The sequence below is a fragment of the Galendromus occidentalis genome, unplaced genomic scaffold (assembly GCF_000255335.2).
Source record: "Galendromus occidentalis unplaced genomic scaffold, Mocc_1.1 scf7180000077183, whole genome shotgun sequence".
NCBI lineage: Eukaryota > Metazoa > Arthropoda > Arachnida > Mesostigmata > Phytoseiidae > Galendromus > Galendromus occidentalis.
The window spans coordinates 760,553-828,748 of record NW_003805171.1 but is presented as its reverse complement, the minus strand read 5'-3'; the positions used below and the strand labels follow the sequence as shown (position 1 = coordinate 828,748).

Sequence of the window (68,196 nt, the reverse complement as noted above, 5' to 3'; positions counted from 1 at the left end):
AGCCAACGCATCGGAGCGTATCCGACACTCCGAGAGATCCGACACGTTGCGGGCAAGGTGAACGGAGATCGGGCTTTCTGTTTCCGATAGGATCGCGAGCGGATGAGAGGGCGGTCACGGAAAAAACATGAGAGAGGAAATCGAGACTAGCCCCGTGACTGACCATAACAGCCAACAACACTGTCAGGAGTAGCGACGACATCAACGGCTCAGGTCTCGTAAGCGACATGTCTGAGTAGGCCTTGTGGCTGAATGAACCGTAGAATCACGCTAATGCAGAAAAACCGGAGGCCAGCTATTCACATGGAAAACGGGCAAGTTTCCATAGAAATCCAGAGCCGAGGTGAGCCCGGCAAACGGGCTTTCTATGGGGCTTTCACCGAAACAGAAAAGGAGGTATTCCCTCATTTCCGACCGAATCATCAGAAAAAAATCTCCCAGCTACCGCATAGTTGCATTTCCTGACGTGCTCGGTCAATCATTCAGCCATGCTCTGAGTCAGTCAGTCAGTCAGTCAGTCAGTCGGTCCGACCATCCGTCTGCTGCTTGTCCTCTGATTTGACGCGTCTTCCGCATACTTCCGCTCAACCTTTGTTCGCCAGGGTGAGAGAAAAATCGCTATGGTACAACAAACGATTGTCCTCGATTGCACTCAAGGTCCAGACATAATCTGTTGATGCTGGAATTACACGAGGATTGCGCTAGCATCGATTTTTCAGAGCCTCAATCATTTTCGTCCGGGAACGTGGAAGCAAAGGTTTTGTTCTTTCATGTGTCGCTCCCACGGTCGCTCGGCGTTTTCTATTCCTAAGGTTCTCGCGTTGTTGTCCGAAAACTGTGTTTTCGAAAAATCTTCCAGACCTTTCGGTAGTGTCTATCCTAAGTGAAGTTTTGTGGAACATTTTTGTCGGTAGCGCATCAATCCGTCGATGTGGCATCCAGCCTTGAGCCGAGTGGCCAGGTTCCATCAAAAAAATACCACTCTATCCCGTGTGGAAGGTCGATCCGATGTTCTGGGTGTTTGATTTCGTGGCTGATTGAGATTTTTAGTCGAGCTCGTCAAGCCGAGCTCCCGGATCGTCGCACGAGAAGTTCTTCGCAAAGCTTCGTCCGAAGTTTTTCAGATCAAGACTCTCAAGAATCGTCATGCTCGGGGGGTAGACGCACTTCCGCCGGGAGAGGCCATCTTCGATTTGCCGAGAAATCATTGTGAATTGAGACAGAAGGAATCTGTCTCCGGGGCTGTACGGTAGTCATACAGCCGGAAAACTCGAATACGAGTGTATTGCCTCACTTGTTAGCTATGCGAAACATCCTCACTGATGATTATGCAGGAGCAGCCTAATCTATTGAGATAAAATACACGTCCTGCGGATTCATTTGGTAACTTCCCTCCCATTCGTATGGCACCAGTTTCGTTCTCACTCGGTTTCGCTTGTTTGTCGGGGTAGCTCGGAAAAAAACACTCAGGGAGGAAATGATGTTCCGGCCGAGTGGATGCGGAATCCTCCTACTTGTATTTTTGACTCGGCTGTATTGTCCGGTAATGATATTGCTGTAATGACGACGGCAAGACCAATGGTGACTCCGGCTGGGAAGAAATGCGCCGCTGTGATGATGATATCATAAAGTTTATGTCTACATTGTTGCATTCGACAAAGAGGTGGACGGAGGACCGGAAAGTCTATCATCGCTCATCCGCTCTTGAATCGATCGATGAATCGAATAGTATCGTGAACGGTCAATCTTCCATGAGCTCCGAATGCTCACCGAATCGCACATTGTAGGAGTCTCTATTCGAGAGCCGCTACGAATAAGATCCGCGCGGAGCAAGTTAGTGCCGATCCGGTCCCGGTTAGAATCCCTAAAGGGACAGAGTAGCGTGTCAGACCGGAATTCTGATTCGCTCGGCAGCGTCTCGTCGATCAGCTTTCGTAGCTTCTAACAATTCTTCAGTTTTCCCCGTAGGGTTTCTCAGCCTGAACAGAAGAGAATGGCTGCGCATCTTGACTTTTGTAGAAAATAAGTCCACGAGGCGGATGAGCTTCGGTTGATTGCAATTAATTGTTCAGCAACGGGATGGCCCCAAATCATGAGGGCACAATCGCCCTTATATCGCGATGCTGTAAATACAGACCAAGAAGTGAAACAATGTGGTGATCAGGTCAACGGGGTCGTCGCTTGAGTAGTCGTAAACATGGGCGTCCGTCCCTTGCCCCTAAGTCATCTTTCCATCTTTCGATTTTATTGTGAGAGGTGCTCGCGGGCAAGAGACGCGTGCGAGAAAGGACGTGATTCGCTCGTCTTGTCTATGCCAACAAGTGATGAATACCGCCAGTCGGGTGTCAAAACAACGAATCGAATGACCAGCAGCCCGCATCCTGTTGCCATAGAAAAGACACGGAATACGCCCCGTAATAGTCATCAGTTCCTTGTGATCGAGTAAAGATTAGTGGTACGCACAGATTGGAGCATCCCAGGCCGAAGAAGAAAGAATAAGACACATGGCTGACTGCCGATCGTCTCAAACCCCCATCAACATTGACCTTTCGAGAACCCGGGGAACTCCAAATCAAATAAAATTCAGACGAGCGCGACAGTCTACTCCACATTGATTCTGAGATATCGGTATGCTCAAACGAATAAAGCGAACGCTTCGTCCCAACCGAAGCTCGCTGCCTCATCGTACGCATAATCTCAGGAGTTCCCTCGTTGGGATTTCGGTACACTGATGATCCGGTTGGGAAAACTCAAATTAATTCGGGGAAATTTGGGGCAAGGGACGGAGATCCTGATTGAATTGAGGAAATTTCCTCTGGAGCATAATGGCTCTTCGGATAGATAGAGTCCTCCCATCTCTCATTCGAGGAAGCCGAACCGCGGTCCTGTCATCGTTCCTAGAATGTCGAGGAAGGAGCTTTTGTGTATTTTTTGGATGAATTGAACCACGAGCCGACGATGCGTTGGACTTCGAAGCTCGACACTAAACAAAAATCGCCTGAGATCTTTAGAGCAGACGATTGATAACCAGATAACGATTGTTCTCCCCTCTTCTGCTAGGAATTGGGCCGTCAGTCTTTAAGCAACGACTCAGATACTTCAAATCCTGGGTATACATATATGTAGATGTATAGACCATCCTCGGGCGGAAATATATATTCATCCTGATCCACTCGACAGCTGGGGTAATTCAATTGTCCCTCTTCCGCGCCTCGCCGTCAGTCGTATGAACGAGGCGAGCCGCGGTCCAGAATACCATCATTGTGACAGTGCTGAGAGGCGTGACCATCCCGGACGGACTCGCAGATAATCGAGAGCCCGCGGGAAGCTTCCCCATTTTGGGGCTATTTCTCAGCAACAGTGCAATCTTCCATCTAGATTTAGGAACGGCAATCGGTTCATCTCCAGACGTCTTCGGCCGTCCCCGCCGAAAAAAATGGACTGCGCTTGTTCTCGCCGTCGCCGTTGTCGTCGACGTAGACTTGTTCTGCGCCATTTTACGTGGCGCGAGCTGTCATCTTTAAGCTCAAGTAGTCATTCAGAGCGATTCTCCTTTCCACGTCCCCGCTAGGAAACCTCTGTCGTTGAGATTCCGTGACTCGCGAATTGCCACCAAGATCAAAGCTGACCGGGAATGAACACGGCTGGAAATCAGATGTCATCCGGAAATTCCAGCTTCTCCGTGGTCGCCTATCGCTCCTCTGCAAACGTATGCGCGATCCTCCGCGAGGGCTCAGAGCTCGGGCCAGAATGTGAGCTACCAAGATTCGTGAAGTATCGTTTATGACAGCGCTCTTCCGTCTCGTTCCACAACTAATTTCTAGCTCTGGGCCTCGCGTAGTGTCTGCTCTCTTCTCTCCATCCCCCACTCTCGCGGAAATCATTGCTCCTGATGGATCTCTTCGGCAGGGATCTTCTGGAGCCACCGCGGATCAAGAAGGCTCTGGGAGTTTGAAGAATTCTCCCGGCAACTCGTCCATCCCGCGGAGCCGACACGGATACGTATGCCGGAGGAGTGCAGCGCTAGGGTTGGGAGCTCCTCCGGGAATCAACAGGCCGGCGAGCTGTACAACACTCAGACTCCATGAAATTCAACCTCTGTATTTTTAATGACATAGGAGCCAAATGTTCCCCCGGTAGACAATGAGCCGAGCGCATCTCGTAAGACATGATTCTCACGGCGATCTGAATGAGCATAGATTGCCGGAAACTTTTTTTCGTGTATCACTTTGCCCCTACTCTTTTCTCTAAGACGACATCGCTTACTTCAGTTGGCTTCCCCGCGAATGAGATATCCGTCTCAGGCAAAGCATCGAATGTGAATCTCATCCGACGCATTCTTCTGGCTCTCGGGGGTCCGGTTGTCTCGACCGCATCCGCATTTTTTTTCATGTATTTTTTTCCGACACCCAAGACTCTCTACCGTCATCGGTAAGCAACACGAATATCAAAAGACCATTACCATTCGCCACGAGCGCGAGCGAGGAAGGCGGAATCTGTCGGGGGGAGACGGCCGACGCCTGCCGATCGGGAACCGGCTCGCCGATCACCAAATCACTGAGACGATTGACATCCTTCATGTGTAGAAGCTCGAACAGCCATCGAAGGTTAATGCATCGGCTGCACTCATAGAATGCAGCTCGAACACGATCCCTTCCGCCGTCTGCTGATCGCTCGCGCTTTCCGCCATTCACAGTAGCATCGTGAGTAATGCAATAATTTCCATGAATTTGATCACTTGATAGTCCTTTCCATTAAATTCGTCGCCGTTCGCGAAATATCCCGATAACGATGAGGATTTCATTCAATGAATTTCATTGCGACAACAACTCCAAAACAGGAGCTGAGCCGGTCCGGCACCTGCATCGCGCGAAGCGTTCGAAACATAGGGAGAGAATCAATCAATAGCGTCACGTGCGTCGGAATTCTAGCCGATCGGAATATTCCTCCGAGAGGCCGAGGGAATCTTCTGATCGGGGATCTTCCTCGCCTCGGATCTCAGTTCTTGGCAGAGCTAGCGAATTCGTAGAAGTATGATGGAAAGAGAGAGATCCATTCAAGGCGAGCGCCATCCGTCCGGACTGGGCTCGATAGCGACTCGTGTGAGCTATCGGAAAAATGAGAAAACGCTTATTTGCTTTCCCTCAGTAGGAAGTATTTGACATCTAATCATTTGTGTCTCTTCGGAATGGTGGGGATCGCGGACGTCAGTGTTGACACGCGGCCGACGTAGACTAGGGTCACACATCACCGATGATATCCGAGAGCAACGTTTCACACTGTTCGAATGTCAGATGTCACAAGCAAAGGGTTCGATGGGACTCATTCCCATCGTTAGAGCTGAATAAGTGAAGACTATTAGAAAATTAAGTCCAGAAAAAGTTCTCCCGGGCACGGGAATTCTGACTTTTATGGTCGGAAACCGGAGACGTTCCCTCTCGCCGGGAAAATCACCTCCAAAAAACTTCTAGCGCCGACCGTCTGCTCACGAATCCAATCAGCCCGGCATCGGGTGCATCGGTCCTTGCTTTTTTGAGGTCGTCAAAGTTTCGGGGTTCACCAGCGATGCCCTTATTCCGATTCCCGGCTGGGTGATCCATAACGGTTTGTCGATCTCTTTTCGCCTTTTTTCCCCTCGGCTAGAGAAGGCGAAGAAATCCTTTTGAAAGCAAGGAAAATATCGATTCGAGCACAATAGCCGATGGCCGCCAAGATACTCATGCGGCTTCACCGTTTGACGGAATAGCCTTGTCGCAGAACTCTGGATGCTCTGCATGGATCGTCGCAGCGACGAAGCGAACTCGTTCACAATAACAAAAAGAACAAGAAACTGAAGACGAAAAAGAAAGTAATTCCACCTTGACTAGCAGTCACCCCTGACGCCATCAAGACGCTGGCTGGCGCCGACAACTTGACACACGAACCCGGCACCGAACGCCAGCCCGTGCCGGGACCCTGCCAAGACATACATAGTGCCGCAGTCACGGTAATTAGTGGGGCAAACTTGTCGAGTCGGTACACGGTACGTAACGTTTCTCCCGGATACTCGCTGAACTTATTTTCCCCGAGAGTTTGCGGACTAAAGCGCCAACGTATCATAAAATGTTCGAAAATCCGTGTCGGACGTCCTGCTGAACGAGCTTCTTGTAACAGAATTTTCTCGTGCACCGATCCCATTTGGAGCCTGACCCGAGAAAATCCATCCCCCCGATGGAGGGGGGCTTAGATTCCAGACCTCTCCGAAAAAAATATCCATTCCCTAGATATTTCAGAAAGGCATCGAAGTTTCATAAATCCGGCGTCAAGTGCCTTAAAATGTTCAATGATTTTGGTTGACATGAATGTAATGAACAGAAATGATGGCAGCAGACTTCAGATTCCTCTCATATTCGGTTCCATCACAGCTCTCAAAGGAGTTTTTATTTCGTGGAGATCTCCCCGAGTCAACCAGGCATTGCAAAACTTCGGGGGAAGTGTTAATGTGTTCCATTCATGAGACCGACGATGCTATCCTAGTGAAGGCTATAATGGCGGAAAACTGAAAATGAGCCCTGGCGATCCTCGAGGACCTTGAGAATGCTCATATGCCAACCACTTGAGCTTACTTAACCTAATCTCTATTCCGATGCTAAAGCTCTCTTCCGCAATGGCGAATTGTTGCCCTCCTTCCCGCCGGCGAAGCGCAATCGAGGAGTTCGTTGAGCGCGCATCTGGCTCAAAGACGGAATCGGTTTCGAAATCAATCTTTTGGATCCCGTTGTATCCGCTGTCCAGGAGCTTCAAGAAGCTCACTTTCTTCTGCTCAGGGCATCCGTTCCGTTGCGCGAGCACTTCCAAAGCCATTCCCAGCCTGTGCGAGTCTAGTCAGTCTAGCGACAAATGACTTCGATTCATTCAAGAGGGAAACCACGTTTTGTCGCAGAGGCTTGGGGTCTCAATCGATGAAGAATTAAGCAGAGGGGTAACATGCTGTCGAATGGGGAAATTCGGCTCCTAGACCGAGTCAAAGGTCGATGTTCGCAATGAATGCGCCATTCAGAACAGCCGGCGAATGCTTCGACTGGTTGACGCTTGAGAATTCGAAAATTTGCCGCCTCCTACGTTCGCCGTCAGCGATGCTAGTTGTGGCATTTTCGTAGTAGGGACAAACAAATAGGGAAGCCATCTATCTAGCCTCCCGTCTCTGCAAACGGTCAGGTGGACAGACAGTCGCACAGAGCGAGCAGCACAATGAAAAGATGGCGATGATTCCGTACCCTCGCCAGCTGATGAGTTCCCCCGTTTTCGGATGGCTCGCTTTTCTTCAATGGGCTCTTCCCGAGAAGGAATTGAATCAATTGCTAATAATATTCCGATTTTCAGTCTCACTTCACTTCGGGATCAAGAGGCCCGAAATGAAGACGGCACAGCAGCAAGTCCCGCCGAAAGCTCCATAGTTGAGCATTGAGCGAATATGAATGCGATAGGATCCGTGCTCCGTTGCTTCGTGGAACATCATGAGTCATCTTCCGTCTGAGTACTCGGACATGTCAGACGAACGAAAAATTTCGCTTACTAATATTTACTGATTCGAGCGACTTTCGCCGGATTTTCTTCCCGAAGTGGTTCACCGATGGGAAGTCCCGAGGATACACAGGTGGTCAGTGTGGGGAATTTTCCTCATTCAGGAGAACTCACATACTTCCGAAACACGTGTTTACGCGTTCGCCAGCGAACTCGAGAATCATTTGGTGCTGTATGCCAGCCAGAAGCCTAGAGGTAGTAGAACATGAAATTATGAGTTTTCAACGCACTTAGGCGCTAACCTTGACACGTGAGCATTGTCTGATCGCCGGCGGTCACACACCGAATGACTAAGTGGCTGAGTGACTTCTTGACTGACCAGCCGTTTGAGTCACTTTCGACCGCCCGACTTCGCTGGGGCTGCAGTCGGTCGGGCTGTCACTGAGTTAGTAAGTCATGGTCGACGCAATCTGGCTGGAATGCTATTCAGATGGAGCGCTCTTCAGACTTCTGGTAGTCTGTGTTGCCAGTCGTCCCGTTAGAAATGCCCGCGCTTGGCCGGTCCTAGAGCTCATGACAGAGACGGCCATCTGAATGCCGTCGAGTTGCCCCTCTCGAGGAAGGTAGCTAACTCAGATCGACATGAGCTCCTCGGAGCTCGATCCAAAGTTTGCTTATCGCGTTGATCTACGCTTCGATCTCTATGAAGTCGGGTGTCGAAGGAGTCATTGAATCAGGGACCTCTTGAAGGGAGAAAATTGACCCTGGATAAGTTCGCGACTCGCACTCCCTGGATTGTGGAGCTATCCTCCCCCTCTTCTCACGCTTTCAATGGACTTGATCGATTTTCGTCGGTCAACGCACCGAAAGCGCCGACCCAATGACGCGGGACTTCAGGAAGAACTTCGGAAATTCGATTTCTCGGCGATAATTCACCGTCAGTCCCCCTGAGACCGCAGCGGATCGCGCGAATTCAAAGGACGAGTCCCTAACGCCGATCTTCGGGTCTTTCGCGGGCATTGGGCTTGCCCAATCTGCCCGCACACCAAGTCGGAGGGGAATCCGCGGGAAAACGAATCTACGAACTCATTGGCACGAAGCGTTGAGAGCGGGAGTTCCCCGTCAATTCCACCCCGCTTGTTCTCGACGCCTTTCCTTCTAACTTCTTCCCATGATTCGCAAGTATTCCATCCTATGGAAACTCATCCCTACCGCTTCCTGGGGATACATTTGCAGTGACAGCCGTGGTGGCTCGAGGTTCCCTCTCGATGGAAGACCGGCCCTTTTTCTTCGCGAGCTCCGCCGACAATCATACCGAACGGCAGAGCCGGAGAATAGATGTCTCGGCACGCCGAGAACGCTTCGCCGAGACTGTGCTGACCGACGGATCCGAACCCCCTGCCCTCGAGGATATTATGAATTCCTCCGGCCACAGCACCGATGAATGAATTTTGCTCAAAGCGATTCCGAAGCATGATGGGTGGGATCAATGAAGCCCTTGTCTTCGGTCGTTTTGTCCGTCGTCTTCGTTTCGGTCGTCCTCAACGGTGCTTGAACTCTATCTGCGCAGTCACCTCCAGGCTTTCTCCCGATACTTGCTCGGTCTCAGGATGCTCAACCGAAATGGTACCCCGGAGCCCTTCTGGCGAAATCCTTCGGGGGATTGCGTGCGTCAATCTACCATTTTCGTTCTGTCGCACAAGCCGCGCTATGCTCACGTCCGATAGCTGTCCTTTCTCGCAGCACCTCAGTACTGGCTCTCATGCCCTGGAAGATCCCCCGCTCCTTGCCTCGCCGCTGATTTCCCTCTGAATCGATGAGAGGTCGAGGAGGCTCTCGGAGAGGGGTCGAGTGTTTCTACCTGAGTCTACCATCCGTTGTCAAGTCGCCGAAATTCCGTTCCTTCATCGCAGATGGAAACGGAACGACGATCTTTCTCCACGAGCGATTGAGTAATGAATCTACAATTGAGAAATTCCCTCTTCGACTCTTTTTCCCCACTTCACTAAGCAGATATCCCCAATTTCACCGTTCGTCCCCCTATTTCTTGGCTATCTGCTTGTTGATAGATTCTGCCGAGAGTTTGAAGTCCGTTTTCGGTCACCGGCGAGAAGAATCTGTGTTTGTTTTCCGTCACTTTCGATTTTCGTCATCCCAAATCGCGTCACAGCCATAGGAAAACATAGTTCGTGACGAAACGCGTAGGATGCATTAGATTTGACAGCGCTGCTAAGAATTCACGACGATTCTCGCCCGTGGTTCATTCGCTATTTCGAATTGGCAAGAGGAAAGTCCGGCACCGAGACCAAGTTGAACTGGATCCGATAAATTCCTTGAGCGTCGGTCCTGCTCCGGACTCCGCGGCAATCACCATCATAGGAACATCTTTGTTTTCCAACCGCAGCATGAGGGAGAAAATTACGATACGGATTGCACAAGCTCATGCAGAGCAGCGGACGGCGAGAACGGAAGACAATCCGCGATGACACTAAAACTAAAGTAGGGTGTAATTCGAAAAGTTCTCGACAAGATGAAGAAGAATAAGGAACGGAAGAATAATATGAATGAGACACACTCACACGAATCGACGTAACAAGTCGTTATCTCGTCTTGTACAAAGACGCCCAGAACAAGAGCTCACTATTACGTCGTGATGGACCACTTTTTCTCACCCGTCTACAACGGTCAGTAACAGTATGTCGCCAGACGATTCTTTCTTCTTTTCAATTTGAATATATTGTTCTCGAATAAAGCATGTGAGATCAGGAATATCAGAAATCTAGCCGATTCGATGCTGGAGACACTCTCTTCCGGTTTTCTCCGTCTATCTCAACCCCGAGTGAACCCCCGGAATTCCCCAGACCGGCCCAATCAAGCAAAAATACTTGTTTCCGGATACTTTTCGACCTGAAACAGAAATGAGGTAGGGGAATGCCTTGATGCGAGTCATCGCAACCCACCGATGATATAGCGAGCGAGCAGAATTGCAGATATTCCTATGTTGTTCGTTTGACAAACAGCTGACAAGTAGTGTAGAATGATCATGTCGACTGTGGAGGGAGTATCCGACGATTCCCCTAGCCGTGTGAGCTCTCAAGACCTCTAAAAAAGCATCGATGGTACCTAAGTTGTTCCATGTAAAAAAACATGCAGACAATCGGGGTAGATCTAAAGTACAAGTGCTTTCGGGTGGAAGTGTTCCTTCAACTGTGACCAGTCGAGCGAAGCCGGATCGTCCATGGAACAAGAGTTGCTCACTAATTCTCATGCCTTTCACCCAGAATGTATTCAGCAATGATGGAACTCCGTTTGAGGAATCGGTCCGGTCGGTAAAGTTCCTACGCTAGTCTTTGGAGGAAAGGGTAGGTTCAGTTCATCCCCATTCGGTAGGGATAATTTTACAATTCAGATTCACATTCCTGCCAGAAAAATCAATGAGGATGATATCCTGGTTCTGAGCTGCTGTGGTGAGTCGCGTGTTCAGATGAGCGTCACGACTCGGAGATAGAATGGAGCTACACCGCAGGATGCCTCATTGACTCGTGACAGTCGCTCCCGCCACGGTGGTCTGTCATCAAATCGATAACATCCGGCTCAGACGCGTTCTCAAGGGTGTTGCCCCAGCTGCTTTGTATCTTATGTGTTATGTGCAAATACTCGATGAATACTCGACACACAATATTCGATCCGCGTACTATTCACCGATCGAGCAATGAAACCGACTCCTCTGCGATTCCCGTCGGAGGCCCTCCAAAGAAGCTCCTGATCCGCATCGAGTGGAGACTGATCCATCAATTGATTGATTTCCAGGTCCGCTGAGCCTTGAACATCTACAAATCTGCTTGGAATTCTTATGTGGTCCGAGACTGAGGCTGCTCAATGAGAGCAAGAATGCTGTCCTCAGGAATGGTCTTCGATGAAATCAGTAGCTGCACCGATCGTTAGTCTCTGACCTCGAGCCATAGAGAGTATTCCCTGAGAAAAACTTGATCGCCCTTCGTTCTGGCGGAAGACTCACCGAAAAATCAGTCCCGCGCAAAACTTCCAAGCTCATTGAGATTTTTATCGCATCGCTCGTTTCCGTTCTCTGGGACCCGAGAAAACTTCATCGACATCCGAGTTTTGATGTCGGAGGAAATCACTCTGAGATCGTTCCTCGACGCATCTGTGAAACTGATCACTAGATCATTCGTGTCGAGCCTGCCCCTGATATTTTTTCCCCAATTATCAAAGACGAATCCAGGGAACAGAAGCCAGATCGGCCGAATCCAGAATCTGTTTGGGAACTTCTGCCGCAATCGAATCGTCGGGAAAATTTTATCAGCATCCGGTCCGCAAAGTGCCTCTTTTGTGTGACATACGTCTGGGATAGAACAATTATTTCGGATGAAGAAGTTTGTACCAAAAGTCGATTGGGTGCAATCGGCGGGGAATCGAGCCCGGCAGTCACCTAAGCATCCATTCGCTTATGCGCCGCGCCGTGGCGATTGCATTCGCCAGCTCTGAGTGCGGCCGGCCGTGGCCGGAGTGCATGGGCGTGGTGATACAATATTTTGTGCGGGCTCAGCGCTGGAAATCGGCTCTAATCATTTTGCTGCTAAGTGAGAGTTCTGTCAGGCGTCACATCAGCCAACTCCCGTTAGCTTTGCGCGGGGTCATTCATAAAACTCTCTTCGGCGTGGCTGTCGACGGTCTTTAGGGTTTCCCATTCTTAGAAAAACTGCTAAAGCTCTTCGCCCATTCTCTGTGGGTCGCTACCATCTGAATCAAGTACGAGAGGGCTAACCGAGCTCGAAGACTAGAGTTTTGCGGAATCGGCAATCTAACGACTAGACTTCCGAGACAGATGTCTGGGATAGTTCGCTTCCAATCGAAGCTCGAAGGGTGGTTACACCGACCCGTATCCGAATACCGTCTCGTGTGAATCTTGATTTTTCCATCTAAGACGCTTCCTTGAAATTCAGCTCTTCGGCTGCCCACGACTTTCCGTTTCTCACTAGCAAGGAAGGAACCCTCACATCCGTCAAATTACTCCTTCCATCTTTTCCGCGATAGATAGCATGAATTTTCGGGAGGATCAGACTGCTCAATACGAGTAGCCGGCGATCTCGGGGGCCATCGGGAAATAAAAGAAGACAATCAGATACTCCGCGATTTGGTCGCCCGGTAGAGCAGACACTCCGCGGGATCGATTCCTGGAAGACGCGGCCGAAAAGCCCTTCCAGAGGACAGCATCTCGGTGATGACGGCTCAGAGCTCGAGAATCCTTCCCGCGTGATCCTGAGCCTCCGAGAAGAGCGAAGATGCCTGCTGTCGTGGAAACGCAGTGCTGACGGAAAACCGGTAGAGGTCCGGCACGGATAGACACCCCACCGAAGGCTGGAAACCGCCCCAAGCGCGGTTGGAAGAGGCTTCCTTAATAGGCTCACTCCCTTGGCAATCTCGAGTAGATCGGTCAAACAAGATTTTTCGGCAGACTACCCCTCTAGGTAAAGGCTCAGCGGTGGAAAACTTATCGTGCGATTGGCAAATACAAGACCTCACGCCTCCGATCGGATGTTAGAGGGAGAGTGAGAAACATGAGGGGAACGAGCACGCCCCGAGAGACAAGAATTCTTTCCGCTCACATGATCATAGCCCATCTCTGGAGGGATTGGTTTCTGCTTCAGACGCAGATCTAGCACGGTTTATTTGTCTCAATTTCAGCTACCAGAGATAGACACCCGATTTTCGTCGTCTCTACAACCAGATTGGCGAGGAAGGATTGACGATCGCGTCGCTCGATCAGTGGGTGTCTTCGACAGAAATTCCACTTACGACCCATCGGCAGCGAGTCGTCGCTCTGGACCCCGATAGATGATTGAGATTGGACGTCAGTTGAAACCCACACGCGTGATTTTCGGTGAAGAAGCAGCCGCCCTTGATGTCTGTGGACCTGCTGCTCGCTGACCGAGACACAGACGTGATCGCTAATAGCTATGAGCACTGCTCTCTCGCCGACACCAGAGTTTTGCTTTTTGTTTGAGACGTCTACGTCGGATTAAGGTTCAGCTGAAGTTCTTGAATTCACATCGCCCAAATCATCCCTGGGCGAAAACCATCGAATCCCGTATGCCCCTCGAGCAATCCTGATGAGTGACGTAAACGTGACAATCCATGTATGATGGTTCCTGTGCCGATCGACATGGGTAACCCGAACGAGCTGGGTGGCGTACCAGAATCGAAAGACTTTTACTAAATATATCATCGACTGTTTGGAATGGGTCACTCCAAGTCGGTCGAATTATTGCGGTGTTCTGCTTAGAGATATTGTAGTGTTTTCGAAGTACGGATATATTCGTGTCACTCAAAATGAATGTGCTCGCGTCGGCATGCACAACATCGTCCGGTCTACCGAGCATCGAGCGGCGGAATCGATGTACCGTGGGCCCATCCGAGCTCTCCCAGGGGACTTGGGAAGCGGATCCAACATCAATCTCGGGATATCATTGAATGACCACCCCAAACTTCCCAGTTTTTATTGAAATGAATTTCCCCGAATGCGAGTTTATCTCAAACTGCTCATGCCTGCCGAACGTCAGCAAAAACCAGGCTTGGCAAGGATATATATTCACGTCTTATTCTACGATCGGAGTTCATCTGATGTTCCGGCGGTCTTTCCTATGTAAAGATTCTCACGTCTGGGAATGGAATCGCCGAATGGCGGGTCGAAATCACAATTCTACTTGTCTTACGCCAGAATTTTTTCGATTTCCCTGTGGATGACAATACTTGCGGCTGAGGAATGAGAATCGATTCGGTGCCTTCTCGGCATGTTTTCCAAACCGACGGTTCTTGAAACGTGATTTTCTGGTATTCTCGGATCACCGCCACGATTATCGAACCCATGAGCCGTGATTCTGATAATTCTGCAAATTTTCACTCCAACTTTGGGCCCGTTTTCTCCCCGCAGAAGAAGTGGTTCCCGGTTCTCTCAAATTCCGAGTATACTCCCTCAGGATACCCGCCCGTTCCGCAGAGGAGTTTCCCGCGCGAAGGTCCCCTGTGATTCTTCGAATTCCCCCCGTACTCACCAGAGCTATAATTCCAAGGGCCACGCACGCAGAGTAGAGCTCACAGCACAGTATCCGGTTATGTATCAGGGCCATACTCCAGCAACAGTGAAACCATTGCGATTCCTTGTGGTACATGATGGGCACAGAGCGGCTCCCGAGCGTTTTTCCGCGACTGTTGAGCCCTCGCGGCTCGACGGACGGGCTCGAGGCGTAAAACTGCCTAAATTCTCACTGGTCGAGCCTCGGCATAGCTGAGTCCGGCCATGCCATCACAACCTTCGCAGAACTCGTACCGAACAATCGCGATAATTTCCTACACATCGGAGCGGGGAACACTACATATCGAAGCGACGAACGGCCGTCTGACGTGGGATGGCTTGACGCACTGTCAGACCGGATGAGCCAGTCCGCGCGGCGCGGACGGAGCATCCCATTCCTTCAGCACCTACCGACTTCCCTCGCCCCTGCCGTCACGGTCCGACTGACAGCAAGGTGACGTTAGCAGACTTGCGAAAAATAATTGATAAAAAACCGGACCCTATTCTGTAATATTTGAATCCGATTCGTGATGCTCGAATCTGATCCGGAGAATTGTGGACACCCCAGTGGGTGTAGGAATCGTGACGGACCTCAGGGAAAAGCGAAACTCCCTTTCACCTGCTGAATGATCTGAAGCGACGGATCGGTGGTTTCCCCGTACCGAATTCAATTCGTCGATTTTCCTCTCGGCGTGGAGTTCGCCAGCTCCCGAAAAACCATCTACCTCGTCCATCGACTTGGGCTCCCGCTCTCCCCATAGAACTCTGAACATGTTCATCCGACCCTTGCGGAAGTCACGTCATAATAGGAAATGAGCTCTGATACGCCGCGAAGAGTTTCCCCGGTTTTGTAAGTGTGGCGCCGCTCTCACCGGAGAGCACGGTGAGGAGCTCCGAAGCTCCTTTGACTGACTCGGAAGTACCGTTCACTTGTCGCTACCCCTTCTGACGCACGGCTTGTGATCTAGTGGACAGCCGATAAATCGTTGGACCGCTGAACTCCAGTCAGAAACTGGAATTCATCGGAGTCATGTCCCTTGTGTCAAGGAGAGGGACGGACACCCGAGTGGCAGGGAGCATTTCACTCATCCACATCGCTACTTAGTCCGGAGCGATCTCCAAGTTTTCGAACCCGAATTGAGGCGGTGAGGTTCCCCATGAACTCAAGTCCCTCGCGGAGACCTCGTGAGCCGGAATCTACAGAGGGACGTCACGGCAGTTTCTTCCTCAATGAAAAACGGTGTGGAGTGAATTATGAGTTCGAGGATTGGCGAGCTCATCCTCCCGGATGTTTAGTTGAAGGCTCTATACGTTTTTAAGCTCAAATCATTCTGATCCCCAAACAAGCCCAAATGGCCTACCACGCTTCAAACAACAGTAGAGTCAGTCAGGCTTCGGCGGGGACCTGCTCCCTCAGGGCCCGATTCGTCGACTGAATCGAGCGTAAGGATCGTGCTGACATCGAGTGAGTTCCAGGGAAGCTACACCTATAACGCATGACGGTCAGGTGGCGGCAGCCGCAGGTTGTCGGTTCCCTGAACGCTCGACCGCAGACGGTGTCAGCTCGTCGTAAGGACTCAAAATTGACAATATCTGTGGAATTCAGGAGTGACGAGACAATGGAATAGACGACAAACAGCGTTTTCCTCTTTCCTGGAAACGAGTTCCACGCTCCCGTGTTGATAGCGTTTTCCCTGAGGCTTGCTTTCTCGAACTATGATATGCCGACTTCTTCTTCGGGCCTTCTCGAAGCTATTACCGATCATGGGATTTCTCTCGTCAGGCACATGTGTTGAATCTCGTAGGAAATACTTTACAATAGAATAAGGACGCTGTTCAAAAATTCGAGGCGAAATCCATCGCATTTTTCTATTTGCATGCAGCCAAGTGGGGTCCCGCGGAGAGGAACTCGCTCAAGTGGGTCGCGGAGTCATCCATCGAAGAGCCGCATCGAGTGCAGAGCTAAATAATTAGAGCTCCGACGCGGAGCCAACGCGGAGATGTTATCTGCTGCATTACAATCGACGGTTCCTAGTGATTCTTACAACGATTTCTCGTTTCAAATCGTGCTGTACACAAAACATACGTGATGCTCTCACCGTCCTCCAACAATTTCGGAAAACATATATTTACAAAAGCCAAGTGATCCTTAACGAAGGACGTCGTGGTTTCAATCGTCGATGGTTCCTCCATGGGCATGAGCGCTCAGAACGGCCTTACTAGGAATCACCGTCTCGAAGTTGAAGCGAATGCAGACGCCGATCTCGTCTGCGAAGTGGATGCTCCCGACGAGCTTGCGCCGCTGTCCGAGAAGAGACCAGACGAATAACCCCTATTCCGTACGTAATCATAGTTGCCACCGCCGTATCCGTAAGCATTATTATTGCGACCGAACATGTATCCAGCGAGACCCCCGGTGGCGAGTCCAGACCAGAATCCGCCCGCGTTTCCAGCTGGCTGTTGGTTTCCCCCGCAGCCTCCGCCGGAGGAATAGTAGTCCGGTCGGAAACCAGGCGTCGTGTTGTCCCCGAAACCTCCAGATCCCCCATAGAAGCCCCTCCTTTGGTTGCTATCGTCGTCGTTAGACGGCCGCCGCCTGTCGCCAGGGTTCCGGGAATCACTGCCGCACCATAACACGAGCAGCACGCAGAAGACTATCCCAATGAGAATCAGCGGCATCTTTCCTTCAGAACTTTCCCCAGCATGTCCTTTCCCTGAGCTCTGTCCAGTAAGAGTATAAGTGAGTCCACACGACCCGATCGTCACGTAAGGGTCGTCGGGATAATCGTAACCTTCACAATTGACGTCTGCTGAGCCTGGGGAAGATAGAAGTTCATTAATCAATTAGAGCAGAAAACGCGACCATGGAACGAAGCTCAGCTCTCCTTCCGGCGCCCAGCCATGTTCCATTCTCGATCGGGTAGGTCAAGAGTCGGGATCACTACGTGATACAAATTCAACATTTCTCGAGCAATGTCACACGGAGCTAGAGCAAACAGGTGGCGTTCGGAACAATGGTCGCCGAACGAGAAATTCACTCACCGAATTGGACTCCCTCGGGGAGCATCGCGTCACATTTCCAGTGCAATTTCTCTCCGTCCCAGCCAGTCGCTTTGCATTGCACTGTTTGAGGAGCGTGTTTACAATTCGAAAGGCAACTGAAAGGAAGAAGCAAGTGAAGTCTATGGAATTACAGGAAGTACGGTATATTTCCTCGTCCACGAAGAGAGACCGAGAATCCCGTCCCGAATGTGCCAAGATGGCAGTTGATCACATCGGCTTCTCCACACTTCTAGATTCTTCTTCAAGATCGATTTCATATAGGGATTCTCACAGGAAGAAGGTGATCTTCTCTATCACTACGAACTCGGTCGGACTCGAGTACGTCACAACGAGGACTCCATGAAAAAATTCGATCGAGGATATCTTACCTCAATTGGGGAACCGGACTCGTCCTCCTGGCTGCCGTGTACTTCCCGTGATGCAGAGTTATGACTGTCAAATCTTTCTCTCTAATCTTCCCGAGCCCGTCCACACAAGTCACAAGCAGCAACGCTCCGAGAACTTGATGCATCGTGCGTCGCATCTCTCAACGAAAGATCTGAATTTTCGGAGATCGATCGACGGGCGACTGAAGATGTTCGTACACGAGAAAACAATCCTTTTAGCGGAGCCTCCGCAATGGCACTTCGGATAAAGCTGCGCGGAAGAGCGCAGGAAAATGTAACCGATACGGGAGACTGGAATAACACGAAGATGACGCTCCGGACCTATCCAAGTTGTCGTGACGTGATGCTCCCGTTTGCAGCGTTCGCTCTACACTAATCAACAAGTTTCCCGTAGAGTCATACAGAATTGTAACCTGGGTCTGAAGCGACGTTTCATCTAAAGCTTACGTGTTCTACTGGTGGTGGCTAAATCCCATGGTGACTCTCTCCCCAACGAGGCCCATCGACTCATTCTCTCCCCTTTCGATGGAGGAGGCTCCTTCTCGATGTTCATCAATTGGGCTCTTTGAGGTCTTCTGTAGAAAGCTCTTCCGTTGGAATCATTCGAATGAGAGCGCCCGAGTTCGATCGGGTCGCCCCATCAGATCTTCTCATGTCCAAGGGATCATTCGACGATCGGGCACCTTCCGTGATTCCCTCATGTCCGGGGCCGCAGTTACCGGATTTGAAACTGATGATTGTGATCTTCGGTCCCCGCCGGGAACGCAGACACCAGTCCTCAAAGAGAGCTTCAACTCGGTGTCTCCGTGGAGTGTCGCGCACCTGCTAAGATTCGCGCGGAAACCGATCAATCGCGAGATCATGCTTTCCCGTTTGTGAAAACATCCAGCCGACGAAGGATTCTGAGACGTGGCACCCGACAAACGGCGACTCCCATGGCGGAATGTAACGGAGACCGAACCTACAAATGGGTGCTCTTCCTCAGCGCCGTGGTTCACATTGTGATCTGTCCTTTCACAAAAGTGGAGGAATCTTTCAACCTCCAGGTAAATTTTGCTTGTGGGCTCATTGGCTAGGCGGGGAGCTGCCGGAGCTCGACTCGGATGTTTATCCGCCGAGGAAATCGATCATTGAGGCGAGCTTCATCATCAATCGTCGCACACCCGAGACGCTTGACAGTTCTCAATAGCCGTACTCTCAATTCCACAACTTCAGCAAGGCGTCGGGATTGGTCGGTTCTCCAACATCCGAAAATGACATGATCCTCTTCCGCAGGCAATACATGATCTTCTACACCATCGAACCAATCTGAGCTCCTATGATCACTTGGAGTTCCCGGGGGTTGTGCCCCGAACATTTCTAGGACCACTATTAATCGCTACCCTCGCGTCCCCTTTCATTGCTTTATGCCGACTCTTGGAAATGGAGAAAATAGTCGGACTTTTCTTAGTGAGATTCATACTAGCCTTTCTCGTCACCATGGCCTACCGTCGGTTCATCGTGAGCGTAAGCAATTCACCTCTTCCTCCCGCTGAGAATATCCCGAAATCGTTGATCGTCCAAAGTTCGTAGTGTTCAAAACATCTCTCTCCTCCACAGGTACAACGCGTGTTCGGAGACGTGACGGGTGTCTGGTTGGTTTTGATACAGGCAACTCAATTCCACTTTGTTTTCTACATGTCCCGAACCTTGCCCAATACATTCGCGTTGATCTTCGTTCTGTTTTGTTACTCGTTCTGGCTGGATCAGGACCATTTCCGATTGACTGTCTGCACGGCATTCGTGGTTTTGGTGTTTCGGTCGGAGTTGCTCTCGCTCCTCGGAGTGATTCTCCTCATGGAGCTCTACGGTCGAAGATTACACCCGCTCCAAATGCTCAAGTGGGGTATCCCGGCAGGATTGGCATGGCTCTGCCTGTCGATCACCGTGGACTCCATCTTTTGGCGGAGACCCCTCTGGCCTGAAGGCGAGGTAGGTTGCTCGAAGCTGCGTGCTCCGAAGGGGCGGACAGTCGAGGCATTTCGTAACCCTAATCCTCGACATGTTTTCTTGCCAACCACGAATTTCGTTCCTGAGCGAATCCGAGTGTTCGGCTTCTGCCTTTCACATTCGACCTCCTCTTTCCAGGTCCTTTGGTTCAACGTGATTCTAAACAAATCCGGGGAATACGGAGAGCAACACTGGGCATGGTACTTTTATTCGGCCATACCTCGGGCCATGGGATCATCGTTATTACTAGTTCCTCTAGCCGCTTACGTAGACCGAAGGATACGCGCAACGTGCTTCCCTGCTGTTGCCTACGTGCTTTTGTACTCCTTACTGCCCCACAAAGAACTCCGTTTCATTATGTATGTTTTCCCACTGTTGAACTTGGCGGCGGCCCGCGCGTGTTCGTGGGTGTGGGACCGAAGACGGAAATCAATATTCTGGACCATGTCGGTTCTGATCGTCTGTTTCCATTTGGTGGCGAATCTGTTCATGACTCAGACACTGCTATTCATCTCTTCGTACAACTATCCCGGAGGATACGCTCTCCTTCGACTACACGAGCTAGAAGCTCATAGCTACGATTCGAGCGTACACATATGCAACTTCGCCGCTCAGACGGGAGCGTCGAGGTTCAGCGAACTCAGACGGGATTGGCTGTATGATAAGACGGAGAATCTAACTCCACGCGAAATTCTCGCGAGAAACTACACACATCTGATAATAGAGGGCAACTCTCACATTTCGAGTCAATTTCAACCGTACAAGAACCACTATGAGATCATCGATCACGTGCCTGGATACTCCGGGATCAAGTTCGATCTCTTGAGCATTTTCCAGCCAATCGTCGTGAAAGCCAAACCGCGTTTATTGGTCCTGAGGCGGCTCGATGATTCACCGCTAGTTGTGGAAATCCCAAATAAGAACGGAAAAACAGAACAGGCCAGATGAGAATTTTGCATAAGACAGGGAACGGGCGAAAGGCAGCTAGTCAAAGTATTTATTCTGAGCGTTGATGGAAGAGCAACTGTGCAGTGGAGCTTCTCCTCTCGGGCCCACGCAGTGGACACAATCGCGGGGACCGGATGAAAATCTCCTGGATGGCATTTCCCATAGATAAGGGAAGGAGTGTTGGAATAAAAGGAACGAGGAAGCTCCATGGAGGTTCCGGTATCGTTTTATGCAAACAGAAGATCTCGTAGCTCTCTCTCCCTCTCTTTGTGCGATCATCAAGGGACGTATCAAGACCTCGTCTTCTATCCACGTCTGCTTTTGAAAAATGAATGAGGAATACCTCTCCCGTACGCCAATGAAAAATAGATATATTTCCCAATCTGACAAATGGAACAAAACCATTCTATGTACAACTGCGCTCCAGAGGGAATCATTCAGCATTTCATCATTCATCCACCGTTCCGGAATCGAATCGGCCGCCCGAGAGCGATTCAGCCTCGTTCCTCTGAGCCGTCGATTCTACATGGACATGTCTCTCTTGTGGCAGGCGTAATGCACAATTTGTTGGTCCTCCGTCATCACGAAAACACTTCGATTGATTCTTCTCCCGCAGATATCACACAAAGTGCTGTCTTGTATAAGGACGGGATTCTTCTCGATGTCCATCTTGATCTCCTTCATTTTGAAGTTCTCGTTCATTAAAAGGGCTTGACGCAGCCGCAACTGTTGAAGAGGAATTGACTTCGTGAAACCGAAATGATCATCCCGAGTACCACTGCCGGAAACCTGAAGTCCAAGAGACTCACCTTCGATAGATAAACGTTCTGGGTCTCCAAGAGTCCTGTGAGGAACTGTTCCAACTTCTTCAGCGACACCTCGGGGGGAATTTCCTCGACGGCTCTCAGAGGGTCGAGTTTATCCGCGTGTCTGTTTAGAATCTCAAGTACCCGGCTGATGTTGATTGGTTCAGTCGGAGGTGGGGCCCCGATGTTCAGCGCCTGGAGGGGGAAGGGGTTTCGTTACGCCTATCAGAGTCTGCGGCCTCACAGGTATGAGCATTCTCCCAATCAGGAGCTGATCAGCCCCAAGGAGGTGACCTGATGGGAGGTGACGCCCGTATACGCGGACTCCGGATCGATATCAATCCAAAACTCTCATGAGTATCATATTTCTATCCTCTCGGTGGAAATCGTGAAGATGGAATCCGGCCTCACCTTCAGACAGACGTCAGCTGGACGATTGCATAAGCTCAACAAGATGAGGAAGACTTCTCGATCAACGGTTTTATGCTGCAAGTAATGCTCGAGGCAATATTGTTCAGCCAGGTCGAGGTCTCTCAACACGTGAATGTAAATGGTGAGGGCATCTTGATGCCGGCCAAGTTTCCCCATGACGATGGCGCATTCGAGGTAGAGCTTGTCATCGAGGAAATATTGCGGGAACTTGTTCACGGTGTACCTTTCGGAAGTACGCAGGAAGACTAGGAGCTTCTGCCGAAGAGCGGTTGCGGCCTCACCGGCGACGCCATTGTCCGATCGAAGGAGGATCTGTTCGCGGTATTTGTGGACGAGCATATTGTGGAACAAAATATTGTCGTCTCGCCATTTGAGTATTATGTGCTCGAGGTATGGCAGTATCAGGGCTGGAGCTTCTTTGGTAAGATATTGAATGACGCGATCTCTGGGGAGCTTCTCTCTTTCACACTTTTCCTCGATGAAGATCTTAAGTCCATCATCCTGAAAGGCTTCTATGACCCATTTCGCGTACTCGAGGATCAGCTCAAAATGTTCAACCGACAGACGCTGGAGGTATTGAACTGTTTTTTCGTGGCCATTGAGAGGTGAATTCGGTACGTGAGCTTGTTCGAAGAGGAGTTGCAACGCTTTCCGATGCTGTCCTTTCTGTTCGTAGAGGATTATCAGCTCGGTGTACTTGTGATGCTGCAGGAGTGCCGATTCCGATTCCTCGAGGTGACAATGGTTGTCCCGGTAGCGGAGGAGAGATGCGACGAGACTAGGATTTGTTTGCAGGTAGCTCTTCAATATCGTGGTGTCGATTATCTGCAGAAGTTCTTTCTTCGGTCGAACGGCGGCTGTGCCTTCGAGTATGCCGCCGACCTTGACGCTCTCGCCAGTCTGTCCGATGATGGTTCGCCGAGCCGCTTTCAGATATGCGGTCAGAGCGTGGAGAGCGTCGCCAAGATCAGCGGAGACATCCGGTAATGGTCCCGGATAATCAAGGAACTTCCGGTGCTGGTCCTTCAGGAGTGTGGGGAACAAACCGATGACGTGCAGTGGGTCGGTCTGAATCTCCTCAAATAACTTCAGGGCAGTATCGTATCGCCGGTTGACGAAATGGTCGAAAGCTAACAGGTTATTTATGTGGTACTTGCACAAAGCTTTGTCCGCGTCGTTCGTGTCCAGAAGGTCCGCTAGGGTCAGCGCGAGCGTATACAATTTCTTCTCCTTGCAGGACTGCATTTGCTCGCTGATCGGAGTGCGGACCATGCACCAGACGTTATTTGTTGAGACCACGAACACTCGACCAGCCTTCCACGTTATGAGCGCGTGAGGCTTCGGGGACTGCTGCATTGTGATTTCCTGGATGTCGAGACGAGGATGGATTGTATGGATTTCGATACCGCTATTCGAAACCGCTATGACGTTCGGATGATCGTAAGTTACCGACACGGGGGTGTCTCTGAGGTTAATGGAATATTTCTCGGTGGGTTTCCCATTGGCCGCGGCGAGAATTAGCTGCTTCTCGAGTAGCATGGCTATGTTGTCCCCGTGGAGTTTCGCCAGTAGCGGTTCCGGCTGTCTCCCGAGCGGGAAAAGTTCTTTGACCTCTCCGGCAGTTCTGGCTTTGAGCAAAATGTAATCGGATTTGAATCCTATGATGAGATGGTCTTCGCTAGACCAGAGCATCGTTCTCGGAACATCCGGCAGAACGTGACTCGACGGATAATCGAGAAACCGGTTGTGCTTCCAGTAGAAAAGATGTAATCGTCGTTTCACCGCGATGCACATCTTCACCATAACAAAATACTTCTTCTCCGAGTCGTCTTCATTCTGAACCTCGACCGTTTCGGTCGTGCACGCGAAAACGCTTGCCCCACGATGGTCGGTGAGTTGCTGAAGCAGAGGTAACTGGTCAGATAGGGCATGCACGCTGACCAATCCGTCCGAGAGGCTGATGAGAATGTCATGCGCCTCAATCACAGCCATCTGGTTGACCGGCTTCCGCGAGAAGGTCTTGTTTGTCTTTCGGAGTCTGACATCAAAACTCGTCTCCGCGGACGGGGTGTCCGTCACGGTAAAAGTCACCAGCTGCCCCTGCTTGGTGCCGAGAAGGATAGAATCCTTGTAAGTTGCGGCGCAGACCACCGAGAAGGTAGCTGGCAAATTTTGGAGGACCGGCTCCAACGAATAGGCCTTGTACATTGCGACTGAAATTATCGACTAGTATTAGGCCACTTGTCAGATGAAGTTTCTTCGAAATGTATCATAGGGATCTCGGCTTCAGATCATCACAGGGTTGATATTCGGACTTCGAAACATAGACGGCTTGTGCTAGCGATCGTTCATTGAAGTTCCCAAGCGGCAATGAGACCTCTCACTTACTTACGAACCAGTCTCTCCAATTCAGTGAATCATAGATGCGGGGGAAATCATCACAAGTAGATCTCAAACAAGAAACACTTGCTCGAAAACTCGATGGCAATAACAGACGTCAAACTTAACGGTAACAGCGGGTGAGCCGGATCATAACATCGAACTCCGCGAGGAGGGAAACCTTCAATAGACTGTCCTGTCTGAGTGCATGGTTTGACAGGCGGACATTCCAATCGCCTCCTTACTTTTAGAGAACCGGAACAGCTGACTCGTGAGCATCGAGAATCCCAGACACCTCCTCTTCTGGACGTGTCGTGTTTCTACACCACCCGCGCGTAATTCTCGTCTCCATCGTGAGCTCCTCATACGGATTCCAGACTGGAACGTCCTGAATCGGCTCGAATACGCTGCTGGAGGATTTCCCGATTCTCATCACGATAAGCTTCTCCTCCGCTGTGGTCTTCCGCTATCCAGAGCGTCGCACGGTAGCATCCTTCGGACTATCGTTCTGTCGTGCGCATTCTGCCGTGGACTCTACCCACGGGAAAACTTTGAGCCATACCTTGTTTCTCTCAGTGAGCCTCAGTGAAATCAAGGATACGAGATGACGGGAAATCATCCCTAGCATCGTACGGTCTCCTCGGTGGAGGGCTCCTCCGGGCACTTGCGCTGCTACCATGATTATGATATTCGCCGATCTCTCTCGTAGCCGTCATCGAGCGACTCCTCCCAATGCCTCATGTGATGTTTCCCTTACTTTGGTCGTGGATTTTATTTTTGCCTCGGAACATTCTCTGAGAGCTGCGAGATGGTTTCCATCATTATGTCAGCGTAGGTCTGTTCGTGTTCCCGGAAAGAGACTCAAGATTCCGGAATAGCACTCGTCGATGGAGACGGGAGTCTTGATGAGACTCTCGGCTCCTTGTCAGGGGGAATCATGGGAAATCGAGCTGCTTCCGGAGTCGCGTCAATCTCACCGGAAAATAGAGAGAAGAAGACCAAGCCGGGAAAGCATATTCTTTGTTTCCCATGAGGGATATCCGAGGTGGACGTCCGCGACGACGAATGCAGAGGTTCGGATCTCCAGGCTGGCATCACTCGCTGCATACCTTGATAGGAGCATTCCGCCACCAGTACGTGTGATGATTCCCGATTTCGCTGTGAAGGGACATTCATGATTCATAATATGCGGGAGAGGCTAATAAGGGTAGAGTGGGAACTCCCGATGCTCAATCGGCATACTAATGTCCCGTGATCAGATTATTCCGCAGTACTTCTACGCTCGCCGAGGAGCCGAGAAAATCTGTTCACAACGCAAAATTCGAATTGCAGCGTGCGAAATTCCCCCAAGTGAAATTACGCGACGTTCGGGACCTTCTGTCTATCGAGAGGTCGGCACCAGCGTTCCTCAAGGGCCGGCGAGTTTTGTCGCGGATAACAAAATGACTCGTCCCGATGAGGGCGAGTTTTGCTGGTCCCAGATGATTTGTATGGATCGGTGTGCTTCTCCGAAGGTTTCAGATGCACTCAAAATTCTCGCGAACATGATACAGTAAAAGCTCGTTACTACGAACACGAAGGGACTGACGAAACTGGTTCGTTGTACCGAAATTTCGCTGTAACGAATGCCACTCAACACTATCCCTATGGCGAGCTGGCCAAAGCAGGAGAAATTCCTTTTTCGTTGTACCGAGAGATTCGTTGTAATGGGGGTCGTTATAACGAGCTTTTACTGTAATCGGATTGCCGGAATCATTTGTTCCACAGGGTTCTAACATGCCCCATCATCTTTCCCGTGATTCACTCTTAGAGTCGAGCATAGACGGGAAGAACTAGCAATGCGGGGAGCTCGCTTTGCTTGAAAACTTCTGAGGAGTGATTCGCCCCTCTTGGAGGAATTTCCCCCTTCGATCTCTCGCATGGACGAGCCGCAGCTTGATATTCCTCAGAAGAATGAACATTGAGTCCTCGGTGGGAGAACCCTGGAGTCCTCGGTGGGAGAACCCTGGAGTCCTCGGTGGGAGAACCCTGGAGTTCTGGAGGGATGTCGCTCTGACCGTACGAGCCGCTCGAGCGACGAATACATTAAGAAAGACCTACCGATTTCGATTTTTCCCTGCAGAGCTATTCCCACCTTTACCCACCTAGAGCTCGCACTCCTTGCGATCCGCTCGCAACGAATAGTTCAGGAATAAGAGGAAAAATCATGGCCATTGATTTCTCGAATGATATAAAGGATTACAAGTTGAGCTCTGCCGACCGAATGGAGCGCGGCGACTGCTCGCCAACGGGAGCGCGTGTTCCAATCATCGACCGAAGATCATCTGGATCGGCGAACGGCGATCGACGGCGGAAGAGGCGAGAAGAACGGCTATCTTTTTATTAGGGCTCGAAGGACTTAGTTTTTTCCTTGCATGCAGTCAGTGAAGGAAGTCCAGTATTCGGTATCGTCGACCCATTTCGCTGGGCATCCGTTGCGTCCCCCTTTGTGGATGCGTGCGTAGTCGTAACACGTGACTCTACCGTCTCCGTCGCAATCAGTTCCCCACTTGTTCATGTAGTTGACAACCGTTGTCTCGGAACAGGTTTTATCTTTCAGGCACTTCTCGAAATCTGGATCGAAGCAAGATTCCGTCTTTAGATTCAAAGGATCGATCACGTATTCACAGAATCTTGAAACGAGTAGAGAGTTACTCACGGTCGAATTTCCCTTCGCCCGGTTTGCCCGCGTCAACCCAGTAGGCATAGGACAGCGTGTATGGACCGCAGAAATAGGACTCAGGTCCGGCATTGTGACATCCCTGATTCAGGTTGCATTTCGTCGATGCCTACATTGGGAAGATCGTTTCTCGGTCAGCCGAAATCGTGAATCGTTGTTCTTATCCGACGGACCCGGTTCGCAAGAATCACGTGCTTGTTTCGAAGATGATTGTCTATCGGCTCGGTGGTAGTCAATCTTTTTCGGGCTCAATGAGGGAGGAAGTTTCCACTGCTCCCTCGATCAGCTCAACGAAACCATACGCGGACCAGGAGCGCAGGCCCCGCAGATGATCACGAGGCAGACTCTACTCCCTCGTCACGGAATCCGACGATTCGATTATTATCTAGAAGCATGTCTGGTAGCATCTCCACTTACTTGACAGATGCAATCCAAGCACTTCCTCGTGCCGTCCTGAGCGCTGCTGTAAGCGATTCCTGAAAAGTAAACGATCGAAATTGCCTCCCCATAGAAGGAACGAAGCACAGAAGCAAACCAGTATCAAAGGTCAATCACCCCGTTCGGTACATTGCTCCAACGAGAAGTTCGGGGTGCGATGTATTGCGGTAGCGGTCCAGGATGGTCTATATAATGCACAACTGACCACCCACGTCTTCGCGTTATCAGCAAGGACTGATCAGTGATCGTCACTGGTCTCACCCTTAGCTTGGCGAGAGTCATCTGGGCATTGGCATGTCGCTTACGCGGGACCATGTATTGCATTCAAACCAGATGCCGAGAGAATTGGAAGACCAATCGGAACAGAATGTTCTCGTCATGGTGACCGTGATTCTTTCCGATCGAGCAGAAGCCGGCTAACTTCACGTCCATCAAGTTGCTCATTTGCAGAGGAAGAAAGAGAAGGTCGGTCCCGACTCGTCCTTCAGATTCGGTTCTGACACGAATTCAGAAAGCCGTCGGCACAGAAGAGAATATCGCAATCGAAATTCTCGGACGGACTACGGGACAAGATTGACCAATCGCATCGATGAACATTCGCTGATGCCGAATCCCGCCGCCCAGCGATACCCTCGAGATGCTCAAGATCCCTCTCTGCAAATCGGCATGCTACCCTGACATTGAGCTAAGGGATCTGTTTCTTCCAGTTTCGGAACAGAGCACGGTTCCTAGCAGGACTCCTTGGGATTGCAAAATCTTCTCAACATCAGACTCGCTCCAAGAAAGCAGCTCACCGACGGGGCGTCTACCTCACGATCACAGAGAGCGCGTGATTGCCTCATAGCGCGATGTTAGGAGACATTACTGGCTGTCCATGCTCGGGAATAGAGGAAAACTCACCGCTCAGAAGGAAGAAAACTGCGTATATCTTCATGGTTCTCGGCTCCTTGTCCGGCTAACAAATGACGGAAACGTCAAATTCAGTAGCCGTCTGATCTTGCAGGGGGAGAGGGGTGTGGGTTTGTGTATTCGACTACGCGCGAGCGAGAGTCAGTGTGCTGGCAGCTCTGCTTGGTGTTCACTGGTCGCGGCGTCGATCTTTCCATCGGATCATTGATCTTGCGGTTGATAGTTCTGAAGGGAAATATAAAACTGGTTCGACGCAGTGGTGGCACACTTCAGCTTTCTAGCGAAGGCTTCTATGGCGCAGGACTCCCCATCCGGGGAACATATAGGTACATTGAACCATCCACGCCAAGGAGTGAAGAATCAGCAGAAAATCTAAAAGATTGCGCAATTTTTCCGCGGGGAGAAATTCCTTGGAACTCCGGAGTTGTGGTTGCTGGTATCCAAGGAGAGGATCAGCGACGATTTGTGTCAATACTTCTCGAAAGAGCAACGGTTCATATAATGAGCGAGACAATCGGAGCACCCCGAACCCTGAAGACTCCCGGTGTAAATTGATGGTGAGATCTCTAGATGTGTAATCCTTCATTCCTTGCAAGGAACGTTGGGCAACATGCATGCGGGTAGGACGCAGCCTCGGAAGGGTTTCCTCGGGAGGCGTCCGCTCAAGTGGAGACTCCTGTGCTTAATCCCTCTGTCTATCAGCCCTGCCGGACGTGATTCATGAAATCAAGACTCCGTCGTTTGGAGTTCTTTGAAAAGGGTCGAAATGTGGCCTTTCACATTTTCCGCTCCTCAAAGGCATGTTTTTAGTTAATTAGAGGGTGCTTCCCCAATTTCTAAGCGACAAACAATTTTCTCAGTCTGACAATTAATCATTAGCAGGGATTCACGGCCGTATTCCTAGTGTCCTTTCTGGAGTCGGTGATGGGCGAAATTCTCTTCTGAGAGAAAGCTCTTCCTGCATTTCGGACACTTCACGACGTACGGGTATTTGGATGACTCCCCGTCCAACAGCGTATTTCCTGGAACATAACTGTTTTGTTACTCCAGTTCTAGGATCCGGAATACTCAAGGGCTGCATATATCCTGAACATTAGCTGCATATATCCTAAATCTCTTCCCTTTCTGACCTAGATGTCATAGAAAGGGGATTTTCGCTATTCAGAACTTTCGGTTCACTTAGTTAGACTGACGCGCTCACCGCTCGTCCGCGAGTTTCCGCTTTTGAGCTCGGATCCCTTGAGCAAGGCGTCGAACTCTTCGACTTCTAGCGGTTTATTGCCGAGTTCGACTGATATTTCTATATCAGGGAACTTAGCCCGGAGACCAGAAGGATCGTTCAGCAGAATTTCAGAGAGACGACTCAACCAAGCTTCGGCGCGTCTCGTCTCTGGTCCTGATCGTGCTCCTTCTTCAAGGCTCATTCGTTCTCTCATCTCAGCCCAGACGGAGGAGTAGTCTGGCAAAGCTATCCTTGGCGCTCCGTGGGATGCCATGTGCTGCTCTATGACATCCGCGGGTCCAGAGTACATGTTACAGATCGTGCAAACCACGAAAGGTTGGCTATAATGTCGGAGGACGTCTCTGTTCCGCAGATAAAGTTCTGAATCTTCAAAACGCGAGAAATTCTGTAAACAAGCGCTTTATTATTCCCATTCGGGACCCTTTGTCGGATCCTCCGATCCAGCCGCAATATTTGGAGCATCGATCTCATGCGGAGCGCTAGAAATCATGAGGAATCCTACTTAGCGAGGGTTACTCACAAAAATCGGGAGATCCGAGCCGTCTCCGGATGAAGGTGAGTTTGACTGATCCATGACTGAACCAAGACGGGGAAAGTCGATCACGAGCGAGGTAGATCGCGCCTCTTGTATTTCACAAGTTCGATGGCTGTCTGAAACTCTAAGCCTAAAACGAGGTTCTCCCTCTCTCGCTCTTGCATGGTTCCCTCGTCCTCTGGTCCGCAGCGTCGACGAGGGAGCTACACGCACACGTCCGATTTCAAAAACACGCGCCCGTGCCAGCAAAGGCCGCGTAGAGGCCAGTACTGAATGAGAATGGTTACCGCAAGCCTACTCCGAAGCGGAGGTCGTTCGGAAAGCATGGTCTTGCTCAGAACAGCTTTAAAAAACAAGTATGAACTCGGGTTCGAGCGTCTTCAGAAACGCAGAACCCTACGCAAAGTGTCTGCCTCCCTCCCCCCAGCGGTGCGGGCATTTAAACCTTCTTGAGGAGCCTCCCAATATTTCCGAATCCTCGGATGAGAGTCGGAGTTCATCTCGGGACGACTTCGCGCCGTTCCCTTGGAAGGAGTTCTCATGTTTACTTCCGCACATCCGTCTTGGAAGCTCGTGCTCGAACCATCTGCTGGGGGACGAAGACTCAGGAGAAAAGTCCCGGGTCGTAGCTCGTAGAGCCAAAGCTCCTCTCCGCTGAATTGTTCCCACCGTAGCTCAGAGACCGCGGGCTCATGAAAACGAATCACGGACGCTCGCGCGTGACGCGTCGCAGCTCTGTTACCATATTCGGGTGTCTCGCAGTTAGCACCGAATGTCCGGTCTAATAAATTGTAAGCTGAATGAATTTTATCATCACTCATCATTATCATTCGACTTTCAAGGAGCAAGAGAGCGTAGACGGTAGGGGAAGCAGCGATCTCGCCCGAGAACAGTGACGGAAGCGATCCGTGAGAATTCAGGGAGCAGAATCGGGGGATTCAAACTTGGAATATACGTCCATGGAGAATCGCAATATCTTTTCCGAAAGTAAGGCCGAACTGAGACGGTGACCAGCTCGAAAGGGAGTGGAGATAGAGAATCGACACCTTCCGCAATGACAGTATATCTCTGTCTGCGGAGCGAGTTCATGGGCAGCAGACTCCTTCAGAGTGCCGAGGTGCTGAGACCAATAGTTTTTCTCGATTCGAGGGAATTCGTCGCCTCTCGGGAGTGCTTAAATGGGCAGGTCGACGCAGCTCACCACCCGAGGGGGTGATGGATCCCCAACGAAGTATTCTCGCTCTACGTCCTTCTCCGTCCCGAAATACAGAGAAACTTTGAGCTGAAAAATTTAGCCGTTCCGACTGATCCTTCGCGGCGCCGCTCCCTCCCCTCTAGATCATGCCACAATAACGTCGGCCTGTCCCGCGATCATGAGGACTGGACAGATCTCGTTCCGAGCTTCATCCCCATAGATTTTCGGGCTTGAAGGTTGTCTTAATCGGAGGAGCTCGACCCTCGTCTGGCTCGCTATCGTCGCGAATAACATTACCATTACTAATGATCGCTGGCCGATCGATTAGCTCTATCAAATCGACTTGGTGGGACTTGGCGAATGTTTCTGGTTTCGTCTCGCGGGAAAACAGAGCCAATCCAAATTCAAACATCCAAACTATCATCAGTATTTCACGGCTAGTATGAGATTGGGGATCGCCTATCGTGTTCGTGGGCGATTGGAAAGGCAGCACGGGGCGAGCGATCGCTCTCGCTTTCAATCCGCGAAGATACCCTTTTGCATGGTCGTTTCGGTCTTCACTCCGTGCTTCACCGGGCTGGTCCTCTGCAAGCCAGACTCTGCATCTGGACCAGTATTTCGAACGGATCCGTCGAGGACGTCCTTCTCATCTCAAATAATTAAAGATCCGCGACTGCTGGCCGATACACAAGGTGTGTAGGTGTGCTCCGAATTGGAAACTTCAATATATCTCCAGACTCATTTTGAAATTTGAATAAGTCGTCCGCCTTCATTGTTGCGGATTTCTCAGACTGGAGGCGGAATCTCTGCTGAAATGAGAGAGGCAGCGACGAAATCTCTGTAACTTGTCATTCCCTCGCTGAATCGCACGACAAAGTCGCCGATATTTGCATTATAATCTACTAGATCCTCCCATCTCATGGCAGCTCTAGTCGCTGTTGATCAAGCCATCCGCGATCTTATCAATGACGATTCCCGCTCTCACTTCCAGAGCGATAAATTCCGAAAGCGATCTTCGTACAACGTCGGTCACCTAACGAACATTCCGATGACGTAGAAAGGAGACCAACATTTTCTGACAATGATATTATTTACAGATGAGACTTCATTGGGACTAGGGGAAATCGGCACACACTCGTCGTGATGTTCCGAGTCTATCTCAAAACAATTTACCATGAACAAGTAGATAGAGCCTCGAAAACATCTTGACGCACAAATCCTGCCTATTTCCTCAAGTGACCATGTCCCCACGATGATGGGTTAAGCGAGCGAAAGCGTACAAAACATGAGAGAGGAGTCCTGGAACATCCTCGTTATTAAATTACCGCCACTCACGATGACAGACATGCAATCGTGACGTATCGAAGGGTGAAAATTCCGTGATTGATGAATTTTCTCCAGAGACGACCTTCCCAGCCTCAGATGATACCCTCGTTCAGGTCCCGCTGCAGATCCTCCAGATAGTAAGATCCGATGTTTTGTTTCGCTCGTGTAGGAGGGGCGAATTTACCACGAGCGAGTCGGGCTGGTATCGGCTGCAATGATGATGAATTTCGTCAGACAAGCTGGTGAAGGACATTGTTTCACGATCAAAGACAGGACGCTGGCTCGCGTCTGTCACCTAATGCTCCGAGACTGCTCGCTTAGAGGATATATTGAATTTTTCCGTTGCTCTCATGACAAGGGACATTTCCGACGGCTCTGCAACAGTGGAAAGCTTCGCTTGTAGCGAACTCCCACCGCGGACTCCAGGCGATCCGAGGTCAATATCATATGCCTGACGAATTCCTGACGCGATGCATTTCTGGGAACTGGGAAAGGATCCGCCACGCACATTGTCAGCCCGAATACCTCGCGTGCCAATGGATCGCGAAGCTCTCCTGACATACATAGATCTCAACCATCCGGGAAACAGGTTCCTGATTGTCAATATCTCTCCCGAGTACGCTACGCACAATCTAGGGAGATTCGGACTGCCCAGCAGGCTCCAAGGAGATCCGTAGCTGTTCTAATGTGACGATGAGAAATCAGGGTTTAAGCCAGAGGATGGGTATCACCATCAATACAATGGTGAATACAGCATAAATACAGAGAACATTCCGGAGCAAACAGAATGGGGGACGCCCGCTCTCATGAGCTGGCGAAGGGAGCGAATTACTACAGGAATCATTTCAAAAGCCGATTTCTCGGATGATCTTCTCTCACCTGACTAATGGAGATGTCGAGAACTTTTTTCGGGGCTGGGTCAGCTTTGATTTTTGCGATAGGATTTTGCTCTCTCGTGTTCTTCTTGCGCGGAGGTTGTTGAGTGAAGAATTTCGGGGAGGATTGCGGTGGCTTGTTCTCGACATCTTTAGCATCCTTGTTCTTCCGTCGCCGAGCTTTGACGAGTTTGACGTTGGAGTTCAGCTCTACGTCCACCGTTTTCGCAATTGCGTTCGCCGACGCTTGACCTTCGTTAACGGTACTTTGTGGAACTGACGCTGTAAACGAGTCACCGAGACTACCGTGACCACTATCTTGAATCGCACCGCTGCTCAGGGAATCCGCGCTCTCGGGAAGACTTTCCGCATCGTTGCTTATTTCCTTGGGCGGAGTTTTTCGCGACCCGGATTTTCGAGCTTTCTTCCGCCGCGAGGTCTTGACCACCGGTTCGGCCGTAGTTTCTGGGGACCGTGATCCCACCCTTCGAAGAACGTTGTTTTCTGTCTCCGAAGTTTTTCTAGCGGCTACCTCGGATCCAGGAGGAGTTTCCCGCTTTTGCTCCCCTACTGAGTTTTGTCCTCTGGGATCCGATGTCTCGACCGCTCGAATCGGTGAGTCGGAACGTTCATTCTCAGGAGGCGAGGCACCTGAAACACAGCGATAGATAGACATTCCTTGTCCTAGTAGGGATCTGTGAGGTGAATCACGAATCGCTGCGCTCGCCTCACCGGTCTTCGATGAATCATTTTCGGATGCCTTCGCAGCTCTTCTCGATGACTTCTTTTTCTGGGGTCCTTGCGCTTTCTCGACAGGTAGTTCCTCCTCGTTTGCATAGCCGCTGTCGATCTCTACCTGAGCTTTCGCGTAGTCCGGAGTTTCTCCCGCGTCCTTTTCCAGAAGCGTTACCGGTCCCTCGGGAGGCGCCTCACTTATTGTCGCCGTTGCAACTGAAGTTTGAGAAGTTCGAAGTCAATAGATACCGCGAAATGGCTCGAGATCCTTTCAAGCTCCGGGGGGCCATTGCGGTACGGGAATTTCAGTAATTTCAATTCGGTTCGCGCAAGGTCGCTCGCCTGATGCATCCGGTGACTTCAATCGTTTGCTCGAGCTTTCGACGTCGGATGCCTCCGATTTCCGTTTCCTGGCAGCGCCGAGAGTTTTTCTGTGTTTCTCTGGAGACTTCCCGGCGGGGGGACCTGGCCGGAAGTACCGTTATTGGCGATCATGGGGGCACCTCGTTCGTTTCCACCGAATCCGGCAATTACGCTCGAGTTGTACTCACGATCGGCAGTCGATCCCATTCCGTTCAAGATCTCATCGGCTTCTCCTGAGTTCGAATCTATACAGCCTCCGAGTCGAGCCTGCATCGGGGAAATCAGCAACAGTAATTCATCCGCTTTCGGCAGCGTGAACCAAGTCTCCGATTACAGAGATGGAGAGAAAAACACGACACACCATGTGAGCGACGTAGGAGAATTTCTCGAGTCTGCGTATGACGTCGATTTTCGCAGCTTCTCTGGCGCGAATGACGGCTTCGTTGAGGAGGCTTCGTTTCCCGCCTGTTCGGGACGCAGAGATTTTGACCACATTCTTCGATCGGGCTCGGAAAGGTTTCAGAAGGTCAGACCGCACCCAGCCGCAGGTGCGGTACGCGTCCAAAAAGGTAACATGATAGGCGATCTGTTGAAAATGCAAAATTGAATTCTGGAATAAGGGAACTGCATCGCATATCCGAATTCGGAGTTGTCGACGTCCACAGCCGAGCCCAGAATCGACTCAGGCGTATCCGAACACACAGAGACATCCGTTTACTCGCCGGAATTTCACTAATGCCGTCGAGTAGGAAATACTGCGACGCTGGATCTGGTGAGTCTTCGACAAGAGCTGGCCACCAACGCCACTCCTTCTCTTTATGATTATCTGGTCTTTTCGCCCATACCAAGCTCCCGGCGCAGTATTTTGTTTCGTAGAAAACTTGGTCGAAGCCTTCATCATCGTCGACGCTGCATTTCTTCTCCACTTCAATCGCAAAGCCTCAGAGTTACACATGGGACTTCCGAGTATTTCACGTCGAATCATTGGGTCGATTTATTCACCTTGTTTGCAGTTGAACGCGCTATCCTGCAAGGCGGCTGGATCCTTCCAATCGGGAACGTATCGCCACTTGCTACACCAGTCGCAACATACCCAGATCCCTAGAAATCCGAAGAGTTCGTATCCAAGCAAAGCATGTATGTAGACTCATCGCTACAAAGTTGCCTTCGTCGTGAGGAATGGTGGACGACGAGCGACGCGTTTTGATCGTCTTCATGACAGGTGGAAGCTTTCCTTTAGGGCTCTAGGGTCCTGACCTTCAGTGTCTTCGAAGAGACGGAACTTGATAAGCTGCTGAGCGGTTTCACTCAGCTTAGTCAGACATTCTTGTTCCACGTTCACAGGTGTGTAGCAGGTTACCGGTCCCGGGGAGGCCATCTTCCTACAACATCAAGGCATAGATATCAAATAGCAGTGGTGGTGAGTTGAGATTCCGTACGGTATCGTCTTCGTTCGAGTGAGAAACAAAACGCCGATCACAGACAAGGCACACGAGCACGAATTTCGTTCAAGAGGCAAAACGGAACACAGCTTCGAGTATGAATAGAAAGCCGAGCGGAGCTATGTATCCTTATTGTCTGTTTTTGACCTCTTCGAACGCGAGAATCCGGCGAACTGAGCAGAGGAGCGTGCATTTCTCCCGAAGCACCAAGAAGCACATGTTACTTTCGATGCACGTCATTCGATGGCGACGCGAGCCGAGCTTGACGCCGATCAGGCTTCCTGGGCATTGGGACGCGTTTTCGAGGGTCGGAGAAGAGAATGACAGGATAGAGCAGAGTTTCTTGGTTAGGGAGGGCCGTTGGCGATCCTGATTAAAATCTGATTGTCCTCCACAGGCTCCATACCCACGTTTGGGACGGACCGCGAAAAGCTCGGCTAGATGAGCGATCCTCCCGCAGTCCTCTTTCTTCACAGGCCGTCGAATCTCCCGAGAACCGATCAAACCGAGTTCTCAGGAACTGCTGCTGCTGCCGCCGCTCCATTATAGCGCTTCATTATGCAGTTCTCTTAGGTCTTTGTCTTCTAGCAACGTTGAGCCTGCAGCTCGGAGATACGGAGGGGACATCGGAATTTCTTTTAATTTGTCTCATGTCGTCTAATTGTCGTCGTATTCTAATGGAGGGGAGCTCGTCAGCAAATTTAGTCTCTGCTAGATGTTTGCCTTGGCGATGTGCTCCACTCGAGCAAGCAACTTTTGAGTGGGACAGCCTCCTGCTGCTCGGAGCCCGCAGGTCCCTGGACCTGCCGGGGGCGACATTTCCGCTCACGGGTCGCTGGCGAGCGCCGAGCTGACGGTTAGACAAATGCCGGACGGACAGTCTACCCTAACAGGCATCGACCGCAATGGTTCGTGCTTCGCAAACCGGAACAAGCGTGCTCCGCTTTTGCACAATGGCTCAGTTAGCAATCACTTGCAACGACGACTTGACGGGGCTTTATGAGCGGCGACCAACTTCATGTTTCATGGTTGTTTGAATGCAACTTCCCAGCACAAGGGAACAACTCGAATGGACCCGAAAGAAAGCCCACTTCGTAGAATGGAGGGGGTGACTCGTCATCGGACGGATGGGGGGGGGGGAATTTCTCGGCCAGAAGGTGCCACGACGACCGGCCCATCTCTGGCCGGCGAATCCAGATTGGGTCGCCCCCGCAAAGTTCAGTGAGGAATTTTCTAGGGCACTCTTTGCGGAGTCCTCGTGTGATACGTCATACCGGTGGAAAGGCTGCATTCCACCATGCAGCAGAGCCGTCCTGGATTCCGAAAAAAAATTGATATTGTCACACTTCTGCCATGAGTTGATCCCAAGCCATGGTGGCTCTTCATCCATGGTATCGAATATTCTGCGCACCCAGATTGATTTCGAGCCGCAGTCGGAGTGGTCTAGGCGGATGAACAAGGTACGTCCATCCGCAAGGCATTCCAAGAAGCTTATTTCCGACAAATATCCCATCACTGTTCTCAGACCCTGCGTGAAAACTGAGAATATTATAATTTATGCATTTATCCAATCAAGCATTGACTGATTCAGTCAGTTTGATGTACTCAAATTATTATCGGGAATAAATGTTCGCATGACAAGCGGTCATTGTTCCGCACCACTGAAGGCGTCTTCTGCGCAGACGAAGGAGAAAACTTTCAGCCTTCATTGAGCGACCGTCACGTGGAATGCCGGATCGCAGACGGAGGAATTATTCAAATTAGAGGACGAGAGAGCCCACCACCCTTGCGCTGCTCTGCACGGCTGAGGCTCATCACACAATGTCCGCGGAGTCCAGAGCGATTCTCATGCTATTCGGATAAGACGCAAACACCGACGGCGATCCGAACGATAGCAGATATTATCGCGCTTCAAAGCTCGTGTATTATTTCTCTCGCGATTCTCCGGGCCACGGATTTTTGGTGACGGAATCGCCCCAGACTCGTGCTCGGCATGCGCGGAATACCATGCAGCAGAAATGAATCGAGCTAAGTTTGGCCCTCTTTGATGGCAGCGCTCTTACATATGCGTGTACTGCCGATGGGATTCCCTGTGAGCTCATACCCCATCCGATTACGGTCTGGGAAAATCGTGATGGACTTCCATCCTCGCTCCGACATTCGGGGGCAAGCTCTCCCCTCTGGTAGCGGTTCCCTCCAGTTTCCGAGCGCAGCTCCCCAGGATAAGTGGATTAATGGAGAGATAGTCGTCGATCCCGCAGCGGGAGCGTTCATTCCGATGACAGTGATGTCGAGGGAAATTTCGAAAAATTGAGGAGCTCCCCGAGAGATCGCGTCGTCGAGCGGTCGTCGAAGACTTCATCTCACGTCGAGCTTCGTCAGGAAATCTGAGCGATATTCAAAACTTCTGATCTAGGTTGGTGGGGCTTTTCGCGTTGGCGAACACGGCTGATCAAACTCTAGAGATATTAAGATCGCTTCCAATTCTCAGACCTTTCAGGTGTTCAGCTATGCGCATACGTGGCATGACTGGTAAATACACACTCTCCCCAGATTACGGATTCTACTCGGCTCTTTCATCTCAGCGAGGATGATCGTATTTCCCGGCGAAATCATTTCGGAATTGTCGGTACACTCGTCAAAGACTGATCTGATCCGGAATAAGGAAGCAGTCCCCTGAAATGGCAGATTCCGAGTCGGGGAGGAGGCGGCGCAGCGGTTGCACTAGAGAATAACTTGAGGCTCGGAGGACGGTGCGCCGGGGAGACGCAATCGTTATATCTCTAGGAGAAGAATTTACTGCTCGAAAATGGCGACTCCATCTTGGCAACCGCCAAGTCTCTCGTTAGTCTCGCCCGGCACCTCCCGTGGGCAGCGCCGCGATCACGCGAGACAGAGTGCCAAGTCACTCAGCGGCCCGCAGCTTGAGAGATCTCTGGGAGCTGTGTTCGGAAAGATAGGGAACTGCTCGGGACCAGCTTGTACGTACAAATCAATCAATGACTTCCAAAAAATCCCGAGTTCCAAACTCGACAAGCTGACTGACACATGCGCCGGTTCACTCAGCCGTTGTCGAACGAGCGGAGTCGGCCCCTAAAAACGCCCTACAACGAGATGAATTCCTTCTGATAAGGAAAACGACAACCACTCCCTCCGTCAAAGTCCTCCGCCGACGGAGAGAGGGAGCCCTGAAGGGAGCCAGTTAGCGACAAATGAAGAGAAAACCGAGAAGAAGAGCGACCGCCGGCTCGATATCTTCACGGACTCGGGACGACCCATGTGCGACTTAATGACAGCTCTGGGCCAGGAGATTTCGCAGGAATTGGCGGAGAGGGCAGACTTCCCAGTCTGGTGAATGACTTTCCTTCCGATCAGCTTCGCGAGAGTAAGTTCTGGAAAAGCAAAGTTTCCCACCTGTCGCATTGGAAATCATCCTCCCTGGAAGAAGGTAGGACCGCCCGACGGTTACGACTCCCACCATCATATCATCCCCGACCGGGGCCTCTACAAGGGGGGAAGCCTGTGCCGAATCTTGCCCATCGCGGCCTGATTCGGATACATACGCGAGCGAGTTCGGAGTTGGATCGACTCTGGCGGCTCCGGCCTAGGACGTTTCCTCTCCATACATCCATCGAGTCGAGAGTGGATTCATCAGTCGGTCGAACGAAGGCCCCAGAACAGCTCGCCGCTCTCCCTTTGTACCCTGCTCAGAGCTCGGACTGCATTCATTGATCCTCAGACGCCTGTGGAATGCGTCGCCAGAGGATTCCTCAAGCGCATGAATACGACATGACCCCGAGAGGAGGTATTCTTTCATTCCGCAAGATTAGATGGGATTCGCACTTCCCTGCTCCGAAAAAAATTGATCCCAAGGAGCAGACTCTCCTTCCAGAACGATGTATGTATGTTCAATGAGGAATACGTAGGACGATCGTGTAAAATCACCTATGCGTTTTTGCGCGCGATGGAATCCCTCCCGGATGACGAGGACGCCTTTTTTTCTTTGCGTTAAGCCCTCGACGAAGCTTCATGGCAGTCGAACATGGTCGACATTCGGATGATCTATTCATGATAACTACCACGGAGATTCGCCTGATTCGCCGCGCCGCTGAAACGGCATGCTCTAAGCTCAGGACGGATCTAATATATGGGCTCTCCAGTCTGGATGAGCGCATATCGATGCGCGCCTTTTCTTCACGATGTTTCAAATTTGATCCTTCGGGGACCGATGGACAATTGAGAATGAATTCCGTTTCTGAATTCTTCCAATCGGTCAACGCGCGCTCATAACCGTCGGAGACCGGAGCTCCCCACTGCGTCACAAGGGATTCCCGGGGAGAATCACGGAAGCAAATGAGTGAATTGAGCGCCATCACCCCTCAGAATGAGGAACGAGTTCTCGAAAACTCGAGTCGGAGAGCAAGGTCGGGAGCAGAAACTTCGCTTGATTGCCCGTCTGTTTGTCGGCCCCCTTGTCTTCCTGCTACTGCGTGAAGCTCAGTCAGCTGAGTATGGCTGTCGGCGTTCCCATCTGTCTGATTCCAGTAGGCCATGCATATTTGCACAATTTTTTCTCGCCAAGTCGCGCCCTCAGATCCATGCAGGTTTAGATTTTTTCTGAGCGAAGGCCTCCCTGGCCGGAAGCCTTGGGGCTTTCACGGGAGTTGCGGCACCTTGTATGCATAGCAGGACGTCTCCAGCGAGAGAGAAAAAAAACCCTCACGACGCCGACGTTGCGTCGGAGTTTGATTCGCAGCCTGTCTGCCAACCGATCGGCCCGGCGGAGTGGGACCGAGGGAGCGATGATTCTCACTATTTCGCATTCATAGAATCAAGGAGCATCGACCGCCTGCATCCCCGGCGAACGAAACGAATGTCCTCACTGTGGATGAGAGCGTTCGTGCGCAGAATCTGAATGGCACTCACTCTCATCAGAATCGAGGAAATTCCGTAGCGCCAGTCAGAGCTGGGGAAACGATCTACAGCTGAGCTCGAATCGCCGAATGAGCAGCGAAACTGTAAATATGTATGTATGTATATTGACAGCGCACCGAGACGGCTAAGTGAGGGAGCGTTGAGCGACGACACCCGACATCGTTCATTGTCGGCCCGTGCATTCATTATTTCTGAGCGAATGCTCGGAGCATAAATGCCGCATCCAGAGCAATTCAACATTGCGGATACGCACCGATGCCTCGACCGAATGACTTCCAGGTATTTACTCACTCAGAGGTCTCACTAATGTGGGTTACGTATCCTCCACGGAATGGCTACCCGTTCGATCCTGCCCCAATATTCATTACTACACAGTAACATCCGCCCATCGTATAGCCCGTCAGGTACGTCACTCGTCAGCGGAAGACCTTCAAAAACTAGGCGGTGCCATTCGAGCTCGCTGCGCAAACCGGCGACCAACCGAGCGTCCGGTCTAAACTCTGCTCGAGACGGGACGCTCCGAGCTGCGTCCAACTCATTTCAGCCAGTGTTTCCTCCGTCTAGTGGTGCAAATAGTTAGCCCGGTCACTGGGTTCTCCTTCCGAGGGCCCAGCCTTTCCGGCCGAGTTGGCGGAGACTATCCCAATTCAGCGAATATTCTCCGTAAACTAGCGCCACTGCCGATCGGTATACATGGACAGCCGTCCCGAATGCTTATGCAGAATTCCGTCCACTGGAAAACCGCCTCATTCAAGAGTCGAAGCAAAGGAGCCGCCCGAGTATTTCTCCGGCTCCATGAGCCGTAAACCCCGCGCGCCGCCGGCACACGTTGAGAAGCAAACATTCGAAGAAAGCGAAGTTCCACAGGGGATGTACATAAAAGGCAGTATCGTTCCGAAATCACATCATTGGGCGAAAGAATCCCAAAGCCATAGAACGAGAGCATCGCTGGAAGCAAGGTCTAACCTGGCGGGAACTCCTCGCTCAATTCGGGTAAATGATTGTCCCTGTCTTGTTAGTAATATTTCCGAGCCGGGGGACCAGGCACACGGTGAGATTTCGAAAGACAAAATCTGGATGAAGACTCGGCCACTTCCACAGGCGGGACGTCAAAGCTCCGGAACCCACGAATGTGTTGACATGGGATTCAATGACACTTTCGCGTCAGGAGTGCCGTATGAGAAAGTGCCGGTCCTTACCGTGCTGCATCACCGTGAGACTTGAAACGCCTACCTATTCTGAGAGCGGACTATCCGCATCGAGTTCTCATTTCAGGGAAATATTCCCAAAGGGTTCAGTCCCTTGACGGTGTTATCAATTACGTTAAGCGGTTCCCTCAGAGTAGGTCTTCAGTTGTCGCCTACCACATAATATAGCGGCGGCCCAGTCAAGAGAACACGAAGTGGAGAGTGGCCCTCCGCGTGGAGGAGGGAGGGCCTCGAATATAACGCCAGGAGCTCAGACCCCGCTCTAAGCAGTCGGACTGTGGCGTCGTTGAGAGCAGTGGCTCGGACGACAGCAGGTGGTCGCAGCGCTGCTCTGTGTGACGAGAAGACTGTTGTGGGGTGATTGTTAGAAAAGACAATGTGTCGATATGTCTTCAGATGTCTTTTCGGGTGTCAACGATGTATGTTGCTTCTAATCGTCGAATGCACGCGTACGTTGAGCCGCTCGTTGGCTACCTATATCATGATACAAATGTGTAAGTTCCAAAACGTGGATTAAACTACCATTGAGGTGAACCCTGTCCCCACCTGTGAGCAAGCCACCCCATGGAGCACTCCGGTATGACTCTTCCGTTTTTTGTTTTTCGCTCGTCTTCATTGCTCGCCGCGAAACAAAGGAGCAAGTGCCGTGCAGGTGTTCGAATCGGCGGGCGTTCCAAGCCGGGACGCTCTCCTGTAGAACGGGACGCATTGTTGAAGCTGGAAGAAACAAAAGTGACGACTTCACTCCAAGCAGAACGAGATTGGATCTGCGACCGACGGTTCAGAGACGGAATCTCTCTCTTTAGGAAGGTCGTCTGAAACGCTGCAATTCGTGAGCGAATGTACCGGGTGGAAATTTTGAAAAAAAAAAATGAAGCTCAGCGGGTCGTACCATGGCTCTCCGAAGATTCCCGTTCCCCTGCAATCAGTGAGGGCCAGGACTCGTGAGAACGAGAGAGATTTCCATCAAACCGCGATCCATGAAGCCATTTATCCATTGAGCACTCTCGAATACGTTTTTGAAGAGTCTGTTGACACTATGCGGAGCGTCTCGCCCAGCTCCGCGATGCGACGGTTCCCGCAGCGCGAGCGAGCCGGACGCTGGAGGCTCTTCGTTCCGAATCGAGATCGTCTCCGAATGTGTTGGCGAACCGACAAACTGAGGGGAAGTTCCTCGAACAATTGCCCATGGGAATTCCGGAGGAGCTCTCGGGAGACGGACTCTGGGGAGACAGAGTGTCCGGCAGAGTTGTTTTTGTGGGCACGAACTTCTTCTCAGCGTCGATATATCGCACCGGACGGGGTTTCAATGAAGATCTCGAGCATGGCTCCGGCCACTTTCCATCATGCCTCGAATTCGGGAATAGGGTGCCTCCTCGCCCCGCCGGCGGCGTCGTAAAGGTCTCTATCAAAGGCCGTGCTGCATACCTTATGGCCAGATTAGAAGTCGCTTAGATATGCCGGCCGCATACTTTAGCATACACACGGTGGAGACATCTTTTCGGCTCTTTCATCCGCTTCGCCGTCCATATAGAATTGGCTATTTCGGAAACGTGAGCAGAAACTTAGGTTGAGCGCTTCGGCTCAGAACTATCGGTCTTCGAACTTTCCCCGAATTCGGTGCTCAGGTATGACACTTCTGCTCTCAATTACCCTCATTCGGGAACATCTTCGGCCGATAATCGGGACTTTGATTCCCTGGTCGAGGATCAGGAAGAGCAGCGAGTGCGCGTCGGAGTTCCCATCGGGAGCGAAGCCTTTGATATCTCTCTGCTCGTCGGATCGATCCGGACCGGATAACTCCGCTAACTTACGAAAAATCGTCAGGCGAGGAGAGCGAGAATTTCGTCTCGTGCGAATCCCTCGCGTAACTCTCCGCTCCTCCACGTCACGCCGCAAGCCTCTGTTGTCGGAGGCGGCGGTCCAGCCCCGGCAGTCGAGTTTTCTCGGGCAAGGTTGTCCACCGGAGAAGAGCTTTTCGGATGACTTCGCCATAATCTGGATCAGTAACTTCCGAGCCGGGGCCTTTGCTTCTTGCGGCGAGACGTTGTTCCGGTCCGAAAGCCATGTATTGGTCGGTCAGGTTCTCTGGTTTGAGCCGCCCCCGATCTACGAGCGTGCATCTATTCGCCCCATGTCCCGAAATCGGGTGGAACTCATTCGAAAATACGGCAGTAGCGTAGGGATAGAGCTTGGGTAGGCTGCGAATTCCCAGGACTCGAGTTGATTTCTCGTGTCGACGGAATCCTGAGAATGTTCTGAACCGAGTCACTGGCAACGCATGAAGATCCCAGACGTTTGACGTCTCGCCAGGTCACGATCCTGGATAAGCCCCAGGAATCGAAAGTCGATAATAATAGTTATCCCTCGGGAACGAGGGTCTGTGTAGGATGCTGTCCGCTCCTCGGAGGCCTCCTCCAATATGGACTGATTTACGGAAAGCCTCACGAAGCTCAAGACAAGGCAGAAATCATATTCAGATGGAACAACAGACTCTCTAGCGGGCACTAGAGAGTCTGAAATTCTCTGTTCGGCGAATCGCTTTTTCGGTGACTTTTGCCGGCGCGGCGTTCGACTGTCGAAATCAATCAGCCCTCAGTTCAGATTGAAAGAGAACCAAAAAAAGCGTCCAATTTTTATCAACATGGTCAAGTCGGAGGACAAGTCCAGTGAGCTCCACCGATTCCCGAGAGCGCTCATGGTCCTTGACATTGGCTGGAACACGGCCATCCGACATGAGAAATGCAGACTCCTCACCGCCATCGGGAAGGACGGAGATCTTCAGAATTTTCGAACCTTGAAGCGGAAGCTCGAAAAGCTGTCCGGATGATGGTCTCGTTCCGTTTCGGAGCTTTCGCAAAAGCGTTCCGACACTCATTCAGGGATCATTTTCACCGCGTCGGCGACAGTTCTCGTGCGTTTGACATCAAAATACAGAACGTACCCGCTACCGTTTCCGTCATGCAATGGTTGCTGCGAGGTTCTCGTCCAACTTCCGGGAAGCCAAAGAGGAGCTCGATCCAGCCGCTGGCAAATAACGTTTGTCGCGAATCGAATGTTTGCGTCGCTGCGCACAAAACGCTGCCCAGCTTTCTCCCAATCTCGGCAGAAGTTACAAGTTATCCCAATCAGATTTACATTCATGACTGGAATGCGAACTCGTTCGCTGTCGCGCGCGATTCACTTTCGCTCGCAGGTTCGCTCGCCCGCTTGAAACCCTTGCGAACATGGAATTGTTGAGTGCTCGCTGAAAAGAAAAATTCCTCCCTCGAATTCGCCTTCGCGGTTCGATTGTGTTTGCACCGAAATACAAGTAAATGTGCGTGCAACCACTTTGAATATCTCACTCGGATGAGTGTGTACAGCGTCAGCGAGAATTCGAGACCCAAACCGCCATCGTTGCCTCCGCCCCCCGCCTCCTTTGAATACGCTCCTCGTGTTCCGCGGGGAAGTATCCACTCGTTCCGAAGCTCAAAGAAGTCTTCGATGTTCGACACTTTTCCTCGTCCGAATTCGATGAGAATCGAGCACGGATCTTATCTAAGAATCCCGCGGTTGCGAATGAACGGCTGGTCCCCTGAGGACATGCAACGTCTTGTTGCAGCGGCCGCGGATGTCGTCCGGTCGGCGGAAACATTCAACGTTCGCATATGCTCTGCGTTTCGCGTTTTTGTATTTCGTCGCATCTGGCCGGGAACATACGCGTGCGGATGGGATAGTCGACTGCGGCTCAGGGAACACATCGCAACAAACATATGTATGTATGCCAGTCCGACCAATGACGAAGTTTCTTGCCGCTCCAAGTCAGTGCTCTCCGCCCAGTGTTTCTCGATCGGCTTATCAGCCGTCCGTTTGTCCGTCCATCCGTCCGACCGTCACAGCTTACAGACGAGCTTCCGAAGACGTCGGATCGTGTCGTCCTGTGCAATCATTTATGGAGAGAAGAATAGCAGCTGCATGACCGCTCAACACTGTCCGCTCATGGGGGCGGTGGCGGAGGCTCAACGGAGACGACAATGACCTTCCGGCGAGCTTGTATTCGTGAGAAATTGAAGGATCGGCCCGGCGACTTGCTCTTTGACCTTCGTCGATCCTCGCATCCGATGGCCACAAGCCACAACGCTGCTCCCGGGATGGAACGGCGCGGCCCCAGCGTATGCGACCCATTCACAGATGGGGAGAACTTTTCGAGAAGAAATCTCTTAGATCCGCCTGGGGATTTGTTTTGGATTCAGGGAAAGCCACGCACGCGCCTACCACGCGATCGCTCGCAGCTCGAGCGTGAATTAGCCCTTTCCCGCCGTTTTCCGATTTGTTCAGTCGCGATTCGGAGCGGGCTCCGCTAACGAAGTTGTCGTGAGAAATGTTTTTGTGGCTTTTATCCTGTTCTGTGAAGTGCATTAAGTCAAATGTCACTAATTGTGTTGAAAGCCGTGCAGAATAAAACTTGGCTCTCAAACGAGCGGGAGCAGACAGGCTCGACGGGTCTCGGCGAGGAGGACGGGCTCTCGGGCACACCGTGCCGACGTACCGTCCTCAAATTCGATTGCTTTATCGGTGCTGCAGCAATTTTTTATTAACGTGCTCATCTAGCTGTCTATTCAGCTGTCCGAGCGGACCGCTCCCCGCGCGAATCTACGCAGAATGAACTACCCATTCCGCGCAGTCGAACTGTGAGGAATCAAGCCGATTCCTGGCTAGTTACGAAGTCATTGTCCGTCGGTAACGCGGGAACCCGGAATGCTACAGACTCTCGGTCGTGTTCGTTTATTGCACGTATGAGAATTACTTCATTGAGCTCCCCACGGAATATCGTCGAACACTTTCTCACTGGCTGGGGAGCGAGAGAAGAGCGGGGAGGGAGAACCCGATGACGTAGGTACTCGACAAGAAGCCAGAACTTCTCGGGGAGCCAGAATGAACTCGAGAGGGAACGTATAGAAGTCAAGCAAATGCGTCCGCGCCATGGTCTCGGGGCTCTGCACGAGCTGTAGGATGTTGAAAATATTTTCGGGAGGGAACTTCCTCAACATAGAATGGAGTTCGAAGCATAATGGCGTTTTTCTCTTGAGGCAATATCTGAGCTCATTGAGACAGAAAATCCTAGTACGAACTTTCGGACGAAGCGGTCCCGGCGACAGCTGCGTGGGACCATAGAAACGATTAGTGTACACTCGAAGGTCAACCTTCGGTACCACATCGGAATGATTGTAATTTATCCCAGATTTTGGCTTGATGGATGCCGCAGACGGTAATGCGCACCCGCGACCCGTTGATTAGTGAAGCGCGGTACTGTCGATGCAGCCACAACATACCGCCGTCGGCCGCAATGCATTTCCATTAGACCATCGACCCGAGGGGATGGTCTATCCTGGATTCACGCAGCAGATCAACCGCCGCTCAGGCCACTTCTCTCGGAGGACGCGGCTCGACTTCGGAGTCTCGATTGACACTGCATGCTTCAGAGATAATCCATGGGAGAGTTTCTCGAGACTTTCAGGATACAGATGTCTCAATGTACTTCCCCCAGAAAGAACCTCCCGACAGGAGGTCTCCCTTTTGATTCGCAAATTACGCCAGTGTCGAGCAACAGGTTGGATGCACGAAAAGTCGGATAACGAGCGGAGTCATTATCTGCGGCTTTAAATTTTCCCACAGACGCCTGTCTGTTCTTAGCAATACAATCCAGGAGAGGAACGGCGAGATTTCGGGGCCTTGGGATTGACAAGCGGAGCCTCGTGATTCTCCAGCGATAGCTCGTCTCGACTTATGCGTCGCAGATCGCAGCTGCGGGTTGCATACTACTATAATGGATTACATATCGACGACCTCGCTGAGGAGGTGAGACCGCCTTCCCGGCCGCTGGGATAAATTACGGCCCCGCGTTCAGGAAACTCGTCTCAAATCTCCGTTGCGGTCAGGAAGGGTTCCTCTGTCGCATCCAACGACTTTTTCATCAGAAGAACGAAACCTCACGATAAATAGCGTGCGCTGCGCGGGCTCCCGAGGATTAGAGTCCGAATGGGTCTGCTGTATGCCGTGCTTCCTTTTACCTCGTATATCGTATCGGACGTTGGTAGGTCCCGCGGTTTCCGGAACGGGAACAATAATGATAATCAGTCGAACGGGTTGAAGACCCGTTCTTGAATTCGCTGAGCGAAGGTTGTGGGAACGTACGCGGTTTCATAAGGCCGAAGCCCAAATTTAGCGCTCTGCGCAGCTCTGTTCAAAATATTCTAATCCTCGCACGTCGAGACTTTCCGATTGAAGTCTTAGGATCACTCGTCGCCGCGCTTCAACACGAAGACGTGGAGCATCCCACGAGCGATAACCGGTAGACTCTCGCTCAGTAGTGAGAGTGAGAGCGTGATTCGCCAGGCTCGCATGAAACGATGTACTACGACTCAATTTCGGGAATATCGGAAAATTTGACGTCTAACTTTGAATGTCAAATTCCCCTCGCGGGAAATCGCTTTGGCAACCCTCGCAGGCCTGTGATTATAATCTACGCTCTCTCTTTCTCCTCCTTTCTCAAGACCCTGGGGATTATTCAAAGTAGACGAAAACATTGGAGAGTGAGAAAAAACAAGCGAAGAGAAAGACGCCCGGGGAGCACCGGGATCTCTTCGCTTCATTTCGCAAGCTTCCCCTTTCCATCGCCTCCACGCTCATAATTTGACTTGTCGCCACGTTCGAGGCGCTGAGAAGGATTCAAAGGGTCCCTGGCAATGGCGCAAGGAACGAAGATGTCGAGTTGTCTCTATTCCGCCATCGAAACCGCCGGAAGACTTCAATTTCCCCCTTCCAATGGCTCTAGACCATCCACGCAAGAAACGTTGCCGGCACGTGTTCCACATCCCTCATCGGTGAGCGGACTTATGTATCGTTATCTCGGCGGAGCGGACCGGGGCACGGAAGAAGATCCCCGACGATATTCACTCGGAGGTGGAGCGATGGTTCTGGCCCGATTCTCGCTGTCTGCTACGCTAGACGTTTTCTCGCTGGCGTTCACGCACGTATTCGCCCCCTTTCCGGAGTTGTCGTCCGGTACTTGGGTCTCCGAGAGGGGAGAGTTTTACGGTCGGCTATCGGCAAGGATTCCAGAGATCTTTAATGATACCCTCGTCAATTCCCCTCGATCGATTCTCGGGTTCATGGTTATTTGAGCGCGGATTGATCTGAGCGCATGATCGATTTGAGCGCAAAATCGATCTGAGCGCAGAATTGATTTGAGCTCATGATTGATCTAGGCGCAATTGATCTGAGCGCGATTGATTTGAGCGGAATTGATTTCAGCGCAAGTGACTTGCGCGAAATTGATTTGCGCGGAATTGATTCGAGCGAAATGGATTTTAGCGGAATGGATTTGAGCGCATGGTTGATTTGAGCGCATAGTTGATTTGAGCGCATAGTCGATTTCAGCGCAAAGTTGATTTGAGCGCGTTATCGAATTGAGCGCAGACTCTCGAGGCGCTGCTTGGAGAGTGTGGCTCGGCTATAAACCTGAGTTCGTGGCGGTGGAACTAAGGTTTAGTCCGCCTCACAATGTCAGAGCTCTGCATTGGGGAACCTAACCTAACCTGACTCACTATGTGGCCATTCTTAAAAAGACACTCGTTGCGAATATTCGATAAACCTGGAGCCGACTCCTCATATGAATCGGAGGAGCATTCCCAAAAGCGCGCAGTCGGAGTCTGAATTAACATTTTTATTCAAGCAAATGAGTGTCGATGCGCTTATTAATGAGCTGTCACTTCCACGAGCAGCCATTGACAGAATGTACAGTCAATGACACAAGGATGTCAAATAGGAATTATCTCTCATGCTCTGAAATCAACTATGCGCTCAAATCGACTATGCGCTCAAATCAACTATGCGCTCAAATCAACTATGCGCTCAAATCAAGCATGCGCTCAAATCCATTTCGCTCAGATCCATTTCGCTCAAATCCATTTCGCTCGAATCAATTTCGCGCAAATCATTTGCGCTCAAATCAATTTCGCTCAAATCAATCGCGCTCAGATCAATTGCGCCTAGATCAATCATGAGCTCAGATCAATTCTGCGCTCAGATTGATTTTGCGCTCAAATCGATCATGCGCTCAGATCAATCCGCGCTCAAATCACCCGGTACCCGATTCTCGACGTCTTACTGTTCGATCTGTGCGATCCACCAGATGATAGCATGATCAATTGGGGACAATAGTCACTCGTTCACGGAGCCCGGTGTCGAGTCGACATTCGCATCGGATGGACTACCGATTCTTACTTGGCATTTGTTTCCCGGATGTTTCCCGGATCCGCTTCCGGCGCGAAGTCCTAGAGACGTCCCGACGTCGGTTCCGTTAATGGGAAGCCTTGTGTGTCAAGGTCGATCGTTGGGACGGAGCTTTAATCACTCCGGTACTGATGAAGAGAAAACGAGCTCGAGAATCGAATTAAGGACTCCTCGATAAGTTGTCGAAACTCCAGGCGTAGGACTGCCGTCGTGAGCCAAGTCGCTTCGCCATTCATCACTGTCCCTGTCGGAACTCTGGGAGTCCTCCAGCGTCCAGGAAGTCGTCTGGTGGCTGCTCGTCTAGGGAAGCTTCAGTGACACTCAGCCTCGTTTCCAATTCATTCGTGATGTTGTCCTCCATATTCGATGGTGCTTGAACAATGGGGAAGAGACTTGCAATGTTTACTGGTCGACGGATAAGCATGAATATGCATCCGAATAAGATGCCGACCATCTCTCGACAATTTCCTCGAGACCTATGTCCTCAGGAAATTGCGAGGCCGCTACATACATCGGCCCATGAGACCGCTCCATCTGCCACAGCAGGCTCGTATCTACCGGGCAAGGGTTCCGGCGGGTCCAATGACTTTGATTCCCCATGAAATATTTCGGAGGTCGGCCGTCAAGAGGAGCCTGGTAAGGCGCCAAGAACGCGTCCCCAAGGCTGCGCTGCTCACAGTGCAGCGCCAAGGCAAAGCTCTCACGGCGCCGACCAGGCCGTCTACTCAAACATCGTATTGAGGAGGGTCAATAAGTTCGAGATCCTGAAGATTTTTTTTTATCCGTTTGAGTTAGCCTTAGACGCAGGCTTGTTTCGAATAATTTAGCATCTGGCGTCCTCGACCAGGATATGACCAAGAAAATTCGTCCACAACGTGTCCAACAACTTTCGTCATTTCTGAGCTGGAGCGCTCGGGGGCCGAATTCTCGAGTTGATGTTCAGCGGGAACGTTCGGCAGAGCTCTGAATCTAACCGTGGGGGCAATCTATAGGGAGACATGGAAGATATTTCCAAGGCGAATGATGGGCGAAGAACGCTGGTCGAAAGATCTTCGGTCAGGGCAAATGAGGTGACACCTCCTCTAATTCACCTTGGTCTATTTCAAGATTTCATAGGCGATCAACGCTAGAGTAAGGACGCGCTTCCCTCGAGAAAGCTATCTAGTGCATACGTGATTCCAAAATCCAAAATACGTGGATCCTAAAATCTTATCGGCGCCATTCTCCCGGTCCTAGTCCATGAGTCGGAAGGATGACGCCGTCATTAGAGACTGACATAATTCGATTGAGCATCGGATGTCCGCGCGGGAAGTGCGAGGTGAGTTCCCCCGGGGTTCTCTTCGGAACTCCCCGGCGGAGACTCCCGCAGAGACGCTTGCGAAGACCTCCCACGCGAACGCATGTCCTCCGGGATCGAGTTAATGCGGAATGATGACCTCAGTCACGCGTCGGCCACAGTTCTTTGGGAATTGGACATCTTCCATCGGGTATTCCCCGTGGGTCCCCTCCGAGCACAGGTTTCTGGCCACTCGCGACCAGTCAGTCTTCCGGTCCCGAATTCGAACACCAGGCTCCGATCAACGTCGGAGAACGGAGCACAGCCCGAAATGCGGCCCGAACGGTCGGATTCCCGGCCAGATACCTCACTGCTTGCTCCAGCGGATACCCAGCGTCGGGAGGATCGAGCCAAGATGCTCCATGACGACCACGCCAAGCCACGCGCGTGCGAGCTCCCAGCCTTCCTCTCGCCATGGCGGGCATATGATGGCCGGTCTTATGCTCATAGCCTCGTCGACGGAAAGCGCAAAAGACTACGCGAGTGCCCCCAAAATCACGAGAGTCGCTCTGAGGATTCTCCATGGGGCTTCGACGCGTTTCGAACGAGGTGTTGGCCTGATCACTACATCGGGTCGGAAAAGCATCAAATCCGCTTCGGAAGATTTCTGTCGACCGGGTTGCTCCCCAAACTCTTCATGACAGGCGCCCGCAAAGATATGACGCCCTTCGAGCTCACAGTGCCACCCGTTTGTGGCAATCTATTCTCAGCGACATTCGCTAGCCTTCAACCTGCTTCCTCAGGGAGCCGCGTCATATTATATGAACCGAGGGATGTATTCATGTATGTATGTATACCTCTTGGAGAGGTTAGGATCCGTCACACATGCAGTCGACCGAGATCTGGATTGATCGTTGTGAGTTTTCGCGATGGGGACGATAGTGTCTACGGCACGAGCGTTTTCCCTCAGTGAGAATCGCGAGGGTTTCGGAAGCCGCTACGCGACGAGCTCTCTTTCTCTTTACAAAAGGTCTCCGTCGAATCATCGTCATTCAGAGCTCTTACGAACTGAGGATGGCGCACGTTGAGTGGAATATCTCGCGAGGGATCCTGGATCTGGCATGAGAATCTTCAAGATCTGTTTTCGGCTGCTGCGATTATGGCGAATCGTTTGCCGAGTCTCATGGAGGACTTATTCACCCGCTTCGAATACGATTACGATGGATGCAGAAAATTGTATTTTCGTCGAATTGGTCCATATTTCGCAATTCTCGCCCCGAGAATCTGGGTGCTCCTGTAAGCCGCACATTTGCGGCGATGACGATGATCATAATAATTGACGACAGGAATTCGCGTCACGGGAAGACACCGGAAAGATGAAATCGAGAGCTCTCAAGCGTCGAGATTGGGCGTAAAAATAACGGAAATCGTCCCGCGGAACCTTGTACTCTCGTGGAATCAGCGCCGAGGAACCTCCTGCATATGAGCGAACGAGAAGCGTTTCAGTTCGCTCCTTTTCGATGGAATCTGGGAATGTTAGTTGTCAGATTTGATTTCGGCCAGGACTGAATTCGAAAGCTCGCCAGGAGTTAGATCGGGCTTGCTATGATCTGGCTGAGGCTTCCTCACTGGTTTAATTTTGCATCACTCTGCGACGCCGGACGATCTCGTTCCACTGGCAACGGTCCGCTCGACCCAGCTAACCGGAAACCTAACCCAGCGATCTCTCAGATTTGAGCCTCGTGTCGATGCTGGATCCCTCTCTGTCTCAGTCAGGCTCGTATCCTGCGGCCTATGATATTCGAAACGATCTCGCCGATCTCCGTTTTCGAGACGGTCGCGAGATTTGACGATTCAGCCGACAGAATCCTATAGAAGTTTCCGCAGTTTTCCTCATCGCTCATACATGTATGGAATTCGAGCATAGCTTCTGCGCTGAAAACTCAGAAAATCGAAGTTTGACGCGTTGCGGGACTTTGAGTGGACCAAGAATCATTCAGAATCCACGCGTGAACCCCGAGGAAGTCTCTTGTCACTCATTCTCTCCGTCCCCATGGCTTTTGATATCGACTGCCTCCAGTCGACGACTCGCCTATGGTTTTCCGCGTATTGATTTCCTTTTCTCGCCGATTTCCGCAGGTTGAATGAAGTTCGCTCAATATTGATGATTCCTTCTTTTGCGTGGGATCGGGGAAATGTCATGGAATTGAAATCGAAATCATTTCTACCCTACGACCTACATTCTTTTCCCCTGATCTTCACGGAGGCCTGAGCGTGTGGAATCGTCCCGCGCCCAATGGTCAGCGGCTCAGAGTCAAAGAAGCTCCAGGCGGCGCAATGAATTGGGAAAAGAGTTCCGCTCTACTGTTTGTTACCCCGGCAGGCGGCCGTATCAACAATAGGAACACGACCGTGGAGAGTTCGGACACTTTTCCCGGAGGAATTTTGTAGGCCTCCCGGTCCTATTTCTCCCCGCGTTCTGACAGCCTGATTCCACTCCGAGGATGACTTCTTTTATGGAGAAGATACATATGTTCGTGCGGTTCTGCGCACTGTCGGGGCACTAGACGGGAGCCACACGGGAATTCCCGGAAATTTTCCGCGTAGGGAGGGGAATAAATTTCTTGTTCGTATGTCTCTGCGTAGTGCGCTTTATTGCGAAATTGACAGACTCTGATTCGCTCCCTCCCTCCTTCGGCTCAATAGAAAATACAGAGTCATTTATTCCTCCTCCGGAAGCTTCTCTGAATATTCTTTTTTCGCGAGCGGATCGATTGCTCATTCGGCTGAGGGATTCGTCTTGGTCGCAAAACAGGCATTCGTTTTTGGATCCGAGGAATCGTTCTCCGACGATCAGGTCCTCTCTCCGAATGCTCTGCGAATCGCATATTGCGCCGTGGTCGGTCTAAAATTGTAATTAACTTTGATTACAGTGTACTACACCAGGGTATCGGAAGCCTTGAATCCCGAATGGGCCGCATCGGGCGACAGCGCAGTCGAATACGAAACCACTCCTGCTAAGGTTCGCATAGATTTCACCGGATTCCAATTGTTTGCATGATACATGAGTTCATCCGCGACATCGGAAGCTGTTCGTAGCGCCTGATCAATTCACTTCCGACTTCAATCAGTTCCGATGATCTCGACTCGTCTCCGAATTCCCTCTGGGGACTCCGAGGCTCTAGCTGAGAAGTATTCTCAGGAGCTCACATGCTCCCGATGCGGACTCCAGGGCAGGAAACTCTGGGACTCGTACGAGCTAAGAAAAGCTCACCTTTTCCAGCAGCCGCCAACCGAAACAGTGTTCCTCGTTCCGCGAGGTCATGCGGGAACGTGGTCGTTTTGGCCGGTGACCGTAAGTGTCGGCCTCCTAATATTCATAACACTTTTCGGTAATGGGCTAGTGATGGCTTCCGTCATTTACAATAAGAACTTGCGACAAGCTCACCATCGACTTCAGCTTTCACTAGCCGTCTGTGATTTCTTAGTCGGCTTAGTCGTTGTTCCTCTTGCTGCGTACGCCGAGGTGAGTTGGACTTGATTTCTGACCGATAGAAGAAATTCTTGAAGTTTCTGACCGTCCGTGAAGCATAGACGTGCAAAGAGGGCAAGAGAGAATATTTCAGGAGAGTTCGCGCTTTCAGTTATCCGGTTTTTGGGACCTCGGCCAGTGGACGTGCTTCGGATTCACGTTCTGCGATGTGCTCCTGTGCACTTCTTCCATTCTACATCTTGTTGCGATAGCAGTAGACCGGTGAGTAGCCTATCGATCGAGCCTTGGTCATCCGTCCGATGTGCACTGACCCGAATACATCGTGCAACGGGGGAGTTTTCCACAGCCCATCTATTCTACCTGAGCCGAAACTTCGTCGCTGGTCGGTTGAAGTGGGCACCCAGCGCGAAATTCCGTGTCCGAGAGCGAAAAATGAACGAGCATTCGAGGGATTCCTCTGCTCGACCTGCCGCAGCTCGCTGTGAACTCACCACCGAACGCGTGTCGTGTTCTTGTTCCCCAACTTATTTCGACCGAACACGGAGCGCTCTCTGTAGAACACGACCTTGTTCTCCTACTTCAGACGGGGCATGACAAAGAAACGGTGTGCATCTCACGCGCATCTGGCGCGTGGCGTATCCCCACGATCCCCTGGGTTCAGCCCCCACGCGTTCCCCGGGCACTGGCGCGCTCCAGACCGTCGAGGAGAAAGCCGCTATCGTTCACCACGTTGAAATGTCCCGCTACAGGGGGGGGGGGTCAAGTGGAGCATGCGGTTTGCCGTTGGATTGTTCCTGGCTCGTCCCACAATCACACTGTATAAAGACTTCTCGGGGACGGGGCAATGTGTATCGACTCCAGGATCGACGTGCAGAAATTACGCTTAAGCCTCAGGTCTCTTCCAATCGCCCTGCGTTGGTCTGTGTCTGAGTTGGCGGTCATGTTTATTTATGTGACCTATGACCATCGGCTCTCCCCGAAACCACTTCTCTAATTGATCTTGGTCACGATCGATCGTGGATTGCGTACGCGATCTGCGTGAAGCAGCCCAATGAGAGTCGTCAAAACCTGCATCTAACTTGAGGTTCGCGACAGCCGGCCGGGCTCGGCTGCTACCGAAAAATAATGAGCTATTGCAAGCAAGAGCATCAGATGCGGAGCTTTGCGACGATGGGTCACTGCTCATAGCTTGGGTTACAAACTTGTCTATCAACGGCACCGCCCACGGTAAACAGTATTCGTCGTGTTATGCCTATGCACGCCTATTTGCACACATTTCCGTGTGGTACGAATTAGAGTCGTTTACGGGCCACGGCTACCGCGGACAGCATCTCCGCCAATGATTGCGATTCTCCTCCGCTCGGAGAAGACTCTCGACTTGCATCTAGTATGTAGAACTGTTCGGCGCGCTACGGCGCCGCTCGAGCATTGAGTCTATGGGGTATACGGAGCTCGGCGCGGCCTACAGCTCCGCTTCCGTTAGATGCCGTTGAATAGATCGTATCGTGAACTAGTTTCGCCGCCGTCGTATTGCTCTGTGTGCGCCCTTCTCAATTACGACGGTCAACAACGGCATCCGCATGTGCACGCATTCGGCTGGGTACTTGAAACAACTGGAGTATTTACCTAGATTACTACAAATCTCTGCAACGCCATGCGGTTGTCGAGCGGGGGGACGTAGCCAGCCATGACAACTTTGCCAACGGAGCAACCCAAAGCCCGAACCAAAGGACTTTGTTAGCGGGATGAGAACGATGAGTGAGAAGCCGGCGCCTGCGTTAGAGCGAACACGATCGCTGCCGTCAAGTATATGTTTTATTCATTCTAGCTCGAGCCCATGTGGCCACACGACGACGCTATTACGACATTGGAGGCACAGAGTCACATTCGGGGATGTCTCCCGAGACTCCCTTATCGAAGAGGAGCCATCTCACGTAGATGTTCCTGCTGGATGGGAGCGAATCTCTGACACAAATTCCATGACATTCTCGGCAGAAAGGGGAGAGCTTCCATCGAAAACCTGGAGAGCTTGGAGCTCGTATCCGATCCGTATCGAGATCTTCCCGCGCCTGAAGGGCGACCCCTCCGACTATGTGCATTAAATCAGCCTGGCTGCTCATGTGAAGCCGATTCACTCGCGGCTGAACGGAATACCCGGTCGAATAACTTTCGGGAAACTTCCGAACAAACGTCCCGAAATTCCGAGAAACCTGTTGACAGCGAGAGCTCGAGCAACTTCCAAATGCCCCGGCCTTGCGCATACGGAGTACTCGTATTCAATTTGCTTCGCGATTTCAGTTTGATTGGCCCCGACTCAATGGCAGCCGGAATAAGTTCTGTCGATTCGCCCTCCGAGCGGCAACTCCTTTCCTGGCTAGAACCAGTCTGTCGATGTCGTCTCCGTATGCTGCTCGGATGAAGACCGACTTCGCTCAACGATGCTCGAGCATTTCTCAAATCCCTACCAAAATTCGCAGCTTGGACGTGAAAAAGGCTTGAGCTTTGAGGCATCGCACAATTGGTGAAACCGGATCCGTTCAGGATGAAATTCAGTCAAAAACATCCTTTCCATCGATTTTTTTTCTGGAAATGGTGAATCACTTCGACCCTCGGATTAGTCGGCCAATTCGGAGTCCGGAGCTGAAGGGTATTTTCCCGGGGATTTCGTTCCTCCGCTTACGAGATTCTTCCTGCAATGAGTCAGTCTGAATGCCCGCGGCGCAAACCTCACGGTCCCTTGGGGATCTGCTTGAGCTGCAGTGTAGTCTCCGGAACTTCGCCGCATTCTTCCTGTGGGTAGCGGGAATGATTCAAAAAACCGAAAGCGAGTTCGGCTTGGAAGGAGCTCCTCGGGCGCACTATGCTTCCTCCGTCTTTTTTTCGGTGCTCCTCCATTCGGCCTCATCATGAGAGGTGCGAAACGAGGGGGCACTCAATGCTCCCAAATCGGGATAGGGACAAGATCATAAAGAGACGAAGAGCGGACTATATCCGGATCCTGTGGACGCTTGAGCGTCAGGCGGGCGGGGGTAGACCGGGCATTTGGGTACGTCGCAGCGAGGAACTGAGTGAGTCCATATGTAGGGACGACGTTGATGATGTCATCACTGTGTTGCCGCAAGCAGGAGATAATTGTTACCGGGCGCCTCTGCCAACTGAGCCTTTCCAGTTGGTCACCTTTGAACTGCCGTGGCCAGGTGGTCGCGAGACTTCGCTACTGCTCTCCGGCTTCGAGAGACGTGCAAATACGGTCCCAGGACGCGAGCCCTGCCCCCGCGAGTCCACGGAGTCGAAATTCCAATCTCGCACCGTTGCATCGGGTTACCTCGAAAGCTCGGGGAAAAAGTGAAAATCTCGACAAAATGGAATTCTCGGGCATTCGTGATCCCTTCGGGAACAGAACTTGAGGAAATGGTGATTTCCTGTCGGACTGGGTATGAAGACGACTATCGCTTGAGCAATGTCTGATTCGTCCAGCCGCTATTGATGAAGTATCTACGGATTTTTGCGAGGCCTACGCACGCTTTCGGCGAGGATGATCATCATCTCATTCTCCAAATTCGGTCTCGGAATGACCCTCATATGAGAGCGGCTCAGAGACGATACACTCAGCTTTCCCTGGACTCTATTTCTCGTGAGACCTCTCTGAAGATCACTCGAGACAATACAGTCCAGATACTCATGTCCGTTTGCACGGAACCGTATGACTCGGAGCCGCTACCAAAGACGTGTTCCTGCTCCAGATTGGATTCTAATCAGGACTCGACGAATGTCGACTCCTCATGCGTCGACTGACCTTGCCGGGAATTTCATTCCATCGCGATGTCGTGAGGGGCTGCTCCGGTGCTTTTCCGTCGCAAAGCTCGCAGACGAAGGGAACGGGTTTTATACGCTGAACATTCGGGCGACTCCTGCAGTAAATACGGCTCGTCTGCGGGCACGTTCTCGGATTCGGCCCGGAGTCGCTTCCTTGAGGAACACGAATGAAGTTTATCGATTTAGAAAGAACATTCTCAGAGGCAGAGTGGATGACCAGGAAGCTTATTGTGCGTCTTAAAGGCGAAAGTTGGATAAACGAGGTCAATAGCCGCGCTCGACCTTGAGGCCGGTGTGTCCTGAGGATGGGAACACCACACCGCAGGGGAAAAAACTCACGACGAAGCCGAAGACTTCGATAATGCGCGTGAAGCTTCTGAATGATGTCTCTTTCTTCTTCCATCGAAGTGAATCGACGCCATCGCGGAAGCTTCGGACGTCAATTGGCTCCGAGATTATCCCGAGCCGAGACTTGTGCGAGGAGAACGTATGATCAAACGGACTGAGGGAATTGGATTTCGTAAACCGCCCACGGAGAACTTTGCTTCTCGATTCCCTTGGTCGGAATCGCTAATACGCATATATCGATACGAAAGACTTGCCATTCAATGCACCTCCCCGGAGCAGGAGCTTGCGAGGTCCACTCTTGTCGGAAACGCGATCGTGAAAAGTTCCCGATCCTCATGGGGATAAGCTCATAAGTGAGCAGCTTGGCAGTATGTCCCGAGCTTTCAAGGGATTAGCCGCGCGCGATTCGAGCTCTCGTGAATACCGACGATACGCCGCGGCAGCATCAATCTGGCGATGACTTCCATATGGAATAGTTTCGCTTCATGATTGTCAAGCTCGGGATCGGAGCTGCTGCTAGGACGCTCGAATAGGAAACTGCTTGTCATCGACTCGTGTAAGCGATCGAAAGTCGAGGGTCCTCTCGACTTCCACGACAATGGATGAACAAATTCAAATCCATCAGAGGCGATATCTCAGCCAAGCGGTGACCCCTCTCAATCTCTCGAATAATCACGGATCGAAATTAGAGGCCTCTCAAAAATAACACATTTACATCATCTCGTTGCAGTTATCTCTCGGTATCCAGAATAAACTATGCCCGCAGTCGACCAACATGGGCGGTGAGGCACTCAATACAGCTCCGAGAGTATGCTTTAAACTTTTCTAATTCCAGAGCGAGAGGCTTCCCGGCGATCTTTCGTAATAACAGCACTCTTTCGCTTGCCTTTCCGCAGATATCGTGTATGATATACGTGGTGTGGGTCACGAGCGCGATAATTGCGGTGACGCCTTTCGTTGTTGCGCAAGATCCAGATTTCGACGCGCGGTGAGTTTCCTTCGCCCGCCCTTGAAGCGTGAGCCGGCGTGGAATTCCATCGAGTTCTGAGCAATTACGAGATATCTGATTCCCGTACGCTCGGCGCGGACCGCCAGCGGCAGGAAATCGATGCTGAATCGTTTCTTTACAGCATGGCGGATGGAATGTGCTTGGTGTCTCAGCTGCCCTGGTATCAGATCTTCGCTTCGATGTCCTCGTTCTACGTTCCCATAGTGACCGTCATGGCTCTTTACTATCGCATTTTTCACGTGAGTCGAGTGTGAAGGTCTGAGAATATCGGTTGAGATAGCGGTTGATTGAAAACAGATACAGCCTCACAGCCTCCATCAGCATCGGAAATGGGGAATCTGTCCGTTACCCGAGCTGTGAATACTTTGCTCCGTCTTCTGCCGAGTTTTTCATGTTTCGTACCCAAGTGGCTTTTCTCCCTGGCTCTCGTCGCTCCCCCGACGGCGCGTGACTCCGACTTCGATTCCCGCCATGTTCTTGCGACGGGATGGAAGTCCTGTGGAAAGTCCGATAACGGGTGTGCGTCCAAAATCCCCGATTCAGAAAGTAATTTGCCGACACAGATAGTCTCCTCGAAATTCGGGGGCAATCCCCACGGGTCTCGACGTCACCAGAACCCGCGATCTGGGGAATCAGGAAATCTCGCTCCCTGAGGTAATTCAAAGGAACGATTACGTGCTCGTCTTGTCGGTTGCGAAGAAACGCCTCCGCCATGGTACTATCTGTCGAGAGCGAAGAAAGAAACGAAGGCTTCTCCGAGCAGCGGTCGAGAAAGGGGGCAGCCTCGGTTTGTTCACCGGCCACCTGCGATTCCGAGCTTCATCGAATTCCCAGTTTTTCGATGGCTCGATACGCGATGCGTGTACTTACAACCATCGGAGAGCTTCTCTTAAAGCAGCCGATACCATGAGCTGAAATGCCGTTGCCCCTCGCAATTTTCTCGCATTGTTCCGCTGCCGTACCAAAGTCGTGCTACGTCGTTTTCCATAGACGAGTCGCGGTTCTCTCGGGATGCCTGCGATAGAGTTTCGGGCAAGTTGCGAAGCCTCAAGATCTCCTGGGGATTGCCGAAATGCAGAATTTCTGAGCCTTAGCTTCACGGGAACGTTCGAGGTACGCTGCAAGCCGCGGAATCGGCAACCCATTTTGTCGAGCAATCGGTTCTATTCGCCGCTTTCGCTCAGTACTCGGATATTTCGATACCGTCGATACCGAGAAGCAGATCCGGAGGCGGTCCGAGCCGCGAGGAATCGAGCATCCATGAGCCTGGTGTATCAAGTATCAAGATTGAATATTTGTTCATTCCTGCAGAGTTGTGAAATCAGTGACGCTATATCACAGTCGACTCGCATCATATCGATAATTTTCTCCGGAAGAATCCTCCTGACTCCTGAGGAGTTCGCAGCGAGCAGCGTCCTTCTCTGAATTTCGCCCTATCGACGAACAGCAGGCTTGAAGTCGAACAAATACCGTCAGCGTTGGGTGATCGGGGAATTGCGCAATTATGGAGTCTTGCTCTCGTGAATAAGGCGCATTCCACCCCGTGAAATCCGTTTTCTGAGATGACGCCGCTCGGGCGGGAGCAAGAAATTCTCGGCTCGGATTTTCGATTTGATCATCGTCCGGCTCCTAACGAAGAGTTTCGTTCCGGCGTTGATTCGCTCGAGTAAATCCGCGTCGAGAGACCCTCGGCGTCGGAGGGGCCAATGGCCCCGATTGAGAGCTCGCTTCGGAATTCCGAAGAGAAAGTTCCATAGGGTTTGAGAAAATGGAGATCCGGTCAGGTGGCCGATACCTTCGATTGGCCGGAAAGGCTCGAGCCTGCCGGAAGCTGATTGAGCGAGCCCTTTTAAACGAAAGAAGGATCGAACTCCGTTCGAATGGTGAGCACAACCGTCAAATGCCTCGGCGGTCGAACTCGATTACTAGAGGGAATTCGAGCGGCGCGACCCTATCCGGATACCCAAATCACGGCTGTGAGTATCGTTGGGGTTTTGTTTCGAAGGTGAAGGTACATCGATCATTCCTGTTGCCTTATTCGTCTTATAGGGGGACCAGTGCTCCTGAATGCGCACTGTGAATGGCTTGACATGGGTCGGCTGTCGAGTTGGACCGAATGCGCGGGCATGTTTCTAAGAAAAAAGAAATCTCAAGCACCTCATCTCACTCGAAGCCTCTCATAGAGAGCGGCGTCTAGAACACGAATGGGTGACGATTCATCCGATAGGTGGACACATTGATTCTTGATCGCCATCGGTTTCCGATCCGAGCTCGAACATTCACTGGCGTTCGAGTCGAACTTGATGAATCGATGCGAATTCGTTTCAAAAACCCCTGTAATTCTCCCCGATCCCGCAGAAGATTTCCGCAAACTTACTCGATCGAGAAATAAATTCACCGTGGACATACATGCATAGATACCGAGAACCGCCTCCTCGATGATCCGAGAGCGAATGCGCAGCAGCTACGTCGACTTCGTGTGGAGAGTGTCCAATTCCATGCGAGCGCGTGTCGGCACAAGATTGTCCGACTCACTGATTTCGGGTGGACGAACGATCCGACGGCGACAGGAAAATAAACTCGCGAGATCTCATCGCATAGGACAGGTTGTACAGACTGGGCCGCCCATGCGAAGTCGAGAACGCTGTCATGTACACGCATTGCGTGAGCTTGCAGTGCGAGGGGTGATGTGCGTGCTATTGGACCGCACCCGGGGGAACGAGAGCCAGGGAGGAGGATCCGATGATACCTAGATAGATCAATCAATCCGGGAATCTCCTGACACGAGCTTGTTTTCAACTCCATAGATCGCCCAATTCCACATTCATCACTGCCCAGCGCGGCCATCAGGACGGAATGCTCTTCTGATACAACAGGTAGGTAATTCAGCGATTCGATCAGTCGCCTTCCGTTATGTTCGGAACGCTAGATCAGAGATTTTCGCGGCGTGCAAGGCGCACAGGCTCAGATGAACGATTTTCTTGAAGACGAACAGCTCAGGGGAGGATATCGAAATGAGCATGGTCGAGGAGGGCAGCAGAAATCACCGCGGGAACCGTCGTGTCATCCTAGCCCGGGAAGCGAATCAAAACGGACGGCCAAATCGGGAATCACTCGAAGCTCAACGTGAGTTCCGTGCGTTGATGCTCGTCGTCTGCGTGACAGGGGCCTTCGCCGCGTGTTGGTTGCCTTTTTCGTGATCGTACTGCTTCAAGCACTGTGGAAGGGGAATCTCGTGAGTCCGCTCTGGGAGAAAATCGCTCTCTGGCTGGGATATATGAACTCGGCTGTCAATCCAATCATCTACACTATCTTCAGGTAGGTGCTGCAGCCGCCTCTGCCGCCGCATACGTAATGCGGGGGTATCGCGTGTCAGCGAGCTGTCACATATCGTTTCTTTTCTCCTTGCAGCCCCGAGTATCGAAAAGCTTTCTGCGAAATTTACCTGGCCATAAAAGGTTCCCCGGGCTGAAGAGAAAAACAAACGCATTTGAAGAAACAGATTGAAAACGACTACAGACCGGGCGCATCCAACCGCGGCCGAAGCCCCAGGAGGTGACAACGAAAGCGGAACACCACGTGCCCAAGCCGAACAAGACGATACCAAGCCAACCCACACATACTACTCTCGATGCAGCGACAAAGTGAAACTATGAAACCAAAGTTGCCGAATTTTGACGGACTCTCTCACGAGGGCTTTCTGAGCGGTCCGTCGATCCGTTAATTATTAGAAATGAAGAGCTCTGAGCGAGATCAACGCTCTTTCCCCCCCCCCTATGTTGTGTAAACATCGTCGTGTATGATATGAGGAAAACGCAACAACCTTTCGTCAGGGTTTCATTGATTTTTGGCCCATAAATGCCCTGCCGTCGCTCCAGTCTGTTGGATCGTTACAAGATAGTGAAGTTGAATAATTACGCGGAAAACGCAACATCGTGTTCAAAGGACTTCGACATCCCTCCGAAATCTAACGCTCAAAACTCATCAACTTCTCATCGCCCTGAAGCTGAAGGCTTCTAGTAAGAGGATGTATGAGGTCATATACTGGATTAGATTCTCCCTCAAAGTTCGGCGTTTCCGTAATCAGAAGCATTTATCATTACACGCATAGATGAATCCACGTGCGTTGTACGCGGTTCTGGCTGGACCGCAGTACAAAATGTTTGTGCTCGGCTCGATAATCACGGACAATGTTCATAGCTGCGGATAGATACTTGTATTAGTCTCATTCGAATAGGTTTCGATAATGGATTGAGACCCTTGAATGTTCCAGTTCCGTATGTTTTTGTTACGAAGGCTTGGTTGCCGTTCTAATTCGCTTTATTTCGTACGAGGAGAAAAGGCTTCATTCTCGAGCAGGACGAGCCTCTCGGACTCGCTCTATGATTCCGATGCCCAGCCTGGAGCGTTCTCCTTGCGGAGTCATCGCAGAATTCTATCCCGATGGATGTCCTGGTGCACCGGCGGGGAAAATCAGGCAACAAGCAAGCCTCAGAGACAGGCAAGCCTAAGGATAGGATCCTGTGCGACACCTCTCGTATTCGGAGGTTCGCTTCCTGAAACAGCGGGAATGTCCGAAACATTCATTAGGATATTACTCTGAACTCGCGTACAGTTCAGGTTTCTTCGTGCGCTCCTCGCTCAAAACGTGCTCTGTGAATGGGTGAATTTTTTCGTTTATCAGAGTCTTCATAGTTTCGAAGGAGAGAGCACAAGCCAGAATGAAGCAGGGAATAAGAAAAGAGTGAATAAACGACCGTAAGCGCAGCTCGCTGAGTGCGCGAAAGGTTTCTGCGCGCAGTTTACCTGAAATCACCAACGCAAATATCTGCTGTTAACTCAAGGCTGTCTGTTCATAAACGTTATTCAGCTTGCGGTGTGGCTGTTTGAGTGAAATATTGCTTGATTGATCTTCTGAACGAAGCGCTCCGCCGATCATGAAGACGCGTCATCGATTCCAAGAGTGAAATTTGTTTATCCGGGAGGAGGAGAGTCTCGGATCATGTACAGTTCTTTCTCCGCATATGATACGTTAATGATCGAGCGTAGCGGCTGAGATCGTATGAGGCTTCATTATCCACGTATGAGGAGGCTGAATGAGCCTCGATATCGCAACGAGAAGGACAGGAGCCGGAAGTTGAAACGCCACAAAACTCTCAAGCACTCGTTGAAGACTCTCATGTTGGACACAGAGTGGGTTCTGCGGGAGAACTCTGATACAAATCTATCAGCTCATAGAAGACGGACGAGACACGTGGTGGGCGAACCGTGGGAATCATCTACATATAGGGATAAGGAACCCGAGGAGACTGAATGGAGGAGAAGGGGGGGCGACCATCTCTGGGTGGCAGAGAAACCAATGTCCTATCGGAGTTCTAGCGACTCGCAAGTCGTCTCATTAAAGACGACTGCACTGGATAGGAGAGTATTTCCGGATGATGAATCGGAATCGAGGTCGACGGAACCCGGAAATTCCCCGCAAGCGAATTTTGACATTTGGAATTCCGGAGTGCGATACCACAATTGGCGCAAGAGCAGAAACTATTGAAATCTGAGACTCATTAGGGAAGCTGCTATTCCAAGAGCGCCAGTCTCTAAATTCTAAATCTTCATCCCCATCGCTCACTCTCCGAAGGTCCGTGTGCTCTCCCGCATGGGGAAGGATTCGAGTGTTTGTGTGTGAGCTTGTTGTGTTGTTCATAAATTACGGTGGGCTTCCCAGAGACCGAAACCGTGTATGCGTTCTCCCGGGAATTGGACAGGTCCCTCCGCGGGACTCCACTGTCTGATGATGAATATGAATTAGGCACTCTCGTCAGAACGCGGGGTCGAATGAAGAATCTCGGCGGAAGCTCACCGGTTACTGGGACGTCGTTTACATGAGCTTGAGGAAATGAGGGTGGAGCGTCTCCGGAAGAATTGCATCGGAGGGGAGGACCTCGTGCAGAGCGAAAAGTCTAATTTTCCAAAAGCCTCAACAGCCCTCCCACGGGCCGCTGAGGCTCATCTCTCCCCAATGCCCCCTTACTTTCCGATATGGTATTGTCTCTTCCGAGGCGGAGCTTCCGTCTTTTTTCGTTTTGTCGAATGAGACTCAGTTCGATACTATGTATCTTACATCCCTCGGGGTATCGAAGAACTTTCAACTAAAGCACGCTCTGGAATTGTATCTGTCTAGCTGGAACCGTTACCATGTTGCTCAAAGGGTCGAAATAACAACCCTACCGAGTTAAGGCGGTACCGCTAAGTGATGTCGCTCGAACAGAGAAAAACTCACATATCTGGACGGGGATCTCGTGAGAACACCTTCCACGAACGTATCTGGAGACAAACAGCTGCCAACCTGATTATTAGGATTAATTATTATTATTATTGAAGAGGGAGCTAGCTAAATATTTCGAGTACTTAGTTCATGTGAATGTGAGATGTCGCGTCGTGCCACCCCGGTACTGTGAATTCCATGCCATGCCACAGAACGTGTAGATATATTCCTATTTGATGGATTGCGGAACGCCAGGGACGATACGCAACCGAGAATCGGTCACGCAGCCGGACTGGGGCCTGATATTGGGGCTTTGTATATAATCATCACAAGAGTGCAGATGCTGTGTATTCTGCGAGCTGGATGTGTATTTCGTTTTGAACTACTGCAGCGCAGGAAGAGATATCCCGAGCATTGTCGTTGTTCATCGTTGGGAAAACGTTTGTTGATGGAGGAAATTGTACAAAATAGAGAATAAAAATCGTATGAGATTCTCAAAGCTGCAGCACTTCCGAGTTCTTGGTCAGTAGTCGTTACTCTCCCGTCTTCTGCGGGATTCATCGACATCTGCCCTAAGTGAGACAGAGTGAATCCTGTCGAGAGGACCGATCGCATGCCTGAACGCTTCAGAGTTCTAAGGATGGGAGAATAACGCTTGCCGAGAAAAACGGGGAAATTTCGTACCCGCGATTCAGTATGAAGGCGCCAATTCCTCTGTGCCGAATTGTACGTCGCACGTCTCGAAATCTAACGATCCTAGGAGCCGATGATATCCACGAAGGGAGAGCTTGTCGGTATCTCCCATCCGAGCTCGAGCTTGTAGGTCGGTTTTTCGCGTTAGGGGGTGTATGAAGGTATGTATCCTACGCTCCGTTGACGTAACATTTGCTTCCACCTAGCGGTATTTGAGGATCCACGGCGAGGCGAGTGATTGTAAGCTTGAGACCCTGAGGATCACCGGTCTTACGAAATTCTACCTCCTTGGCTTTCCCCCCCTTTCCCCCCCCCCCCGAACTCACATCTTTGGATTTCAGCAATCAAATAATGACTCGAGAATGAGATCAGCCAGGACTCCCCAATGATTCATGCGGAGACATATGAGCTCATGATAAGAGGCGAGCTACTTGCCCGCCAGAACTCCGCTAAATAATGTAATCCGGACGCTGATAATAATGGCTTAGTATGCACGATAT

At 51.3% G+C, this 68,196-nt stretch overlaps 7 protein-coding genes across 7 annotated transcripts; 2 read left to right on the top strand and 5 right to left on the bottom strand.

Moving 5' to 3' along the window:
• Window positions 1–16,822: 16,822 nt before the first annotated feature.
• On the bottom strand, window positions 16,823–18,477 carry LOC100899786 (store-operated calcium entry-associated regulatory factor-like). Its single transcript, XM_003741518.2, has 3 exons — window positions 18,028–18,477; window positions 17,639–17,754; window positions 16,823–17,412 (listed from the first exon to the last, which is right to left on the bottom strand). Exons 1-3 carry the CDS (start codon window positions 18,180–18,182, stop codon window positions 16,823–16,825), a joined length of 861 nt encoding a protein of 286 aa, XP_003741566.1. The 5' UTR covers window positions 18,183–18,477.
• Window positions 18,478–18,826: 349 nt separating this feature from the next.
• On the top strand, window positions 18,827–21,214 carry Alg12 (Alg12 alpha-1,6-mannosyltransferase). The gene is made up of 4 exons (XM_003741486.1): window positions 18,827–19,091; window positions 19,321–19,551; window positions 19,645–20,016; window positions 20,173–21,214. Exons 1-4 carry the CDS (start codon window positions 18,981–18,983, stop codon window positions 20,980–20,982), a joined length of 1,524 nt encoding a protein of 507 aa, XP_003741534.1. The 5' UTR covers window positions 18,827–18,980; the 3' UTR covers window positions 20,983–21,214.
• A 69-nt stretch (window positions 21,215–21,283) lies between these two features.
• Vps39 (vacuolar protein sorting 39) lies at window positions 21,284–24,437 on the bottom strand. Its single transcript, XM_003741517.3, has 3 exons — window positions 22,200–24,437; window positions 21,792–21,983; window positions 21,284–21,708 (listed from the first exon to the last, which is right to left on the bottom strand). Exons 1-3 carry the CDS (start codon window positions 24,426–24,428, stop codon window positions 21,505–21,507), a joined length of 2,625 nt encoding a protein of 874 aa, XP_003741565.1. The 5' UTR covers window positions 24,429–24,437; the 3' UTR covers window positions 21,284–21,504.
• Window positions 24,438–26,971: 2,534 nt separating this feature from the next.
• On the bottom strand, window positions 26,972–28,883 carry LOC100906735 (invertebrate-type lysozyme 3). Its single transcript, XM_003741484.1, has 4 exons — window positions 28,657–28,883; window positions 27,736–27,794; window positions 27,298–27,427; window positions 26,972–27,212 (listed from the first exon to the last, which is right to left on the bottom strand). The coding sequence occupies exons 1-4, from the start codon at window positions 28,688–28,690 to the stop codon at window positions 26,998–27,000; spliced, it is 438 nt and encodes a 145-aa protein (XP_003741532.1). The 5' UTR covers window positions 28,691–28,883; the 3' UTR covers window positions 26,972–26,997.
• Window positions 28,884–29,410: 527 nt separating this feature from the next.
• LOC100906878 (uncharacterized) lies at window positions 29,411–30,585 on the bottom strand. Its single transcript, XM_003741485.2, has 3 exons — window positions 30,429–30,585; window positions 29,867–30,293; window positions 29,411–29,687 (listed from the first exon to the last, which is right to left on the bottom strand). The coding sequence occupies exons 1-3, from the start codon at window positions 30,480–30,482 to the stop codon at window positions 29,566–29,568; spliced, it is 603 nt and encodes a 200-aa protein (XP_003741533.1). The 5' UTR covers window positions 30,483–30,585; the 3' UTR covers window positions 29,411–29,565.
• A 2,123-nt stretch (window positions 30,586–32,708) lies between these two features.
• On the bottom strand, window positions 32,709–36,548 carry LOC100899500 (serine/arginine repetitive matrix protein 1). The gene is made up of 10 exons (XM_003741516.1): window positions 36,527–36,548; window positions 36,195–36,319; window positions 35,940–36,038; window positions 35,660–35,862; window positions 35,299–35,523; window positions 35,126–35,204; window positions 34,917–35,039; window positions 34,572–34,790; window positions 33,844–34,490; window positions 32,709–33,173 (listed from the first exon to the last, which is right to left on the bottom strand). The coding sequence occupies exons 2-10, from the start codon at window positions 36,313–36,315 to the stop codon at window positions 33,057–33,059; spliced, it is 1,833 nt and encodes a 610-aa protein (XP_003741564.1). The 5' UTR covers window positions 36,316–36,319; window positions 36,527–36,548; the 3' UTR covers window positions 32,709–33,056.
• A 696-nt stretch (window positions 36,549–37,244) lies between these two features.
• Window positions 37,245–64,213, top strand: LOC100899360 (5-hydroxytryptamine receptor-like). The gene is made up of 10 exons (XM_029110963.1): window positions 37,245–37,287; window positions 55,009–55,097; window positions 55,359–55,601; window positions 55,720–55,829; window positions 60,463–60,514; window positions 60,629–60,720; window positions 60,863–60,989; window positions 61,441–61,456; window positions 63,957–64,059; window positions 64,153–64,213. The coding sequence occupies exons 1-10, from the start codon at window positions 37,245–37,247 to the stop codon at window positions 64,211–64,213; spliced, it is 936 nt and encodes a 311-aa protein (XP_028966796.1).
• Window positions 64,214–68,196: the final 3,983 nt, after the last annotated feature.

Excerpts from the sequence above, each read along its gene's own strand:
- LOC100899786 (XM_003741518.2), bottom strand. The coding sequence starts at position 18,182 with ATGCGACGCACGATGCATCAAGTTCTCGGAGCGTTGCTGCTTGTGACT. Across the intron at positions 17,755-18,027 it reads AGTCCGGTTCCCCAATTGAG|TTGCCTTTCGAATTGTAAAC; the intron begins GTAAGATATCCT and ends TCTTCCTTTCAG. Across the intron at positions 17,413-17,638 it reads CCCCGAGGGAGTCCAATTCG|GCTCAGCAGACGTCAATTGT; the intron begins GTGAGTGAATTT and ends TATCTTCCCCAG.
- Alg12 (XM_003741486.1), top strand. The coding sequence starts at position 18,981 with ATGGCGGAATGTAACGGAGACCGAACCTACAAATGGGTGCTCTTCCTC. Across the intron at positions 19,552-19,644 it reads ACCGTCGGTTCATCGTGAGC|GTACAACGCGTGTTCGGAGA; the intron begins GTAAGCAATTCA and ends TCTCCTCCACAG. Across the intron at positions 20,017-20,172 it reads CCCTCTGGCCTGAAGGCGAG|GTCCTTTGGTTCAACGTGAT; the intron begins GTAGGTTGCTCG and ends TCCTCTTTCCAG.
- Vps39 (XM_003741517.3), bottom strand. The coding sequence starts at position 24,428 with ATGTACAAGGCCTATTCGTTGGAGCCGGTCCTCCAAAATTTGCCAGCT. Across the intron at positions 21,984-22,199 it reads CAGCTGACGTCTGTCTGAAG|GCGCTGAACATCGGGGCCCC; the intron begins GTGAGGCCGGAT and ends TTCCCCCTCCAG. Across the intron at positions 21,709-21,791 it reads AGAACGTTTATCTATCGAAG|TTGCGGCTGCGTCAAGCCCT; the intron begins GTGAGTCTCTTG and ends CCTCTTCAACAG.
- LOC100906735 (XM_003741484.1), bottom strand. The coding sequence starts at position 28,690 with ATGAAGATATACGCAGTTTTCTTCCTTCTGAGCG. Across the intron at positions 27,795-28,656 it reads AGTTTTCTTCCTTCTGAGCG|GAATCGCTTACAGCAGCGCT; the intron begins GTGAGTTTTCCT and ends TTTACTTTTCAG. Across the intron at positions 27,428-27,735 it reads GCTTGGATTGCATCTGTCAA|GCATCGACGAAATGCAACCT; the intron begins GTAAGTGGAGAT and ends TTCCCAATGTAG.
- LOC100906878 (XM_003741485.2), bottom strand. The coding sequence starts at position 30,482 with ATGGATCAGTCAAACTCACCTTCATCCGGAGACGGCTCGGATCTCCCG. Across the intron at positions 30,294-30,428 it reads GCTCGGATCTCCCGATTTTT|AATTTCTCGCGTTTTGAAGA; the intron begins GTGAGTAACCCT and ends GCTTGTTTACAG. Across the intron at positions 29,688-29,866 it reads CGGAAACTCGCGGACGAGCG|GAAATACGCTGTTGGACGGG; the intron begins GTGAGCGCGTCA and ends GTTATGTTCCAG.
- LOC100899500 (XM_003741516.1), bottom strand. The coding sequence starts at position 36,315 with ATGGCCTCCCCGGGACCGGTAACCTGCTACACACCTGTGAACGTGGAA. Across the intron at positions 35,863-35,939 it reads CGCGTTCAACTGCAAACAAG|TGGAGAAGAAATGCAGCGTC; the intron begins GTGAATAAATCG and ends TTGCGATTGAAG. Across the intron at positions 34,791-34,916 it reads GAAGTCACCGGATGCATCAG|TTGCAACGGCGACAATAAGT; the intron begins GCGAGCGACCTT and ends CTCAAACTTCAG.
- LOC100899360 (XM_029110963.1), top strand. The coding sequence starts at position 37,245 with ATGCCGGACGGACAGTCTACCCTAACAGGCATCGACCGCAATG. Across the intron at positions 37,288-55,008 it reads AACAGGCATCGACCGCAATG|TGTACTACACCAGGGTATCG; the intron begins GTTCGTGCTTCG and ends CTTTGATTACAG. Across the intron at positions 55,098-55,358 it reads ACGAAACCACTCCTGCTAAG|CAGCCGCCAACCGAAACAGT; the intron begins GTTCGCATAGAT and ends CACCTTTTCCAG.